Genomic DNA, 72,089 nt, shown 5'->3' with positions numbered 1-72,089 from the left:
AGATGAAAGAGGGATTTCTGGCTAAGTATCAAGACTACTGCCGGACAAGAGAAAGAAAGGAAGAATTGTTTAAAATGGTCTAGAAATAGGACGAAAATTTGGAAGATTTCGTGGAAAGATTACAGTATAATCTGCAGCGGTCTGATCATCCTAATATGAGCAAAGACATTTTGAAGACCATACTGCTGAAAGGGGTAAGAGATGATTGCCTGGACATGCTGAACATGCTTGGGAAAGGGGACATTTCTAAAGAACCCTTTGATGAAATTATTAGGCTCTGTATGCGGTGTTCAAGGGGAGCGGTAGGCAGATCAAAAAGCAGAGATAATGTGTATTCAAGGGTTCAGAAGTCAGCCAGTGGAGGAGCAACAAGAGCTGAGATAGGTAACTTATTAGAAGAATTTAAAACTGAAATGCTAAGTTCTTTTGCGTCACAAATTGATGCTCTGCAGGTCAAGAAGAAACAGGCAGAAGCAGAAGCTGCTCTGGCAATTTTCTGTTGAAAATGCAGAGAAAAACATCCACTAAGAGAATGCCCACTGGATAGGATGCCTATATGCACAATCTGCGAGAAGGATCATGAAACACAGTAATGCCCCTCTCTGCCTGGAATCAAAGCAGCACTGCAGACAACTGAAGAAGAAGCTGAAGCAGTGTACCTAATGACACAAAGGAGGCAATGGCCGGAGAGACAAGGTACGAGCTCTAATACAACATTCAATCGTTGGAATAATAATTCTCCTTTTTACCCACCCATGAATCAAATGCAATACCCACCCTTCAACACAATGAACTTTCCACTCATGCAGCAACCAAATATTCCTTTTCCTGACCCTACTATGTGGAATCCTTGGGCTCCCCAACAACCATATTTTAATCAATGGAACCCAAACTGGGCAGCCCAACAGATACCTTTTCCTCAACAACAACAATCTCTTTCCTTACCATCTAATAATCCTCCGAATAATCAGGCAATGAGACCACAGCTGCCTGTACAACCTAACCCCAATCCAAATAATAATAAAGCCCTGCAAGTTATTGACATTCAAAATCAGCCTATCTCTCCCCTGCAATGTAGTGATATTCACCTTCGCTCAGGGAGAATAGTCGAACCTATTATAGATGATATTACGGACTCTGACAAAGAAGAGGCTAGAAAAGAGAAACCAGCTAACCATAGTGCTGACACAGCAGAATCAGCACCTAACAAGAATGACCAAACAATAGATCCACCATTCCCTGAAAGGCTGACTCTCACTAAAACACCTGAACAACCTACTTTCAATATTTTAGGAGAGCTACAGAACTTGTATGTCAAAATCCCATTATTGCAAGCACTAAGGGATGTTCCTATATATGCTAGAACTATTAGAGACATTTGTGTAAAGAAACCTGGAAGGAAGGCTAAAGACCCCCTCACAGTTCATGTGATGGGGGAATTAACCGCCTTAATGACTGAAAAAGATTATCCTGTGAAGTATGGTGACCCTGGTCACCCTACAGTAACAGTCCAGGTCGGAAAAACCTTTATCTCTAAGGTCTTAGTAGACTTAGGAGCTGCAATAAATATCATGACACTCGGAACAGCTCAACTGCTCCAGCTAAAAAACTTTATCAGGGAAACTCCTACTATCTTAGAATTAGTTGACTGTTCTACAATCAAACCTGAAGGGGTCATTGAAGACCTTATAATCTCTGTAGAATCCTGGAATTACCCGGTCGACTTTGTGGTATTACAAACTAAAACAAAGTTGGGGGGTCATCCGTTGATTCTAGGAAGACCTTGGTTGGCTACAGTTGATGTTTTCATCAGCTGTAGATCTGGATCAATGACCATCTCCAATGGACAAGAAACTAAACAGCTGACTCTCTATCCTCATGCCACTCCCATGATTAACAGTGACAATTCCATATGGGTAGACTATGATGATGAGGAAACCCAACCGATATTAACTATTGGGCAAGCTTTGACTTTTAAAGACTCCACCGAAGATGAACTAATTAGCAGTTTTATTTCTGAGCCCTCTTCGGTTAATCGAGAAACATTTAACCACTTCGCTGCAATCCTAGAACCTGAATCCCAGCAGAATATGAAAGATGAAAACTTATGCCAGACAGCATTAGGCAACCCTTCCAAAAGCACAACAGTTGAAATTGAACCTGGCAAAACGCTGAATATAAATCCTGATCTGACTAATGATGAAAAACAGAAATTAATAAAGTTACTCCAAGCAAACAAAGAGGCATTTGCATGGGACTACACAGACATGAAAGGGATCTCCCCTGAATTATGTACTCACCGTATATATATTAAGGAGGGATCCCGGCCAGTCTGTCAACCCCAGCGAAGAATGAACCCTAACCTTAGAGAAATTGTGAAGGAGGAACTCCAAAAACTTTTAAATGCAGGATTTATATATCCAATATCTGACAGTGAGTGGGTTTCTCCACTCGTAATTGTACCAAAGAAGAACGGGAAATGGCGAGTATGTGTAGAGTATAGATCATTAAATAAAGCAACCCAGAAAGATCATTTCCCTTTACCTTTTATTGATCAAGTATTGGACAATTTAGCAGGTAAGAAATTCTTCTCATTCTTGGATGGGTTTAGTGGATACAACCAAATTAGGATTGCACCCCAGGATCAGGACAAGACCACATTTACCAGCCCATGGGGAACCTTTGCCTATAGAGTACTTCCATTTGGGTTGTGTAACGCTCCAGCAACGTTTCAGAGAGCGGTGATAGGAATCTTTTCTGATATGTTAAACGATTCATTAGAAATATTCATGGACGACTTTACTCCTTATGGAGTGACCTTTGAAGATGCTCTGCAAAACCTTGAAAAAGTACTTAAGCGGTGCATAGAAGCACACCTTGCTTTAAGCACTGAAAAGTGCCACATGATGATGAATCAGGGTATTGTACTAGGTCATTTCATTTCATTTTTAGGAATTCAAGTCAACCCAGCTAAGATCCAGGTCATTCAGAACCTTCCTATCCCCAAGACACAAACTGAGGTGAGAAGTTTTTTAGGACATGCCGGATATTACAGAAGATTCATTAAGGATTTTTCTAAAATAGCTTCTCCTTTGTTTGTGTTATTAATGAAAAATGCTGAATTCAAGTGGACTGATGACTGTGAGAATGCATTCAATAAACTTAAGCATCAGTTGTCCACAGCTCCTATTTTGAGAGGACTTGATTGGGCATTACCCTTTCATATTTCCTCTGATGCCTCAGACATGGCAATTGGAGCTGTCCTGGGTCAGGAAGAAAATAATCTCCCCTATGCTATCTATTTCATCAGCAAAAACATGACACCAGCTGAGTTAAATTATACAGTAACTGAGAAAGAATTTTTAGCAGTTATTTATGCTATTAATAAATTTCGGCATTATATTACTGGCTATACTACCTTTGTGCATACTGACCACTCGGCCATCAAGTATTTAATGAACAAATCGATTACAAATGCTCGAGTCACCAGGTGGTTATTACTATTACAGGAATTTGATATCACAATTGTAGATAGGCCAGGAAAAGAAAATGTAGTTGCTGATTTTCTTTCTCGTTTAAAAACTGATGAAAATGTTCTAGTAGATGATTCTTTTCTTGATGAGTATCTATTTGCAGTATCTGCTCACTCACCTTGGTATGCAGACATTGCCAATTATCTAGTTGCAGGAAAATTACCATCACACCTATCACACAGGGAAAGAAGGAAGATCATCCAGCAAAGTGCTAGGTACAGCTGGATAAGCGGGTGTCTGTTCCACACAGGAATAGATCAAGAAATCAGGAGATGCGTTGGGGAAGACGAGATTTATGACATATTGAAAGCTTGTCACGATGGTCCCTGTGGAGGACATTTTGCAGATAAAAGAACAGCTCACAAGGTACTTAGAATGGGTTATTACTGGCCATCACTTTTTAAAGATGCTAGAAAATATGTGAAGGCTTGTGACAGCTGTCAAAGAATGGGCCAGCCCAACCATAGGGATGAAATGCCACTCAACCCCCAGGTAACTCTCGAACCCTTTGAGAAATGGGCATTAGATTTCGTAGGTCCCATTAATCCTCCATCTAATCAAAGAGTTTATATTTTAGTATGCACAGATTACATGACTAAATGGGTAGAGGCCAAAGCACTCATTAAAGCTAATGAAGAAGCAGTACTAACATTTTTATTTGAGGAAATCTTTGTTAGATTTGGACTACCCAGAGAATTAGTCACTGATGGAGGACCTCCTTTTAATTCTCATGGTTTCAAAGATACGCTCCAAAAATATCATATCAAGCATAAGATGACCACACCTTACCACCCCCAAGCAAATGGGCAGGTGAAAAGCACAAATAAGGTCATAGAAGCTATCTTAACAAAAACAATAAAGGAGAATAGAAGGGACTGGTTTCAGCGCTTGCCCGAGGCTCTTTGGCCTACAGAACCACTTGGAGAAACACAACAGGATTTTCACCCTATGAATTGGTTTTTGGAAAGAATGTTATTTTTCCTGTAGAGTTTGAAATTAAAACCTTAAGAACTGCCTTAGCTGTTAACCTTGATTTAACTGATGCACAGACAGCCAGGTTGCAGCAGTTGCAGGAATTGGATGAGAAAAGACTGGATGTCGTCCATCAAAAAACTATGATACAGCAACAAAGGAGCAGATGGCATGACAGAACCATTAAGCAAAAGTAGTTCCAAAAAGGTAACTAGGCTTTACTTTATGATTCACGTTTCGAGAACTTTCAAGGGAAGCTGAGAACAAGATGGCTAGGGCCGTACGAAGTGGATACTATTTTCCCGAATGGAACGGTTAGACTATTAACAATTGATGGAAGCAGAACACCACTGTTAGTGAATGGCTACCGACTTCGGTTATATCACCGGCTGGTTTCCAAAGAGGACTTTAAAGCCACTTGCATGGCAATAAAACAGTATTCTTTTCCAGGGGAACTTGCTGTCCCTCAAAACACTTGAATTTCTATTATTTATGTAATTTCTAGGATTAGACATTTTTTTTTAGAAACTAATAAATCCTGCCAAGGATTGCGATATTACATTTCGGTATTTTGCAGATGTTAGCATGGAGAAGTAGCTGAGAACAAAAGTCTCGAAAGGATTTACTGTGTGGACTCCGAATTCCTGTTGCTGCAACACCATTCCCCGTTGCTGCAACACCATTTCCCGTTGCTGCAACACCATTCCCCGTTGCTGCAACACCGTTTCCCGTTGCTGCAACACCATTTTCCGTTGCTGCAACACCATCTTTGTTACCGCAACACCATTCCTGTTGCTGCAACACCATTTCCCGTTGCTGCAACACCATTTCCCGTTGCTGCAACACCATTTCCCGTCGCCACAACACTATTCCTGTTGCTGTAACACTAGTCCCATTACTCCAGCACATTCCCCGTTTTTTTACAAACGTTTTCCCCTAATCCCTATTGCCCCAACGGTAATTTTCTGTTGCTGCAACACCAATCCTGGTGCCATGATATTGCTTCCCCATCACGAAATATCCTTCCCTCACAAAATATACCACTTCTCGTGATGATTACAGCACCTTACTGTCACTTCCCGTCACTATCATTACAAGTCACCCATATTCCCGTGCTTTCAGATCCGCGGTAATTATTATAATTTGACAGCGGACGAGAAAAGACTTTTTGACGCAGCGATCAAAAAGGTAAAGTACGAAGGTACGCACGTTTATGAATGAGCATTAAATAATAGATAAGCGGAAAAGGTTTGATAGGTCCATCAAATGATTGCATTCCCAATCATATCATTTACACGTAGGAAGGGGGGGGATTACCGAAGCAATTCCCATAATGACAAACCTCGCCAACCACTGCCACCCTTAATTCTCCCGGTTGTATGTAAAAACTATGGCATGTTACCATTTGTGATGTATACTCTGAGTTGAAATCGGTAGCTCGGCTCTGAATTCTAAAGATTTACCGAGACAACAGCCATGGGAGGAACCCTCATTACTCATGAACCAGCCACGACAGCAGTCCTGGAACTCTTTTCGGAAATTTACCAAATTTTCTTGCAAGCTGGATGGATAGAGTATTTCAGGAGACTTCCGGACTTTGACGAGCAGCAAGTCCTGGAATTCACATGCAATTTGACAGAAGGATTCTCTGTCGTCCAAGGAATTCAAGTCCAAGTCACGGAAGAAATCATAGCTGAAGTCACCGGACTCCCAGCTACTGGTACACGGTGGTTCAGCAGAAAGCACCTGATTCTGAATGCACAGCAAGACTTTCTCCGACCAGGCGAGGAAGTAGAAACCAAGGGCAGAGGTGTAGCATTGCGGTCGTTACCTCAACCATGGCCAAAAGTCGCTGAATTCGTCAAGCAATATCTGACATGCGAAGGTCGTTACCAGGTAATCTACCAGCACGACTTCGTCTTGTTAAATCATTTAAGAAATGGTCAATTATTGAACATGCCATATTATTTGCTGGGTTGTCTTAAAAATATGGCACGATATGCTATGAAAGCGAAGCATCCAGTTCTCTCCCTAAAACACCATCGCTTAATCCAATTGCTGATTAACAGAGCTCTTGCTCTAAACATCCCTCCACCTGTTATAGACATTTTTGTGCCTTACAGCATGAAGCATGAAATGTCAATAATCTAAGGGATCCAAAGTCCCTAAACATGTTGTTCCTACCCCTAGAGGAACAAGGTCAGCAAACCACAACACTGAAAATCAGTTCTCCACCTGAAAACACTCAAAAAAAAGCTAATTCTGGATCATGTCAACTGCTCCACTGAGCATCTGCGCTGAATGTCAACTGCTCCACTCTGTACCTGCGCTGAATGTCAACTCTAATGAAGGCTACCTGCGCTGGGCGAGATTGGCCAAGTGGCACAGTCATTCTGTAAGGTGTCAAATGCCCAGGAAGCTTCTAAAATGACACTTGGATCAGGGAATTCGCCTTGTGATGAGTAAGAGGAACTAGATCTCCAAGTGGAAGCAAGAAACTCCAAGTGGACTCAAGAACTGAAGTATAACTGAAGTGGGAGAGGACACTAGTCAGCTTCATGCCAAACTCAAGCTGACTCATCCTTTCTCCAAATCTCCTATATATAGAGCTCTCTCATGAGGTCTAAGGAGGGTGGAATCTTGTGAATGTAAGGAAGTGCTGTTGGTTTGAGTATAGAACTATTGGGTGATTGCTTTGAAGGAGGTGAAGAGGAGATTTCTTTCTGCTGAGAGGTGTTGTTGGATTGGGCCTATTATGGTTGTAACACTCTCAGAACTTTACTTCTTCCATTAATAAAGCATTTGAGGTTCTTCTATATGCATGTGTCTTTGTGGCGTATTGATGCTTGTATATTTGATTTATTCTAATCCTTGAATCAATTATGGATGTATGCTTCTTGTAGTTTCCCTTTCTTGTGCTTTTGCAGGATCTTTGTGTAGCTGGGCCGGTGAAAGAGCAAAGAGCTGGGAGCAAGCAGCAAGGAGAGAAGATTGGGTCAAACATTAGCGGAAGACAACGGTTAGTGGATCTCTTTCTCCCCTCTCTTACATCTCATAAAGAAGTAATCTTGAATAGCTTTGCATTCGGTTGTTGCTGAGGTACTATCACCCTTAGAGTGGGATAGGGTCATTCCGTATTGGATACTTTTCCCAACAACAAATTGGCGACTCCACTGGGGATCGTATCTTGTTGGTTGTTTGTGTTTTTTCTATTCATTTCATAAACAAAGGGAGTACCGAATCGAACTGCATTTGGATCTTTCAAATGCAAAGTAGAGGGCAGCTATTCTAGCTTAGTTTCTGAGCAAGTTTATGATTTGGAGAGCTGATCCACAAGGACTCTAATAAGCTCTTAGTGATAGCTTTTCATCCTCCTTGTCATCCCTTAGTGTGTCCTTGACTGATAGCTTCTGATTTGGCCAAAAATTGTGAATGTTTTAGCAATCTGTTACCCGGAAACCAAGAGAAACGAAAGTTTCGTTCTTCAGTGCAGGCTGTGTGAAGGCTGTCTGCATTTTAGCGCAGTTACCGAAGGAGCTACCTGCGTTGAAGGTCAAATAGACAGTGTCCCACCTGCGCTGGACCAGTCTTGCCTTGTGCTACTGGGGTTTCCTGCTGTTTCTTGCCCTGTTTTCACCCTTGTTTTTGCTGCCTGTTACCAGTCAATGTGCCTATCTGAAACCAACTTTCCTTGCCACTATTCCGCCTCGGTTGTATAAAGAAACTGTGTTTGTTCTTTGTGTATTTCTTGTATCATTTACAGTTTCCCATAGCGAAAGTGAACTAGTCTTGCTGTGGCCTCTTAGATCTAGACCTGTGATAAAGTGTCGTTTTGATCTTAAGAGTTAGTTTGTTTGCTGTTCATAGCTTATTCAACTTTTGCTTTCGTCGTTTGGTTTGAATTTATATATTTCTAGTGTCGAAACAAGTAAATCTTAAGGTGTCTTTCGATTTTGGACAAGCTTGTTTGCTTTCACTTGAAATTGAATTCGAAATTATACAACAGCTTTCTTTTTTGTGTCGCACAAACATTAAGAAAGAGAAAAGAAATACCTGCATTTTTGCATTTTGCATATAAGTTTGTATGTTGATTTAGGGAAAAAGTGCATTAGCAAGTGCTCTTTGATCTGTGTGAAAAGATTTTGTCTCTCTTTTCCCTCAGTAGTTAAGATTTTCATAAGTCGAAAAGATCGAAAAAGCTTGCTTCTCATCTTAGACTGCATTTAGGAATTTGTACCAAAACATCTCGTGGTGAACCTTGAAAGGCAAACTTTAAAAAGATCAACTTAAAATATATTGAATGAACCTAACAACGCTTTGAAACATAACGCAAACATCTAGAGGTCTAAGCTAGAGACGTGTTCCGGCGTCGTTAAACGTAGTGACTGTCGATCTCGACGAAGGTGGGTGATTCCTCCTGAGAGTCGGTGGCACTAATACGGACTTGTGCTCCCACATACCGTCGCGTATATATTGGGAGACCCCTATAGGAACAAAGCCTTTATCCATAGGAATTCGTGTCGGCCGCCCTACTGATCGCAATGCAGTGAACACAGCATTCACGAAGATCGACCACTCGTACCGTAAAACGTATTCTGTGGTTTTGCGAGAGGTTTGGCACACCCTCTGCCTAGATCTCCAGAGCAGTTTCTTTTGGCCTTTTTCAAACTCTATAACTGAAAAAGTCCAACCGAGCATTTGTCACTTCGGGCTCATTAATACATCGAAGGAGACTAGAGTCATCTTTAGCCTTTTCTCGACTCTTAAAAAGTGAAAAAGCAAGTTGTGTCTAAAAGCGTCTAATAAAATTCATTCAATTAGGAAACACCAATTTCCCCTTTTAATATTTTAGTTGATCGAGTAACCCGCAATCGTGGAAGAAAGTCAATTGAAACCCCGTCGTTCGCTGAGGCTTACGAGTCAACCGTCTTTGTCTCCGGAATCGAAAACAGTACGGGCAAAGCGAACTCGTTTAACCGGTTCAAAATCTCCTTTGAAAGTTGGAACAAGTGTTCCGACTACATCTGAGGTTCCGGTTACTCCTAACATTTCTGGAAACCCTGCCTCTATAGAAGAAGTTCAACAGCCGCAGAAGGACAGTAATACTGATCCTAGTCTGGGGGCAAGTACTTGTGTGACTGAACCAGTTCCATCTGTAACCGGTCCAGAGAGTTTTGTTCCCCAAACAACTGTCGCTGTCGAAACAACCAATTCTTCGGCACCAGAAATATTTTACGGACCTGACGGTCTTCCTCTTCCACCAGGTTTGATTGCGATAGAGGAAATTACAGAGGATTCGCAAGCAAGTACTCCAACTCATTTTGGAGTCGGGGTCACTCTATTTCCTTCATCAGAAGTTAATCCACCACAAGTGGAAGTTCCTGTAGAATCGCTAGGCAATCTATTGGATAGACTTAAGATGTCTGAACAACCGTCATCATCTAGGACTGTGTCAAATGACACAGTGACAGCAGAAGTCCCTGCCGTCACTCCGACGATGTTTGCCGGCATACCAGCTGTCCCAACTAGCTCACAACAGCTAGAAGGAGTCCACCAAGGGACTATTTCGACAGTATGGTCTGTTCCAGTTTGTTCATCCGGAGTAATACCCGGTAATTTTTATGTTGAAACTCGCCAAATTGATCCATTTGGAGGTCAATATGGGCAATCAATCCCCTTTAGTTCAGGATTGGTACCGTATGGGGGGTAGTATGCTCTTTCATTACACCCTCCGGGAGGGTACCCATACGTGAGTTCACAACAATGTTCATGTTATACTGGAATTGCGTCAAGTAGTTGGGTACCAATGCTACCTCAACAACCAAGGGTTGTATATTCTATGCAACAGTGTGTACCTATGACGAACATCCCAACCACACCAGCTATTGTAACCGTGTCACAAGTTCAAGCGATACCTGTTGCATGTCAACCTCAGATTTCTCAGGTTGTAATGCAACAGCCACTTGATCATGGGTCACAACCACAATCACCAACTGGTGGGGCGACACAGGTCCAAACGGGTACAATTACCCCACACCTTGGTCCAATGGTTAGCATGGCGCAACAGAACATGGCGTCACAACCATGGCTTGTACAATACCAACAACCGCAATTCCAACAAGTGTACCAAGGTTCTGAGCAGCAGATCTTTGCGAACAGTGGGCAACCGTATATCCAAAACGATCAAAACCAACCACTTTATAGTGGTCAAGTCCACCAACCGTATCAGTCATACCAACATCAATTACATTATGCTGGTATGCAAAGACCCACTGCTCAAGCGATTCCATCGTACCCTGGTTACGCCTCGCCTAACCTGAATCAACAGTTACCTTTCGTGGCAACTTTAGAGTTACCCAATTTACACCGTTTAACAAACGATCCGATTGCTTATGCCCCTTGGTGGCCAGCGATTCCTCATAAACTTCCATCTTACATTCCTAAATTCAATGGAAATCCAGGTGAAGACCCATCGAATCACGTGATGACTTTTCATCTGTGGTGTTCGTCGAACACCCTAAACGATGATTCAAAAAGGCTTCGCCTTTTTCAGAGGACATTGACAGGTCCAGCGGCTAAATGGTATATTGAATTGCCAAGAGCCTCTTTCGACAACTTTAGTTCCCTAGCCATGACTTTCTTAACCCATTTTCAATTACCGATAAGGTATGAAACGGGAACAGAAATATTAACCAACTTCAAACAGACAACTGCCACCCATATATCTGATCATATACATGAGTGGTGTCGTCATCGTAGGATGGTGAAAACATATGTTCCTGATCAGCTATTAGCTGAGTGGTTTATAAAGTCGTTACTTCCGGCTATTACGGAAGATGTGGCCAAGGGGGGAGTCGTAACAGAGGAGCAAGTTATTTCTCGTGCACAATATTTGGACTTAGTTTATACTCAGTCCGGCACACTCTATGACAAAATACCTGACGCCCCTAGACCAGTGTTTTCAATTCCTCCCCCTCCTAAATCAAATAGTGACTCTCATGCCGGTGATGGCGTGATTGGCACAGCAAACACGAAATCGATAAAGGCTTCGTCAAAGAAAGCCCGTAAGAATTCGGATCAAAATGCAAAAGAAGAAATTCTTGCTTCGGAAGTAAATGCCGTATCAGAAGATAAAGGCAAAGAAACCAATCAACCAGGAAGCAAGAAGAAACAAAACAAAGGGAAGAAGAAGAAACAAGGTGAGTCATCCCCTGGAAAAAATTCTTCAAACCCTCCTGGCAAAGGGAAACAAAATTATCCATGTCTAATATGTGATGATAAGGATCATACCACAAAGAATTTCCCATTCAAAGCTGAGTTAAAGAGGTTCTTTAAAAGTTCCCAAACCTCAGCTGTGTTAACTGATCCATTTCCCAACCCAGGTCAAAATCTGGTTGATAGTGGAAATGCTTCCCCGTCGCAAGTACTTATGTTGTCGGTTTCGAAACAGCAGAATGATGCTTTGATTTCGACAAGGAACAAAGATTATGGGAATCCTCAGCTGTCGAACGAAAAAGGTAAAGATCAACCAAGTAGTTCGACAACAACTTCGACAGAAGTTGTAACGCCCACCATCCCTGAATTAACAATAAAACTGCCGAAGGGTGTAGTACACAAGTCGACATTTAATCCTCGTGCCAGAGCGGCACAGCATTATAACATAGTGGAAGATTTGGCCCAATCGCCATCCGCTATGTCGACTCTTGAAGTGCTACAAAATTGTCCAACCCAAAGGCAGGCGTTGTTATCGGCAATTGGTGGGGTTGATCCTAAGGATTCCAATCTTGTATCCTTTGATCACAAGGGATATGATCCTTAGTTACCAGCTCAGCTAGCTTTCCTTATTCAAGTGAAAGCACTCAACAAAACTGTTCACAGAACAATAATTGATGAGGGAGCCTCGACATGTATTATGTCAATGAGTTGCTGGAAAACTTTAGGATCTCCAACCTTGTCGCGATCTTCGACGACATTAAAGGCTTTCGACGGAAGGACTTCTACCCCTTACGGTATCCTTAATAACTTGAAAGTTGAACTAGGAGGAAAGACGATAGAAATTGATGTAGAAGTCATTGATGGAAATCTTGACTATAACATCCTACTAGGTAGACCATGGATTTATGCCATGGCAGCTGTCGTGTCGACTTATTTTAGGAAAATCGCATTCCTGTTTGAAGGAGGGATTACGATCGTCGACCAACAGAATTTCCTCCCTAATGGTTCGCAAGTTACAGGAAGCATTCCCATGATCCATGAGAGCAACCATTCAATTCAAGATATCGGAGTAGGATTATTGAAAGACCCCACTTTGATGGGAACTTTCGCGCTACCACCTCCTATTTATACAGGAAATGTACCGTTTGTAGCAACCTGCAACATGATATCTTCCACGAAGGTCAACATGGATCATTCAATGGTTTTGCCCCCAAGCCCTTTAGAAATATTGTAGCAATCAATGTTTCAAGCATGGGAGGCAAGCCCAAATCAACGCTCGTCAAGCGTTTGGGTAGATAGGTCTAGGGAATATGGAACCCCATTAGATCCTTGGTCGAGAGTACATGGGACTGACGAAGGAATCTTACAATCAATGATGATTGAGGGGGCACCATGGAATGATCACCACCATCATTGCCTTCTTCCGGAATATGAAGAAGATACTCAAAGTGACCTTTATCACCCTTCAGTATTTGAATTCCTAACGAATACTGTAAACACGGTGGATTCCGAGCGAAACCTATCCAATATTGAAGAGACTATAGCCATAAATATCTCGACTAAAACAGATGTTGTAGAGAATATTTATGTCGGCAAAGGTTGTTCCCCTTCAGAACTGGAAATATATAACGCTCTTTTTCGCGAATTTAGAGATGTCTTTGCTTGGTCATATGATGAGATGCCAGGCATTGACTCGAGTATCGTTGAACATGAAATTAAAATGTATCCTGATGTCAAACCAGTAAGACAACGGCTTCGGCAAGTGCACCCAAAGAAAGCCGCTGCCATTAAGGCAGAAGTTGAAAAACTTCTCCATGCTGGATTCATCTACCTGGTTCCCCTAACTGATTGGGTATCGAATATTGTCCCTGTTATGGAAAAAACAAGGGACGATTAGAGGGTGTGTTGATTATAGGGATGTAAACCAAGCTTGTCCGAAGGACAACTACCCTACACCCTTCCGGATGTGAAATATTTTCATTTATGGATGGATTCTCCAGGTATAATCAAATAAATATCCGCCCACAGGACCAGTCAAAGACTGCATTTATTTGTCCGTGGGGCACATTCGCTTATCGAAAATTACCCTTTGGTTTAAAGAACGCAGGGGCGACGTTTCAGAGGGCAATGAATTATGCCTTCCATGACATCAAGAACATCGTTCAACCTTATCTCGACGATCTTCCGCCTCATTCGCGAAAGCGGACTGATCATCCGCAGCATTTAAGAGCGATATTTCTACGTTGCCGACACTACAAGATAAGACTCAATCCGCACAAATGTGTGTTTTGCGTCGGTTCTGGTCGTTTACTTGGCTTTGTAGTCTCTAAAGATGGGATTCGTCTCGACCCCTGTAAGGTTCAGGCAATCATTAATTTGCCTCCACCTTCAAATTTGCTTCAGATTCAGAAACTACAAGGGAAAGCAAACTTTCTGAGGAGGTTCATTCCAAATTACGCAGAACTTGCTAAGGGTTATACTCGTCTTTTGAAAAAGGATGTACCTTTTGTCTGGGACCAGGTGGCACAAGCTTCTTTTGATGCTCTGAAAGATTGTCTAGTAAAAGCATCATTAATGTACGCCCCGGACTATCAAAGAGATTTTAACCTGTATCTGGCTGCAGCGGATACGACCATTGCGATGGTTTTAGTTCAAGAAGTCGATGGAATTGAACATCCTATCTATTATTTAAGTAAAAACTTAAACGATACAGAAAGTAAATATTCTTATGTTGAAAAACTAGCGCTTGCAGCTGTTCAAGCGATTCAAAGGTTTTGACATTATGTCCTCTTTCGGAAAACTACCATCTTGTCAGATTGCAACCCCATGACTTATATACTGTCGCGACAGTTGCTGGGGGGCAAATATTCAAAATGGATAGCGATCCTTCAAGAGTTTGATCTGGAATTTGTGAAATCGAAATCAAAGAAAGCTCTAGTTTTCGCAGAATTATTGTGCGATCTCCCATCATCGTCCAACGATGAAACATCGGAATAGTCAATCGTGGACGAAAGTTTGTTTCTGATATCTGTAAGCGATGAGTGGTATGGAGATATCATAGTTTATCTCCAAACCCAAAAGTTCAGGCCTAACACCTCTCGCTCCGAACAAAAACGTATACGATACCAAGCAAAAGACTACATGATCGTCGGTGATACATTTTACCGTCGTGGTGTCGATACAGTTCTGAGGAGGTGCCTTACCCATGAGGAGGCCGAAAAAGCCCTGAATGATTGTCATTCAGGTGCGTGTGGGGGGCATCAGTCTGGATATGCAACAGCACAAAGGATCTTACGAGCAGGATACTTCTGGCCAACCATGTCCAAAGATTGCATAACCACAGTCAGAAGTTGCCATGCTTGTCAAATCTTTGATAGCAAAACCAGACGACCACCCGCACCTTTACAGCCGATAGTTGTTGTTGGGCCCTTTGCCAAGTGGGGCATCGATTTCATGCAATGTAACCCCACCTCGACCAGGGGGCATGGGTATATTATAGTCGCTGTTGACTATTTTACCAAATGGGCCGAGGCGATGCCTACATTGGATAACAGTGGTGAAACAGCTACCCTTTTCTTTTTCAATCATGTAGTCGCCAGGTTCGGCGTACCTCAGGCTATAGTTACAGATCATGGGTCGCATTTTTGCAATCACATGATGGTCGAATTAGCTGCCAAGCTAGGGCTATCTCACGACAGCTCCACCCCATATTATCCGCAAGCCAACGAACAAGTTGAGGTAATCAACAAGGTCCTGAAGCGTATGTTACAAAGGATGATTGGGGTTCATAAAAGAAGGTGGCACCTAATCCTGTACTCAGCCTTGTGGGCTTACCGAACGTCGGTAAAGAACGCGACCGGGTTCACACCTTTCCAACTGGTGTATGGCCTGGAAGCAGTCTTGCCAATCCAGTGCGAAATTTCGTCGCTTAAACTCGCGATTGATCTCCTCCCCGGAACTTCAGAAGAAGAGGCTCGTTTCTTGGAACTAATCCAATTGGATGAAACCCGTCATGATGCCGCTTTGGCTAACAAGAAACGAGTCAAGGCTCAGTTCGACAAAAATGTCAAACCCCGTATCTTCTCAAAAGGTGATTTGGTCTTGCTTTATGACCAAGAATCCGATAAATTGGGAGCAGGAAAATTCAAGTCCTTATGGATGGGCCCCTATATTGTTAAGAGGGTGTTAGCAAAAGGAGCCTACGAGTTAATGGATTATGACGGAATTCCACTGGCGCAGCCCCGCAACGGGTTGTACCTCAAGCGTTACTATGCTTAAATAGTAACCTGCATGCTTTTGTTGTATTTTGTTTTCGCTAAAGTGTTTGTCTTGGTCAAGTGATCCACCTTTTCATTTATTGCAGATGTCGAACCTTCTGGAGACATGTGTTGGATATGCCGACAGAGTGAGTCGTAGTTCACGGAACTTATCTTCCGCAGCCTGGGCCATTTTTGATCCAAGCGGCGAGTTAGTAAGTTTCAGAGGTGTATGTATTGGGCAATCAACGAATAACATCGCTGAGTATAGCGCGTTGATAGAACTACTCTCTGATGCCATCACACGTGGCATACGCCGACTAATTGTCAGGCTAGACTCACAGCTCGTAATACTACAACTCAATGGTATATATTCTGTTCGCAATCCAGCTATTTATCGCATGTTCCTAAGGGTTAAGATCTTGGAAAGACGATTTGATTCAATTCAATATCAACATATTTCAAGAAACTTAAACACATTAACTGACTCATTAGCAAACTATGTGTTAGATAGACATTTGCAGCATTTATAAAAGGGACACATCATCAAAGATTGTACATATGGACCACATAAATCAACCAGAATAAAACCCGAAAATCAAAATACATATAAGCTGTTTATATAAGTTCATACATAATGTTCTGTAACCAAGACAAAATCGGTCATATGACCCAAAAACTCAAAAAGATGCTAGGGGGCACCCTAGCCTAATGGTGCTCATGATAGTACGTCACGGCCTGTGCAATCATGCGCAAGAGACGAGTCCATCGTCTAGGCACGCCAATAGTATGCCGCTGCAGCTGTAAAGGTAACTCGTCAATCTGTACATCCGGAAGACTGCGAGTAAGGCTCTCAACCTGCTCCTGCACAGCTGTAAGGGTCTCAGTATCGTCAAGATAGCGAATAACAACTCTCCTAGCAGGCTCCACTGCCGGGACAGCAACTGGCGATCTCGGACGAACTGCTGGACGAACAGGACCAATATCTGCATGCACCCAAGAGTACAATTAAAAGTCTTGATAGAATAAAGCACAACAACATTATGAATAAGAACAGTAAACAGTAATATGGTCAAGGAGTTTACCAATGGCGCCCCACTGTTCGCCATCCGGTAGCACCAAATCCGGATCACCTCGGAAATCCATACCCACATATGGATACTCGGAAAACGCCATCTCCTGGCGCTCGAACCACCTAAAGAAGGCCTCGGTAAAAGTAATCTGAGGTTGACCAGCATGCCTAGACATGTGGTCGACCCACCTCTGCATGCGTGGCTCGGTCGGAGAAGGCAAGTCGAGTATGATGTACTGAGGCTGCATAAGTGGGATTTTCTCCAAGGCGAAGGCAGTCAGAATAGAACCAAATCCAAATTTCTTCAGCATCCCGTCCTTTACCTTGGTCAATTGACTTTTCATCTGAACAAGTACTGCATCACACCAGTTGAATACTTTCGGTTGGAGACACTCCAAGGCGTGCTGCATATAAGATCTGTTGGCAACATGTAGAGCTGCACTGCCGGCCATCCTACCAATAGTGAACAGAATGGACCTGAGAGCCCGATCAGTAATCTCACGGATAAAAATCTTGCTGTCTCTGCTCGGCTGAGAACCTTCCCTGCAATACTGGCGGACATAATCTCTGGTAGAATCAGTCCCCCGGGCCGTACCTGACAAGGAAATGGGGGCACCTCGCCTTGACAGTCCAGTCAAGAAGTACATGTCCTCTATGGTCAAGGGGATGGCCTTTCCCCTAATCTGGAACACTTGGTTAACAGGATCCCAAGCATCAAGCATGTACTGCAGCAAAGAAATCTGTGCTCTCATACTAGAGATACGGAAGAACTTCAGCAGGCCACAGTTCCGCAGCACGTTCACCGTGACAGGGTCATGGAGGGCAATCATGTCCTCTTCTTCATGTTCTCGTTCTCGCCATGTAAGGGACATTTTGTTCAGGGTTCCCTGCAAAGCAAACAAGAGAAGGAGTAAGTTCCTGATTTTGATGAAAAACTGGCGAAAAAATCATCAAAAAATGACCTTAAAAACTCAGTTTTTGAGCCCAGCTCAGGCAGAGAGTCTCCCACTTGCGCTGAGGGTCAGGCTGCCTTAAGGAAGCTTGACCTTCAGCACAGGTTTCGAAAGGGGAACCTGCGCTGATCCTAGGGCACCCTGGCAAAACCCCAGGGGCTCAGAAATACTGGAAAACAGGCATGAAATAGGAAAAGGAAACCATGAAAAGAAAGAGCTAGGGTTTAGCTCCTACCTGGTCCAGACGGCGCCGAAAATCGTCCGCAGAATCTCCCGGAATCAGCTGGTGAAAATCAAGGGGGAAGAGGCACCTCCAGAGCTCCAACAAACCAAATGCAAATGAAATGGCAAATGAGAGGTAAAAACACCTTTTAATGGCTTTTTACACAGTTTAAGGTGAAATATTAGGGTTATAATCTCATTTTCATGCAAATATTATTCATTTCTAACAAAGTTTGTTGCAGCAATTGAAAAAGCAGTACTATATTTGAAAAGAGAAAAGCTAGTAATGGTAAAAAATCAAAATTTGACCATATAATCGAGCAGTTTTACCGCGGAATTTATGCTCGTTAAAAAATAGAAAAGCGAGATCCGAGCAGTTTTAACGCGGAATTCATGCTCGTTAAAAAATAAACATAAGCATTGAGCAGTGTTTTGGCGCATTCAAGCTCTTTAAAAAATGAACCCAGTACCGGTAAATAACCATTGTAATCGTAAAATTATTAGCCATGAAAAGCCTTGGTCGTGTTTGCACCCGCCACCTCCATTCCATTTGGCCAATCGTTCACCTCCATATGATTGTTTACCTATTTTGAGGAACAGCTACGAAGAGTGATTTCACCTAGCCATCCTTGTGACACTGTCGTGATTGGAAAATTCCAACCTGTACCTGGAATCTGCTGCTATCCCTGTTTATCACTCGTTCCTCAAAAGACGAGTCTTCGTTGAGCTCTTTTCATCTGACTCGTAAAATATGAAAAGTTTGCCGAGTTTTGGCCTTCCAGCTTGTTAAAATGACCGGAAGAGCTATCCCTCCTCTAGATTGTAATCTTTTTTGGACCTGAGGGATTATTGCACAAAAAGGTCGAGCGCTTGTTTTATTCGGCTCGTTAAAGTTATCGAAAACTCATCCCTTCTGTATTGTTTTATACTTTTTCGGACTTAAGGGATTAGATGACGAAAAAGGAATTTTGGAGTTAACTTTCTGTACCTTTTCAGACTCTCTAAAATTGAAAAGGACCGAGCTTTCCTTGTCGTTAGACTCGTTAAAATGATTAAATAGCGACAAACTTGTCTTTAGACGAGAACGAGTTTCCCTATCGCTAAGCTCGTTAAAACGTAGCGATGGGCTTGCCCGAAGGGCAGGTTATAGAACAAGCATATGTTATCCTCCTCAAGCTTGACAAAAATAAAGAGGTACTGGTCAGAAATGACTGGGGAAAAATTGGGAGAACCTCAAAGCTTTAATGGTAGCAAGTCGCTCTTGAACATGACACTTTGTCCTCCGTATCACATCGGGTTGGGTTGTTTTCATTCACCGGTCTCATCACCATGGTCCTCACCAAACCATCCACATTTGGGGTAATGCTACCGATCCATCACATCAGTGTCGTTATATGTTCAAGAGATGTTGTTCAGAAAGAGTCAACCGTGTCCCATCCACTGCCATACATTATCCTTCATCCACCCATGATCGCCACCCTGAATCATATCTCACAGATTGTTTCCACCTCCACTAAAATCATTAGCTCCGTTCCGTGTCACTGATGTGGGATTCATTAAGGCCCTCCTTTGACAGATCGCTTCTTGTCGACTTCAACTCATTATCCAAGAAGTTGATCTAGGGACAAACCCCCCAGTACTTTGAAGCTTGCATGCCTCAATGGCAAGTTTCTCACTTCCGGCGACAGGTATACATCAATGACCTTCGACCAGAAGATTTTGCGTGGTGTTCGACGCCAAGTCCTTTATTCACACCACGTGAATTGTACTGCAGTACCTTGAGGGTCATTGTCATTATTGGTGATTCCTCTCGCGCTTGTTAACGGTTTACATTATTGACCGGTAATCAAGCGATGTCTTTCCATGTTCGACTTCAGCGCAATTCTCACATGGATCGACTTGTACTTAGAGTAAAGATCGAACGAGTTTTGAAGACCCCGGATCTAGTTTCATCCATCCGAGCTGCGATATATATTCAGGAAATATAAAGACATTTGATATGTACATCATTGCAGTAGATGATCATCTTACTCAAAGGATGATAATTTCAATAGAGAATTATCAGTCTACCATCAGACGATCATCTGCTCTATGTACCAAAATGAATTTATAAAGATGAGCATGGGAATGCCCGCCTCAGCTAGATCATGAAAGCAGAATGAATCATAATGTATTGTATTGTATTTTATTACAGGTCACCTCTCAACGATTGAATGAACTTCGGATCCTCCTGATAAAGCATTTAACCCGATAAACGACCTCATACTTTAGGGGGCAACTGTTATAGACATTTTTGTGCCTTACAGCATGAAGCATGAAATGTCAATAATCTAAGGGATCCAAAGTCCCTAAACATGTTGTTCCTACCCCTAGAGGAACAAGGTCAGCAAACCACAGCACTGAAAATCAGTTCTCCACCTGAAAACACTCAAAAACAAGCTAATTCTGGATCATGTCAACTGCTCCACTGAGCATCTGCGCTTAATGTCAACTGCTCCACTCTGTACCTGCGCTGAATGTCAACTCTAATGAAGGCTACCTACGCTGGGCGAGATTGGCCAAGTGGCACAGTCATTCTGCAAGGTGTCAAATGCCCAGGAAGCTTCCAAAATGACACTTGGATCAGGGAATTCGCCTTTTGATGAGTAAGAGGATCTAGATCTCCAAGTGGAAGCAAGAAACTCCAAGTGGACTCAAGAACTGAAGTATAACTGAAGTGGGAGAGGACACTAGTCAGCTTCATGCCAAACTCAAGCTGACTCATCCTTTCTCCAAATCTCCTATATATAGAGCTCTCTCATGAGGTCTAAGGAGGCTGGAATCTTGTGAATGTAAGGAAGTGCTGTTGGTTTGAGTATAGAACTATTGGGTGATTGCTTTGAAGGAGGTGAAGAGGAGATTTCTTTGTACTGGGAGGTGCTACTGGATTGGGCCTATTATGGTTGTAACACTCTCAGAACTTTACTTCTTCCATTAATAAAGAATTTGAGGTTCTTCTATATGCATGTGTCTTTGTGGCGTATTGATGCTTGTATATTTGATTTATTCTAATCCTTGAATCAATTATGGATGTATGCTTCTTGTAGTTTCCCTTTCTTGTGCTTTTGCAGGATCTTTGTGTAGCTGGGCCGATGAAAGAGCAAAGAGCTGGGAGCAAGCAGCAAGGAGAGAAGATTGGGTCAAACATTAGCGGAAGACAACGGTTAGTGGATCTCTTTCTCCCCTCTCTTACATCTCATAAAGAAGTAATCTTGAATAGCTTTGCATTCGATTGTTGCTGAGGTACTATCACCCTTAGAGTGGGATAGGGTCATTCCGTATTGGATACTTTTCCCAACAACACCACCCCCCATTAATCCCCATCCGGAGGAAAGAATTCCACAGCCTGTGCAGGAAAGTCCTCATCAAGAAGAGGAAACTTCTCGTCAAGCTGAGGACACACCTCAGCGAGACCAAGAACCTCCTCAACAAACGGATGACATCCCTGAACAAACCTCTTCGGAAAACCCTCAGCTAACAGAGCATATTCCCGAACAACCCCAGCAAACATCCCTGCATGTTACAGAGAATGAACAAGTAGCAGCGTAATTAAACACGTCTCCCAAAAGAACCAATTCTCCCGCTCCCATACTCAGTATTTCTACCGATGATTCCGACGATAATATCCCAATTACGCAGCTTAAACGAAAAATGCAGCAGGTAAAGAAAACCCCAGCAAAAAGAAGAAGAATGAGGGTTTCAACCGAAGCACCCACTACCCCGACTACTGTTCCGACCTTAAAAGCCAGTAGAAAGAGAAAAACACCTCAATTTCCTGCTTCCCTACCAAAACGAAAATCGGTAGTAGTTCAATCCCCTAATTCCTCCAGCTCACCACCCATCGCTTTAAAAATCCGCACTCCAACCACTCCTTGAAACCCCTCCCCCTCACCCACAGAGGCTGAGATGCAGAGCGTTCATAGCTTCGTGGCTTCATATCTTAAGACAGCTGATACACAAGAACTAGCTGCCGACACCCAGAATGATAGTGAGCAAGTAGCTGCAACACAAGAAACAGCCACTACCCCAGGTGACACACTAGAACCACCTGTGGGGAATACTGATCAAATTGACGAAGCAGAACCTCTACCCCCACTGGAATCTACTGTTTCACAGGATCAGCCTACTATACCCGCCCTGCAAGAAGAAATTGAGTTTCTGAAATCTCAGATTCAGGACTACCAGGAAGAAATAATAAGGGTCAGGGAAGCATATCAGAAAGAATTCAGCCTGCATGTTTTAGCAAGAGTAGCGTCCGCAGCAGAGAAAAGTAAAGATAACGAATATATGTGTGCAAATTGTGGTGAAATATATACTCAGGTAGGATATAAGGTAGTACAAGAACCAATAAAGGAAGCCTCCGAGGCCGAAAATGAAACAAAGGAGTCTGCTGATGCTGAAGTAGAAATCCCACAATTCTCTGCTGAAATAGAAAGACCTGTTGTTACACAAGAACCAACAGGATCTGCAGAAGAAATGCAGGCAGAAAGGCCTGTTGATACACAAGAACCAACAGGATCTTCAGAGGAAGTGCAGACAGAGAAACCTGTTGTCACACAAGAACCAACAGGATCTTCAGAGGAAGTGCAGACAGAGAAACCTGTTGCTACACAAGAACCAACAGTATCTTCAGAAGAAGTGCAGTCAGAGAGACCTGTTGTTACAGAAGAACCAACAGGTCATCCATAGAACATGCAGGACCAAGATCAAGAACTTACTGACACACAAGAACCAATAAGTTCACCTCAAACTGTACAAAATCAAGAACTTACTGACACACAAGAACCAGTAAGTTCATCTGAAACTGCACAAGACCAGGAGTTTACTGACACACAAGAACCAGTAAGTTCTTCAGAGACTGCACATGAACAAACAGAGGAGCTTCCTGGCACTATACAGGAAGAAAAGAAAGAGGGAAACACAGATTCACCCCGGCCTACCCAATCTGCTATGCAAGAAGAAGCTACACAAGAACCAAGAAATGAAGAAAGAAACATTGAAAGTGGTATGGGACAAAAAGAAGATATAGAAGAAAATGAGGAAAAAGGTACAGACTCACCCCGGCATACCCAGAGCATTATGGAGGAGGAAGAAGAAGACACAGAATCATCACGGCCTACCCAGATTATTATGGAAGAAGAAATAATCTCAGGAGAAAATGAAGAAAAACTGGACTCACCTAGCCCTACTCAAGTTGCTAAGGAGCTAGAAGAAGAAGAAAAAGATACAGATTCATCACGGCCTGCCCAGACTATTATGGAGGAAGAGCAAATAGTTTCAGAAGGGAATAAAGAAGAATTGAATTCGCCCAGCAAGAAGCAAGGAGCAGATGAAGAAACAGAAACAGATTCACCCCGGTCCACCAAAACCAATTTGGAGCAAAATGGATTAGTCCAACAGGAGGAAGAAACTCTGGTCAGGGATGAAGAGAGAGATGCTGGATCATCCCAGCCCACTTCAACAGAGCAGATGACCATGATTGATGCCTGTATGCAAACAGAGCTCCCCACTGTTAGTGATGCATGTATAGAAACAGAAAGTTTTCAGGAATTAAAAGGTAGATGGTGGAGAGAATATCAGCAGTCTCAAGGCAAAGCATTTGAACAACAAAAGGGGACCTGGTTCGATCATGCTTATAAGAATTGGGAAGCACTGGAACAGTGTAGGGCCCAGTATAAAGAAATCAAGGAACTGAAACGCAGAATGTCCCAGATGTTTGAGTTATGTCAATGAATGCTCGCCACGAGGAAGCCCTCTTTTAACTATGCTACATTTTTGAGGGAAAGACTTGCGTTCATTCAGCTGAAGGCTATCAAAGATGGGAGGCCTCATCAAGTGGTCATAGCAGAACAGTTTATGCAGACCTTTGCAGAGGCACCCAAAAGTGATCAAAACTTGCTATGTGAACTATACCTCCATAATGAGGCCTTGTCTGAAGAAACGAACATGAACATGATACCTGTAGTGGGTGACATACAATTGAGGGCCTTCATCTCCTTTCTGGCTAATCAACTTACCTGGCAGAATGCCTATGTCTCAGGCCACCAAAACGAACAGAATTGTCTTCTGTGGATTCGAGCTGAACCACAGAACGCTGCCACTTTCATTTCACAACATTTAAAAATGGTAAGCGATTCTGATATGAAGGATCATGTCATGAGACTGCAAACAGAAGTTCTAACAGACTGTCAGCGGTATGTAAAGACCAAAGCATCCTTGGCTGTTAAAGCAAATAAACTGTTTTGGGATAACTGCCCCGCAGAAAGGAAGGAATATCACCCGTATAACCCATCAAATCTACAGGTAGCACTTTCAAGGGTACCTCAGTATGTTGAATGCATGCAGCGTTGTGCTGAAAATTGGATGGGTTATAAATTTAAATTCCCACTTTTATGGTTGTCTGGTGATCAGTATAAGGGCCAGTTTGGACTTTCTAACAGAGAAGAAGCAGCAGCATGGAAGCATATACGAACTGTTTGTGGTTTCAGAGACAAGTTTGATGTTACTCCCTACAGCTATTGTCTTAGTAATCTGCATTGTTCGTCCCAGTTTTCCGACTCAGACTCAGAGTAGCCATTGCATGGGGACATGCAATCTCTTCAGTTGGGGGGGATGTTGGGACTCACAATTGACCTATTTTTGACCTTATCTTTTTCCGTATTATTATCCTTTTGCAGTCATAAGTTGAAAGCTTTTATTTTATAATGACATAATGACCCCAAGGTACGAAGTAACCTCCCGCATATCTATGTTTAATTGTTTATTTCATATTCGTGAATATCTTTATACTTATCCTTGGAAACGCTGACTAAATTGTCAAGTAATTGCCTTAAGCTTGCAGGAATTATAATGTATAGTTGCTGTAACACCAAAAACAGCAACTACGCAGTTGCTGTAACACCAGAAACAACAACTACACAGTTGCTGCAACACCAGAAGCAGCAACTCCGTAGTTGCTACAGTCAGCAACAGCAATTACCTAAAGAAGGCTATTTTGTAACAGCCACGAATAACAGATGGCAACTATTTAAAGAACCTTGACGTGGCATAATCAAGCGGAGGTCTAAAGCAAGAAGAACACAGTCAGCATGGCCTAAATCAGGAACAGCATGGGGAAATGGCAAAGGAATATGAAGATCCCGAGAAGACGGTCGAAGTCAATTACCCACTGTGTAACAGCTAGAACTCAAGAAAGAATGTATTATCATACTGTTGTAACAGCGTTCTGAATTGCTTATTTTTGATACGATGGGTTAACTGAATGGGCTGTAATACTTTATTGTAATAGATGTCTCCTCTATAAAGTGGAGACATCTACATGAAAAAGGGATTAGTCAGTGTCTATGGTCAGTTTGTAAAGAGAGATCCTGAGAACATCAGCAAGTCTGAACTCTATTGTATTTAAATCTTTTGGCAGATGAATATACAACTGTTTTGAGCACTTAATCCAGTCTTCGTTTTCCTGGGGAATCTTGTGAGAGGGACTGGGCCCACCTTCCTCACAAGATTCGCCCATTTACTTTCTTGTCAAGTGTGTAAGTGTGCAATAGTTTCTTTCTGGTACTCTGCTTGGATTTGATAGTATTACCTTTGGTATTTTCTGTTTTGCTAGTACTCTTTTTCATTAATCACTTGAGTTTGTTTCTCACCGATGAATGAGAGTGCAGTGTGCATTAGTAAATCTGATTACAGGGGCAGGTGCTGAACGTCCCCATCTGGAGGATAGGATCCTGATCCTCTGCCAACAGAGCATCCATCATTTCATTTCCCAGATTTGTAGTTTCAATTAATTGCTTTTATTTTAACAAGTACTGTAATGACATAGCGTAAGAATCACGTATACTACAACTTTTCAATGCTTTTAGATTTTGAGTACATACAGTACGCAGTAGCCTTTGGAATAAAAAGACTTTCCCTGGTTGACAATTAATGTGGTACTTGAATGTTTAATTCATAAACAATTCAACTAGCCAACAGAGCCGTGAATCTAGGGCAACATGGGTCGATGGACCCATGTTGCCTCCCAAAGTGGTAGTGCTCAGATAGATCTTTCTAACGAGCTATTGTACGCGTCAAACGGAGATCATATGCCAAAGTTACGACCTCGGGAAATTGATGTACCAATTTAACCAAACGGGGCTCACAATTTGGCGTTTCATCTTCTAGGGTTAGGTTTTGGAATGTTAAGGGTTTTCCATTGTTTCTCAACAATAAATAGGCCTTCGAGCCTCATTGTAACATAGTTTAGAACAGTTCAGAGGCATGTAGCCACCACATCTCTTCTTAGAGATAAGCTACCATCGCCCTAGCTAGTTTATTTCCATTACTGTTTGTAAGCATATTTCAGTATTTTCCATTAATGAAATGAAGTATTATTTCCGTTGCATATTTGTGTATATGGTTATCTTTGTAATTTGTTGCGTTCTTGTTTAAATCCGGATCAATGGTATCAGAGTAGTCTACTTTTTCTCTGTTTTTCGTTGCATGTCCCCAACGAGGTCTGGATATAAGGAGTTAGGGCTTGAACTAGTCGAACCTTTGCAAGACCAGCCTCACAAATCTCGACGACCTCCCATGGCTAATGAGAAGAAAGATGAGGGGGCAGGAGATCCTATCAAGATCTTGCTCGAAGAAGCCCTCGAGTGGCAAAGGAACGCGACGATGGATAGCTTTGCGCAGATCCTTCAGCGGCTACTAAGAGGCGACGCATCAGCTTCCAACATCTACTCTGGAAACGCCACACCATTTAAGGTACAAGTTAATTTTGAAATCCCCATCTTCGAGGGTCAAATAGACGCAGATGCCGTAGATAAATGGTTAAATCTGCTAGATGGGTATTTTTCTGTTCATGAATTTTCAAGTCGGGAAAAGATTGTTTTCGCTCTTCTCAAAGCAGCCCCCCACATCATGGATTGGTCGAAAACCTACTGCGAGCAGAAGGATGAAAGTACAGGCTCACTATTTTTAGCCGCACCCACTTGGAATGACCTTCGAAATGCCATCAAGGAGCAGTACTACCCTGTCAAAAGCTATGAGGACAAATACATCAAATGGACCACACTGCGACAGGGACGAGACCAAGATGTGCCAGAGTTCACAAACATTTTTCATACCCTTCGCACAAAGTTGGGTATCAAAGATTCTGAGCTACATCTGGTACTCAAATACCATGGCTGCCTACATAGATACATCCAGGAAGAAATGGTGTTCTTGAGCATCTCCTCACTCAGCATGGCGTACCGATACGCTGTCAAAATCGAGCAAAAGTTCAAACAGAAGAAGCGAGACTTTGGATTTGCAAATCCGAAGCTCAAAGGACAAAGCCAAGGCGGGGCGACCCAAGACAACCCGTCAAAGCTGCAAGAAAAGAACAACACCATGAAGCCGAAGAAGGACACAGGGAAGTCGTGTCAGTTCCACAAGAGTCTCACTCATAACACAAGTGAGTGTCGGACCAAGCAGTTGTTGGTGGCTGAGTTGAAGGCTTCCGAATCAGATGCATGTTCCAACCCTGAGCCAGAACCCGACAAGGGGAATGGAAAAGGGAAGAATATCATTGATGTAGACCCCAGTGCCACTATTGCCACCGCCAAGATCCAGAAAGATGAGCCCGAAAATCCAAAGGAAGGGGAGCGTCTTTTCCACTCACGGATGTGGGTGAAGGGTTAGCCACTACAATTCATTGTCGACAGTGGCAGCCAAAAGAACCTCGTTTCAGCAGAGGTCGTGAAGCAATTGGGCCTACCGACTACACCACACCCACAGCCGTATAGTATCGGGTGGCTTCATGAAAGACGAGATCTCAAAGTTCGCCAGTCGTGTCGCCTTCCCTACAGCATCAAGCCCTTCACAGATGAGGTATTGTGTGATGTTACACCTCTGGATGTTTGTGATGTATTATTAGGCCAACCATACTTGTGGAGGCGACATGCTGTGTATGAGTCAAGGCCTCGTGCTGTCATTATTTCTTTAAATAATTCATTATAGAGGATACCGGAGGTAGCCCCACCTACTGCCACATCTTTGATCACTGCTAAGAAAGACAGAAAGCTCATCTCGCAGACCAGAAAATTTATCTGTCTGGTTCACTCCCAAAGTAAGGGGAAGATTGTCATAACGTCCATGACCCCCGCGAAGGGTTCCTCCATGCAGCAACAGCAGCAAAGGGATACAGTCATGACAAGGCACAGGAAAAACTTCTCCTTACCCACAGGGTTACCACACAAGTTTCAGGTGGGCGACAAAGTTTGGTTGCATCTGCAGAGAGAACGCCTTACCAGAACCCATCAGAAACTCAGACTACTCCGACATGGTCCTTACACCAATACCAAGGCTACGGGTAACAATGCTTTGAAGCATAACATTCCTCCATTCCTTCGCTTGCACTAAGTGATCAATGTGGACCATCGTCGACCATGCTTCCCACCATTTCTGAACACATTAAAGATTGCAGAACAGCTCACCAGGGACCAAGTTTAGCAGATGGAGGAACTCAACGCAATGGGGACCATTGCTTCCTAAGGGGGGAGGAATGATCCAGGTGGATGTTGGTGGCCACCCAACTATCCCATTTGGACCCCCACAACTGTCTCTTTTAGTCTTTTCAGTTTCCTAAATTGTAGCACAGTTTACTATTTTTAGCAGTTTTTTGGGTCTTGAACTTCCGGAGCCGTTTTGAGGCCCTAAATGATGTTTTTTGGGAAATCTGGGGAAATAGGGGTAGTGGTAGTGCTCGGATAGATCTTTCTAACGAGTTATTGTACACATCAAACGGAGATCATATGCCAAAGTTACGACCCCAGGAAATTGATGTACCAATTTACCCAAACGGGGCCCACAATTTGGTGTTTCATCTTCTAGGGTTAGGTTTTGGAATGTTAAGGGTTTTCCATTGTTTCTCAACAATAAATAGGCCTTCGAGCTTCATTGTAACACAGTTCAGAATAGTTCAGATGCATGTAGCCACCACATCTCTTCTCAGAGATAAGCTACCATCGCCCTAGCTAGTTTATTTCCATTACTGTTTGTAAGCATATTTCAGTATTTTCTACTAATGAAATGAAGTATTATTTCTGCTGCATCTTTGTGTATATGGTTATCTCTATAATTTGTTGTGTTCCTGTTTAAATCCAGATCAATCGTCATCCATGACCAGGTAGGGTAAGTCAAACCATTTCTGGTTGGAGTCCTTACGCGCCCAGATGTAAACATGGTGGAAGTCTGCCTTGAACTCCGCATACCCTGAGAACTGTTCAAACATGGTTGGTGACAACCGCGACTTCTGGTTGATGGCCATGTGAATACTTGCCTCCATCAACACCCAAAAGACTTTTCTTTCCATCACCCACGCAACATCTTTCGTGGCCCAAAGAGACGCGAACTTTGCAGCTTCTGGTAAATCCTTCTCCATAGGAGGAAATTGGCTATCCTTCGGCAAGTCCCACATGACCAGCACTATTGAGAGCAATAACCACGAATAGTGAAATGTCTTACTCTCGTTCTGTGCCTCTCTACTGTTCGTGAGGAACTTGCTACACTGGTAGCATGCCCAGTTAAACTATACGCCTTCTGCGCACTGAGCCACCAAAGAAACTACTAGTGCCGACAACTTTTTGGTGCGACACTGTCTCATCACCTTGTAAGCCATAATTTGTGTGGAAATCTTGATGGCTAGGCCGTTAATGCTGGTATTTGAATACTCGCACGGATTTTTGACAAGCTTAAACTTTTTCGTCATCTTCTCAGTGAGTTCATGCTCACTCATCTTTCTGCCAAACACCTTGGCTGGATTCAGCCCAAAGTGCGGTAATAATGTGATACTGTGGATCAACATGTTGGTTATGGGGATCGACTCATTCAGCCAAAGGCACCTTTCATGTACCAGGCACAACAATTGTCTAATGACCACTAGGTTTATGTTTGACCAATGTTAGTGCGGCAAACATAAAAAGTTCAGTAGCCCTGACTTATTAACTCTGCGAATCCATTCCACTGGCTCCAACACGGTGAAACTAGACTCCTTGTAGAAAATGCTATGCATGAAGGTGTCGGTAGCAAGGTGGGAGAACTGCTCAGGGTCCGCCAAATCCCTGTCTTCAAGCTTCTATTGTGGGACCCGCGCCAAGTACTAACCTTCAAAGGTAATATTCTCTGGCAGAAGGGGAGTGTTTAAGGAGAATTGTTCATCATATTAGTCCTTCGGGACCTTCACCCTTTTCTTTCATGAAGGGATATACTCCGGTAGTTTTGAAATAGGGTTCACCCCCTTAATGTCAATATCCTTTGTGCCCTCCTCTACCTCCAGATCGACCACCTTCACTGTTAGGTCCCTATACTACTATTGTAACCCCTTATTGTTATTAGTAGAACCCCCTTATTATATTGTTATGTCCATGTAGTCCCCATATTGTTATTATTGTGCCCTTACATTATTATTGTTATGTCGGCTCTAATTATATTATGACCCCTTAGACTCTTATATATAGAAAGGAGGTCTTATCATTTGTATCATCCAAGAATTTTTCATTTATGTAATGTAAAGGAGGTTTCCCCCTCAAAGAGGCTTATTTTGAAGGCATTTATCTATCTTTTCTATCTTTTTGTGAGCTGGTTTCATAACATTTGGTATCAGAGCTTTGGATTCTAGGGTTTCGCTGCTCCAAACAGGTCATCATGGTATTTTCTCTATAATGTTTTTTCTATGACATTTCAGAAGCTAAACAGAAAACCCATTTCAGCTAAAATCGTTCTGAACTTCGGCTCCAAATTTCAAAGCTTGTATCGCTATATTTTCGAATATATGATCTGAGGAAGTTAGGGTTTTTGCAGACTCCTGAATTACATTCCAAACAGGTGACCTGGGAACATCATTATAACTTTGGTTCTGAGCATCAGATTGAAATTTCCTAAGAAGTTTTAGAAAGAGGACGGCATGTGGTTTTTTTTATATCAGTTTCAGATACTAAGGTCCAAACCATGACATGTGGCACTTCATACAAGTTCGCTCGACTAGACTAGTCTATAATCAGGTCACCATGGGAGATTTGGCATAACTCTTCCTTGGAGAATCCAATCTTGATCAGACTTGTGAGGTTAGAAAGAGGACTCAATGGGATACTGCAAGATGCGATTTCAGATATTCGAGATCCGCAGTTATAGAGATACAACAAATTCAATATTGATCTCTTATAAAGTGAGAAAAAAATTCTGTAGTTTTTTCTTTTTATTTTGCATAAGATTGGTTTGAAAAATTAGTTTAAAGGAATTCAAAGGGAATAGTGAAGAATTATTATCATTAATTGATGCCCTAAAGAAAGAAAATGGAAACACCTAGTAAGCAACCTGAAAGCTCTAGCATGACTCCTGAAGAAGAGGAAGAAATGCAACATGATATATCAAAATTACAAGACCAAGTACAACAAATTTCACTGTCACAAAAGGTAACTAAAGCCGAGATGAATGGCGTGGAAGATAATATGAATGGCGTGCAAGTTAAGATGGATGGCATGGAAGCTAATATGGATGGAATGGAAGCTAAGATGAATGGCATGGATGCTACGATGAATGGCATGGATGCTAAGATGGAAGAATTGAGGATAAATTTGAATACGTTGCTACAAGAAATGGTTACTAATGGTGAAAGGGTAGTAAAGGAAAGTCATGATGAGAACAAAAGAAATGTTAATCATGATTTCATAGACTCTAATATTTGATTGTAGACCCACCATGTTCCAAAAATCGATATGAGGAAGTTTGATGGCAAGGATCTCGAAACATGGATACTACATATGGAGCAATTTTTCGATCTCCACAATGTGCAAAGCACACAAAAGGTACGTATTGAAACTTTGTATTTGAAACCAAATCAATTTGTATGGTATTGAAGGCTTTGCTCTCATAAAAAAATTGTCACTTGGGCAATTTTTACGGAAGAAATGATAGCACATTATGAGGATACAAAAATCAACACCTTTTTTAGCCAATTGATAAATCTCAAACAAAAGGGTTTAATGATGGATCACATTGAGGACTTCCAAAAATTGAACATAAGGGTAAAATATATTTCAAAGGAGCATAGGATTGATGTGTTCATAGGGACTTTAAAGGATAATATCCAACATGCGGTTTTCCTTTGGGAACATAATTCATTGGAGAAGGCATTCAAGTTAGGAAGAAAAATGGAAAGAAAAATTATGGCAACCAAGAAGCCTACCACTCACAACTATAAAGACGGAAGTGTTGTTGCCTCTAGCCTTCCACAACCTACAAGGTTGACACCACAATAATTGGAATGAAAAATATCAAAAGGGCTTTGTTACAGTTGTGATAGCAAATACACTAAAGGTCATAAGTGTGCTAAGAAGAAATTATTCTACATAGATTGTGAAGAGGAGGAAGAAAAGGAACAAGAAATGTCAAAAGAAGAGGATATACTCCAGGAACAAACTCTAGATAAAGAAGAAATTAATATGACCATATCTTGTAATGCATTAGCTGAAATTACCACTCCTCAAACTATAAAGATAGAAGGACATATCAAGAAGAAATAGGTAATAGTGTTAATTGATTTGCGAGGTACCCATAATTTTATTCATTATAAGATAGCCAAGGAATTGAATCTCATCCTATATCTAGCACCAGAGTGTCAAGTGATGGCTACAAGTGGAGGAACCATAAATTGCTATGGAAAGTGCCATAATATCAAGCTATCCATGGGAGAATATGCAATGAATAGCCTAATGCCTTCCATTCCAATGGCTGGTGCTGATGTTGTACTAGGAGCCCAATGGCTACAATCCTTGGGTACAACAACTTTTTTCATGAAATTTTGTGTATAAGGAAAGTAAGTTGAATTAAGGGGTATTACAGGGAAACCGGGAAAGATAATGAGCTCTAACGGTATGACAAAGATTTTAAAGAAGGAACAATGAGGCGTAATTTCACAATTATGTTCCCTAAAGGTTCCCACATCGAAATCATCTATTTCTCCAAATCTCCAAAAATCCTTGGAAAGTCACTCCAAGGTATTTGAGACTCCCAAAGGCCTCCCACCTATTCGTGATCATGATCATGCTACTCATTTCATTCCAGGAAGTGTTCCTGCAAACATTAGGCCGTACAGGTATCCCTATGCCCAAAAGAGTGAAATTGAACGTATGGTTGCAAAATTGCTAGAGGTTGGTATAATTCAACCTAGTCAAAATTCTTTCTCTACTCCAGTAGTATTGGTGCACAATGTTAGTGCCTGGATCTACCTCAGGCTGAAGGAAGGCAGGTCTAGGGTAACATCAAACCACGCTTAACCTGGTAGCTAGACCTACCAGGTCAAGAGAGGGCTCTCTCCTTGTCAATCTCAGTTGAGATGACTGAAATGAATATGGATTTTAGGCTAGGTATAGTAGCTCTAGGGATTTTTTGGATTTGTTTGGGTCAAAACAGCAAGAGAAAGGATGATTTAGATTATGGCATCAATGTCAGTTTCTGCCGTCAAACCCGAGGAAAATTAAGTGCCATGTTCAGCCAAGTGAAGATTGTAAATGTGAGAAGTATAATGGAGAAAGCCCACTGCCCTACAGGCATCAAACAAAGGACGGATCTACAGTAGAAACTTTAGATGAAAGAGAATAACGAGGTTGCTCAACAGAGCATCTAGCAAAGGATGAATTTTGCTAAGACAACCATTACAACTAATACCAAAATCATCATGAAAGGAGCATCATTATGGATGAATTCCTAACATATCCCTTAGATAATGCTGAAGCAAAGGAGAAAAACATAATGTGTAAATGAATTACAGGAGAAAAAACATACTGAACATTTAAGCACCATGATGAATCCCAGGCCTAAAGGGCAAAAAATGCTTTATTATGATATTTAATAAAACTTTACACAAAACCAAGACAGCCTCGCTACTGCCAAAATTTAACCTCTACACTATGAAATTCATAAAATATATACATTTTCTCATCCCTGTACTAAGGGAATTGAGCTCAACCATTTTCTTCAAAATGGAATCAGTTACATTAAACTTGGACCGAATTTCTAAAAATAGGTGTTGAAGATGAACTCATATCTCCTAAAACATAGAACCTATTACAAAACTGAAAGAGGTTTTTGTAGATAAGATTAGTTTGGAGGAAAACCTCTCTCAAATTTTGGAAATTAGTATCTAGTTTCTCGCAATCTGTGCCACAAAAGCATATCTAAAAAAGAAAATCATTAAAAAATTAAATCTGTGAAAATGAGCTGTAAAGATCTAGTCACATATCCCAATTCATGACACCTGTGAATAAACTGAAAGAGATTTTTTGTTATATGGCTCATGGTTAACAAAAACCTCCTTGGGTTTTACAAAATTACTTTCCATCTATTGTAAAATGGCACCGCACTAAAATGACTAAAATAGTAAAATAAATGAAAATTTTCCATTGTTTTAATGCAGGCTCCAAATATAACTACATATCTCCCACATAGTAGCACCTATGCATAAACTGAAGGATGTTTTTGTTATTGTTATTTGATGGACAAAAGCCTCTTTCACTTTGAAAAATTCCTTACCATTACTTCGAAACTGATTTTGTAGTAAACTTGTCGTTGTGTGCAGCAACTGACCTCAAAACATGCATAACCAAGAATCACTCATTCATTTCGATCATATCTTCTGATCCAGAAACTGGTTACGGGAGTGTGATATACTGTTGGAAATATTTTTCTGAGCTCCTTTTGATGGACATACTTAGGATATGATTTGCACTGAAACTCATGTGCAAAACATCTCTAAAAACCAAACATAGTAAGAGCTCATTTTGATCCTTGGTAACAGGCTACGAAGACTGGAACTAACACACAAGAAGGATGGATCATGGTGCATGTATTCAGATTATAGGTAGCTCAACAAGATCACTATTAAAGATAAATTTCCCATTCCTGTCATTGATGAATTATTGGATCAATTAAATGGATCAATTTACTTCAACAAGTTGGATCTTCATTCAGGATATCATCAAATTAGAATGAAGACTGAAGACATTCCGAAAACAACATTTAGAACTCATGAGGGTCATTATGAATTTTTATTCATGCCTTTTGGCCTTGCCAATTCACCTTCTACATTTCAAAGGTTTGATGAATTCCATTTTCAAATCCTTCCTTAGAAAATTTGTGTTAGTATTTTTTCATGATATACTAATCTACAACAAGTCTTGGAAGGATCATGTTCAACATGTTGATAGAGTGCTCAAACTATTGGAGGAGAAACAATTATATGAAAAAAGCTTGAAATGTGTCTGTGGAGTACAAGAGGTGGAATATCTCAGTCATATTGTATCTCATGAAGGTGTTAAGGTAGACCCTAGCAAAATTAAAGCCATTAAGAAATGGAAAATCCCCACATCCATAGAGAATCTATAAGGATTTCTTGGGTTGACAGGGTATTACCGAATGTTTGTTAAGAATTGTGGGAGAATAGTACGACCTCTAACAACATTATTGAAGAAAGATGCATTTTCATGGACTCCACAAGCAAAAAAGGCCTTTGAACATCTTAAAGAGGCAATGCACCAAGCACCGATCTTAGCTACATCGGACTTCAAAAAAACCTTTATTGTGAAATGTGATGTTTCAGGAAATGGAATTGGTGTTGTTTTAATGCAAGATGAAAGACCCATTGCTTTCAAATATCTTCCAATCAAAGGAAAGTATTTACAAAAAGCTATTTATGAGAAGGAAATGTTGGCAATACTACATCCACTTAAGAAATGGTGAACCTACCTAATGGGAAGACACTTCAAGGTAAAAATGGATCATGATAGTCTTAAATACCTTTTAGAACAAAGTTAATCCTTTGAAGAGAAACAAAAATGGGTCACAAAATGTTGGGTTATGACTTTGAAATCATCTACAAAAAAGGGAAGCAAAATGTTGTGGTAGATGCAGTCTCAAGAAAGGATAAGGATGTGGAAGCATTGTTTTGTGCTATTTCTATTATCCAACCAGATTGTATAAACAAAGCAAGGGATGAATGGAGGAATTATGAAGAAGTGTGGCCACTCATTCAAAAGTTGCAGAAGATCCCAGTTCAAAACATATTTCCAAAACTTGACAAGGAATGAAAAATCATATTGGAACTTGGAGTAGTCGCAGAAACAAGAACTCGACAGCTATGAAATCAATCAATTTCAAAGTATCTCATCAAGTGGAAGAACTTACCCGCTGAAGATTCACATGGGAGGACAAGAATTTTATACAGAAGCATCAAGAACTACTCAAGCATTGAGGACAACACTTTTTGAACGAGAGGGGCATGTTAGGTCCCTATATGTTATAGCTCTGATACCACTTGTTATAGATCTGATCCAAAAATATAAGATAATGCACATATACGCAAAAATAATAAGATAGAAATAGATATAAATTCTTCACTTTATTGATCAAACCCTTAAGGTAGGGAAACACCATACATTCACTCCTTAAGGAAGGAGAACACTCCACAAGCCATATGCCTGTTCATACAATATTCCTTGGCATCTCTCAATGGGGAGCCTCTGGCCTCTATATAGGCCTCATACATGCAATACCATGGGTCAATACCATGGTTCCCTCAATACCATCTATCTAATACCATGGGCCCAATACATTATTACTAACTACCTGTGGTCCCTTACATGATACGGGTTAACCACCTTATTTATTACTATGGCCGATCCCATTATTACATTATTCCCTTGGGTACCTCCCTTTGTACCCCATATTATTCCCCGTAGGTATATAACACTATACTACTAGTGTAACCCCTTATTGTTATTACTACAACACCCTTATTATATTGTTGTGCCCATGTAGTCCCCATACTGTTATTATTGTGCCCCATAGAAGCCCACTATTGTTATTATTGTGCCCTTACGTTATTATTGTTATGTCAGCTCTGATTATATTATGACCCCTTAAGCTCCTATATATAGAAAGGAGGTCTTGTCATTTGTATCATCCAAGAATTGTTCATTTATGTAATGTAAAGGAGGTTTCCCCTCGAAGAGGCTTACTTTGAAGGCGTTTATCTATCTTTTCTATCTTTTTATGAGCTGGTTTCATAACATTCCCCTTATCCTTCGTGCTCGGCTTTTCCTTTTGTTGTGCCTGTGTAACTGCATGTTTCCTCGGTGACTCGTGAACTAGCATCAGCTTCTTTTGCTTATCCTTCTTTTGCTTATGGACCTATCTCATAAGTGTAGGCTTTGACCTAGGCGACCTCGGTGACCTCGACGCAATAGGCACTGTTGCTGGAACCTCCAAACTCACAACCTTAGGGGCATCTCCCTCAAAGTAAACAGTCTCTCTAATGCTTTTAGTTTCTACAGGACTTGGTCCTAACATGATTTTGCGAATAAGCTTGTGGTCAAACTTGGGATACTAATCGAACACGGGGCTTGCAAGAAAATCCTCAAAGAACTCATAGTTCATGCACAACAGACATCACAACTCAGAAATTCTCAAAACAAAAAGTGTTTCTCATTGGATGGCCACCTATAATTTATAGGCGAATTTGAATTCAAATTCGACCATTCCCCCGAAAATCTATCCATAAATGCAAGGTTGGTGGCATATTTCCAAAGATTTCATACTTGATTTTACCCTTAAATTCCTTAAATGTCAGCCACCCACTCCTTTTAACCGTCCTCTAGCAGTCAAATGATGAAAAGTGATGGTAACGGTCACTTTCTAGCTGCGTTGTGTGGTCTCCACCCCTATAGCGCAGCTCCCTTCATGCTTCGTCTAGTGCCATGACACCCTCCTATTTTTTGCAGACCCCTCATCGCGCAACTCTACAATCCAGGAAGTGCAGTTAATAATCTCGCGCCTCCTTGCAGCTTCCTGGAGCAATAATACTATGCTACCATTTTGTAGTCATCGGGCCAGATCCCCAGTGTATGGCTTCAATAGGCTGCATTTACCTTTCCCAGAAATGGATCTCCATTCAATTTCACAAGCTGAATTGCTCCACCATTAGTAATCTCCTTAATCACATATGGCCCCATCCAATGCATCTGAAAATTTCCTAGAAATTTATCAAACTTGGTGTCATATAATAAAACTAAATCATTTACCTTGAAGGTGCGCAGTTTGATGTGTCTATCATGCCATGCCTATTCGCATTCCTTTTGTACTTACTGATGGAGTTTAGCCAAAAATATGTCTTCCTCAAGCTCTGTCAGTTGTCCAAGCCTCTCTTCTAAGGCTCCGCGGTCCGCCATCCCCGTGAATTCTGCTATGCGTATACTAGACATGATATACTCCATAGGGATCACAACCTCCATGCCATAGACCAACCAAAATGGTGTTTGACCCGTAAGCTTCTTACAAGTAGTTATATAGGCCCATAACACAGTGGGTATGTGCACGTCCCAATCATTCCCTTGTGCATCGCAAACCTTTGTCAGCATGTTCTCCAATATCTTATTAAACACTTCAACCATACCATTGGCTTGAGGGTGATATGGCGTACTCTTCCGATGATAAACTTGAAAATCCTTTGTGAGTGCGTTGATCGTTTCATTAAGGAAATGCGTATCATGATCGCTCATTAAAATATTTGGGCAATCAAACTTGGTCAACACATATTCAAATAAGAACTTCACAGTTGTTTCCTCTGTACAGTCCTTCACGGGTTGCACCTCTGCCCATCTGGTCAAATACTCGATCGTAGTGATGATGTACCATGCACCCGTCTTCTTTCCTGTAGGCTAAATTGGTCCTACAAAATCAATTGCCCATTTATCGAATGGCTGCAACGATACCTGCAAATTCAAAGGCAGCTCATCCCTTCACGATGGCCTGCCGGTTCTCTGACCTGCATCGCACACCCGACAATATGCTTTGGAATCCTTATGCAATGTTGGCCACCACAACCCAACGCGTAAAATCTTCTATGCTATTACTTTTCCTGCATAATGGCCTCCCGCATCCCCTCCGTGGGCTTCAACTAGGATACTGCTCTGTTTGAAATCAGGCATATAGCATTGTAGTGTCTCTTCTGATCCCATTTTATATAAGTGACCTGTAATAACATAAAAATTTGTTGCACACCACCAATTCCTTCTTCTGTTGACTAGTGTATCCTTTTAGAGTCATTCCTGTAGTCAGTAAGTGGATAATATCTGCAAAATGATTGTCTGCTATGTGCATCGAAAAGAGCTATGTGTTAGGCAGTCATTCCTCCAAATTAGTAGGCTCCTCTCCAGTTTCAATGTGCAATAGATGATCTGGTCCTGCATTCAATCTCCCTAGCTTCACAATTATTTTTAAATCATAATCCTGAAACAACAACAACCATCTGCGTATTCCCCCCCCCCAACACAGGATTGTTGACCAGGGACTTTAATGTAGAATGGTTTGTATACATCTTAAAGTGTTTGCCTAGCAAGTAATGCCCAATCTTCTGGAGTGCATTCACCATAGCCAGCCCTTCGTGCTCTATTGTCAAATAGTTCTTTTTAGCCTTCGACAACTTCCTGCTCAATCCAGTTCTCCTTCACCAACCTCTATCAATACTACTCCCAGTGCAATACATGATCCATCCACATGCACATGAAATTCCTTCTTCCAATCTAGGAAGACTAGGATCGACGCAGTGATCATTTTCTCTTTCAATACATCCAGAATCTGCTACCTTTCCTCATTCCAACAGAATGTAGCATCCTTCTTCAATAGCTTTTCCATTGGCACGGTAATGTGGGCATAGCTCTTGATGAACTTCCCATAGTATCTAGTATGACCCAGTGTTGCGTGCAGCTGTTTAACACTCCTTGGTGCCTCCAAGTTAATTATGACCGCGATCTTAGCAGGGTCCACCATTAAGCCTTGTCTACACACTACATGACCTAGCAAGATTCCAAAAGGGACGTAAAATAAACACTTATTCAAGTTTAGCACGATCTGATACCTATGACACGTATCCAACATCAAGCGCAAACTAGCTACATGGCGCTTTACTAGTCCAAACACTATCCAATCTTCAAAGTATACCTCTAAAAACTCGTGAATGAACTCTTTGAACACCGCAATGGCTACACATGAAAAGATTTTTGACACATTCTTTAGTCCAAAAGGAATTACTATATACCAAAATAATCCCCACTCTGTCATGAAGGTAGTCTTACTTCTGTCTTCTTGTGCAATCTTTATCTGATGGTATCTAGAGAACCCATCAATGAATGAATAGGCCTCCTGCCCACCAACATTATCTAGCACTTCATCTGTGGATGGAGTTGGGAAAGGATCATGAATGCAAGCATCGTTAAGATTTCTAAGGTCTACGTAAATCCTTATCTCATCCTTCTACTTCTTTTCCTGAGCTACCTTAGAACTTACCCAATCAGACTCCTCCACTAGTTCAATAATACTCACTGCCAACAACTTGTCTAATGCCAAGCAGACCTTTTCCTTGTACTTAGGATTAAGGCAATATGACCTCTGCTTCACAGGTTTCGCGTCTGGTTTCAACGTTATTTTCATCATCCCTAAATCGCCTATTATTTTTATCAGTTATACCATCATAATAAGTCAAAATCCTTACCTCCAATAATACACCGCGCAGCGATTTAGTCATCATGTTACAGCTCAACATAGATACTTCATGGAACCTATTATGCCAATGTTCCAACTCTTCATCCAAATCTGATGTGCAGGAACTTTCGTGGTCCCATGCAATGCATCCATCTGCTGTCGGGTTCACCCAATCTTAGTCTCGCACATTTATTTTGTAAATCTGGTCCAAATCATCCTCACTTTCACAATCGCGAACCGGTTCAGTATAACGCGGTCCTTTTGCAAGGTCCAAAGGTACTACTATGTGGAGCGATTTCCTCTCAAATGACATTCTCCACTTCTTCAAATTGATCACACCATTCATTTCAATAGCCCAGTCGATCGCAAGGAGAGTGGGGTAGGGATTGATGTCATCGACAATATCTATCACTTCGAAATCTTCCATTGCACTCGTGCCTTCAATATCTACTATCACTCCCTACAATATTCCCATGGGGATAATCTTTTCTTGATCCACCATCCTCAATTGAATCGGAGACCACTGCAGTGCAGGGCTCCCCATTCTCTCGCATGTTTGTTTAGTAAAAACATTTGCATCTGATCCAACATCCAAAATAACTTCGCCCATTTCATATTCACCTATCTGTATGGTGAGCCTCACCTCATTCCATGTTCTTGCCTTATGCTTACCAATTTTCCTAACCACACGCGGTCCCCCCAGGAGCATTTTATTTAACAGCACATTTATTGATCAACTCCTGTAACCCTTTCGCAACCTGGCTATCACATAGCAGCTTCATACAAGTCTCCAAAAAGGTAGTAAGCATGGATGGGTCCATTTCTTTAGACTTCTTATACTGACTTTCTCGGGTAGAAGCCTGAACAAAGCTTTTCTTTTCTTCCATCAAGGTTTATTTCATGCACTCTAAATCAAAGCCAACCTCCTTTTTAGGAGCTTTGTGGACCCATTCACTTTCTTTAGGCTACTTTCCCTTATCCTCGCCAATTTTCATTCCACTTCACAGCATGATATTCACATTAGGATCCTCTTCGCGGGGTTCAACCCTCATCATCTGTAGGTTCTGGGTAGGTTGTTGTGGCTATGTCCCCTTTTCCCACATCTTATTTATTAATACAGGGTAATCTTCTATCACGTAGTCAAACTAAGTATAGTATCAGCAAGACAGGAGCATCAGGTTCATACATTCTCATGTGTAGTGTCCTGGCCCTCCACAATTGTACCAAATAACTTGTCCCCGACCTCTCGTAGGTCCTCCTATGACTTGGCCTCGTCTGTGCCACTGATATCCTCCTCGTGCTCCCTTAACGCCTTGATCCGAAGATGAAGTATCTGTTTGCATCCAAAAAAGCCGATGTTCTCTCCATCATTAACTCATATCTATGGTAGTTGTGGTCATCGTGACCCGCTGATTTGCGGAAGTTACAGAAGACTTGTTGCATTGTTTGTACAAATTTATGCAATAAGTGACAATTGCCTGTCACATGTTTTCTAGCTACCTGACAGATAGCACACCGCAGCGTACGCCTTGTACCTGGCCCTGCTTGAGATTCTGGCCTTAGAGGCATTGACCCTTCTCTTGTAATGTAATTCACGAAGAGGGTAGTGGTCTTTATCATGCCCCTAGCTCTTACATTTCAGACACCAAATTTCTTCGTGCACCTATGGCCGAGCTGCTCTATCCTTCTTCAGACTTTGGAATTCTAGGAAAATATTTTGCAACTCCATGTGAATCTGTTGAACCCCCAAAGAAAATTCTTGAATCGATGTCTCATGTATTCTCATCGCAATTTCCAGGGCTTCCACATGGGTCCCAATCTTTTGTTGTGATAAAGAAACCCTTAAATGAGGCAAGAGCAAAGCCGCAAACCATTCGCAGTGTTACCCATCCGTAAGATTCGTGTTAGCTTCACGGATCTTGCATTTCAATCTTTGATCCAACTCCCAGGGTGTCTCACCTGACTTCATCATGATTTCCTTGAATCCAACAATTGATTTCACTTCAGACTTGGGCCTATTGAATTCCTTATTCAATGCAATCTGAATGTCTACCAACACACCTGATAGGTTATCGGTGGAGTAATTAATGTACCACGTTAGTGCACGATCTTATAAAGCATAACCAATGTTTCTTTCTTCATTTAATCATTTGTAATATTCTGTGTTGTCCATGTGGCCTTCACAACAAACCAAAACTAGTTCGGGTCCTCATTCCCCAAGCCCTTGAAAACGGGAAACTTTACTACATTTGCCATATTAAAAGGTGGTGTAGGTGGTGGTGGTGTGGGCGAAGGTGTATGCTGTGGAGGTGAATATGGAGGTGGTGTGGGCAGATCGAGTATTTGTGGGAAACCTTGCCTTATTAACTAAACAGTGCTCTGCAATGAAGCCTGTGCTGCTCCTTCGTCATCACTTAGAGGAGGCTCAATAAGCGGGCTATATTCATGACCTATTCTCCTTCTATCCTTGAATAAATCTCCACTTTGCATAGCTACAAAAATCAAGGTAATTGCATAACGCGCTTTTCACACAAGAGCATTTTAATCCAAGTATTCAAAGATCTCAAATACTTACCATGTGGTCCCCTGAAGATGCATCACTCTACTTTGTTGTAGCTAATCAAGGTATCAACCACGAAGTCTAACACAAACCCTCAGATGACACGATCAAGCTAGTGATCGACAGTATGCACGATCTTATCTTCAGAGGCTCCCAATCTCTGCACTAACTTCGGGGTCCACACTATTGGATAGTCAAGCCTCCACCTTCCCTGGCCGTTTGCCAATTTAGCGACCAACTCGTATAGCTTGATCGAGAAGGAACAAAAGAAAATTTCACATATCTCTGTGTATAGATACCTCTCCAACGATTATTATTACTTTAATCGTGGATTTCTGTTTTCTTGTAGTGCGAATTTGTGGAACTTTCTATTCAAACACTCCTCAATTTCTTTCTTTGTTGGATTCCAGCGATGTGACATCACACATCTCTTTATGCAGATCTTGGTCCTAGAAACGAAACCTTTTTTTGGCTTAGTGGGTCTTGACGTAGGTTCTGAGTTAAGTTTGCCTAACAAATCCCTACTCTATTGGCCCTTTCGGCATCAACTCGTAGAGCGCAAATTGAAGTCTAACCTGAAGCAATATGGGGGGATGCTGGAACCAAGTTTCTGCACCCAAATATGAGCGTGATGTTGTTTTATCCCCTAAACCTACCTTTGCGCAGATAACTTCTCTTAATCAGATTCTATTCCTCCGCCAAGGTCTATGATTGTCTTTCGCGGACCCTAAATAGGTGAATCAACCCTTTACACACATCTATAACTACCCTTAAGTCTATGTTTGCCCAGATCGGCTTAAGCATTTGATAATATTAACATGCAATAAGATATTTTTTACATCAATAGTTATTACTTTCATTCATATGACAATGAAAACCATGTAAAATTGCACATCAATACAATTTTAATTCATAAACCCATTGTTCATCATAGCGTAAAAGCGCATTCATTCATAGGAGAAATATATAGACAGAACACGGATATTTCGAGAATAATCTCTTTATTGATACTTCAGTTCTTCTTACAGACTCAAGACTTCCCTACACACTCAGCTGCAGGGGTCTGCACACTCAGTTGCAGACTCTATTATAGCCCTCTGTGCACACAGCTGTAGAGCCTCTCTTCTACTCTAAAACTTCTTCATTCTTATTTCTAATGACCCATTACATCTTCATTCTTCATTACTATCTATGTCTTAGACTCTCTAAAACTCTTCTTTTTATATAATCCAATGGCCCGCGGACCACAGGTAGGTCTATCCAAGCCGACACTACTTAATTAACATAAGGGTAAAACCCTTTATGACACTTTACCATCTACATGCTCTGCGACCACATTTTGCAGAGAATTTACATTCTTTACAACAAAACTTGGGCTTTTTGTCCCAAAACATGGGTTTTTTCCCCAAAATTGACCCTAGGGGACCCTATCCCAATAAGTCCTGAATTTTCCTCTTGATCTCATTGTTCTCCAAAATAGAGCATTGATAGATCGGTCCATTGGGTACTGGCATGCCTAGGGTCATATCTAAGGAGTGCTTGACTTGACAGTGCAGAGGTACCCTTATAGGTGCAGTGAAAATGTCCCTATACTCATCCATGACCTTGTCCATCTATTACTACTGTGCAAAGGAGCCCTATCTAGACGTCATGGCCACAACCTTCCTATTGCCTTGAGGGCGAATAATAAGGAAAAAAAATTTCTTGGTCTAGGAAATGATCTTATTGCATTGCTTTCCAATGATCAAAGACATAGCGGTAGGCAAGGCTACCTCCAGTATCCTGTACAACTTATTCCACAAAGTAATAATCACAGAGCGAGGTCTAGACTCATATACAACATGTTGCTTCCACTAGTATGATTGTCCTAATAATACATCACAAACTTCAAGAGGAGCCACATCACACAGTACCTCATCCGTGAAGGGCTTGATGCTGTAGGGATGGTGGCACTATTAGCTGACACGAAGATCTCATCCTTAGTGAAGCCACCTGATGGTGTATGAATATATATGTGTTTTCATTAGTAGGCCCATCCGCTTCATGACCTTTACTGAAATGAGGTTCTTTTGGCTCGCACTACCAACAATAAACTGTAATGGATAACATTTCACCCACATATATGAGGGGAAGAGGCGTTCCCCCTCCTCCAGATCTTTAGGCTCATTGTTCTAGATTTTGGTGGTGGCACTAAGCTCCACATCAATGATCTGCTTCCCTTTGTAATTCTTTATTCAGTGCAGTCTGAATGTCCTGATCCGCTTGGGTCCCAATCTTTTGTTATGATAAAGCAACCCTTAAATGAGGCAAGACTGAAGCCGCGAACCATTCGTAGTGTTCCCCATCCTTAAGATTCATGTTAGCTTTGCGGATCTTGCATTTAAATCTTTGATCTAGCTCCTAGGATGTCTCGTCCGAATTCATCATGATTTCCTTGAATCCAACAATTGATTTCACTTCAAACTTGGGCCTACTGAATTCCTTATTCAGCGGAGTCTGAATGTCTGCCAACGCAGCTGTTGCGTTATCGGTGGAGTACTTAATGTACCACTTTAGCACGTGATCTTGTAATGCAGTAACCAATGTTCCTTTCTTCACTTGATCATATGTAATATTCTGGGCTGTCCATACAGCCTTCGCAACAAACCAAAACTCGTTCGGGTCATCATTCTCCAAGCCCTTGAAAACGGGCAACTTTACTGCATTCACCATATCAAATGGTGGTGGAGGTGGTGATGGTGTGGGCGAAGGTGTATGTTGTGGAGATGAAGATGGAGGTGTTGTGGGCAGATAGGGTATTCACAAGAACCCTTGCCTTATTATCTGGAAAGTGCTCTGCAATGAAGCATGTGCTACTCCTTCGTCATCATTTAGAGGAGGCTCAATCAGTGGGCTATATTCAGGACCTGTTCTCCTTCTATCCCTAAATAAATTTCCACTTCACGTAGCTCCAAACATCAAGGTAATTGCATAACGCACTTTTCACACAAGAGCATTTTAATCGAACTATTCAAAGATCTCAAATACTCACCATGTAGTCCCTTGAAGAAGCATCGCTCTGCTTCATTGTAGCTTACCAAGGTATCAACCGCGGACTCTGTCACAAACCCTCAGACGACACGATCAAGCTAGTGATTGACAGCATGCGCGATCTTATCTTCAGAGGCTTCCAATCTCCGCACTAACTCCGGGGTCCACACTATTGGACTATCAAGCCTCCACCTTCCCTGGTCATTTTCCAATGTAGCGATCCACTCATATAGCTCGATCGGGAAGGAAAAAAAGAAAATTTCATGTATCTCTGAGTATAGATAACTCTCCAACCACTATTCTTTCGTTAATCGTGGATTTATGTTTTCTTGCACTACAAATTCGTGGATCTTTCTATCCAACCACTCATCAATTTCTCTCTTTGTTGGATTCTAGTGATGTGACATCAGACACCTCTTTATGTAGATCTCAGTCCCAGAAACGAAACCATCTGTTGGTTTAGTGGGTCCTGACCTAGGTTTAGAGTTAAGTTTACCAAACAAATCCCTACACTACTGACCCTTTTGGCATCAACCCGTGGAGAGCAGACTAAAGTCTCACCCAAAGCAGTATGGAAGGATGCTGGACCCAGGTTTCCACACCCAGAGATGAGCATGATGTCATTTTATGCCCTAAACTTGCCTTCATGCAGATCGATAAGCCCCGAGGGCTTATCGATATAACTTCTCTTAATCAAATACTATACCTCTGCGAAGGTCTACGACTGTCTTTCGCAGACCCTAAATAGGTGAATCAATCCTTTACTCGCCTCTGTAACTACCCTTAAGTCTGTGTTTGCCCAGATCGGCTTAAGTATTTGATAATATTAACATGCAATAATATATTCTTCTCATAAACAGTTATTATTACTTTCATTCATATGACAATAAAACCCATGTAAAATTGCACATAAATACATTGTTAATTCATAAACCCATCATTCATCATAGCATAAAAGCACATTCATTCATAGGAGAAATAGATAGACAAAATATAGATATTTGCAGAATCATCTCATTATTGATACTCCAGTTCTTCTTATAGACTCAAGACTTCCCTACGCACTCAGCTATAGCGGTCTGCCCACTCAGTTGCAGACTCTACTCTAGGCCTCTGCACACACAGCTGTAGAGCCTCTCTTCTACTCTAAGAATTCTTCGTTCTTACTTCTAATGACCCATTATATCTTCATTCTTCATTACTATCTATGCCTTAGACTCTCTAAGACTCTCCTTTTTATATAATCCCATGGTTCACGGACCATGGGTAGGTCTATACAAGCCAACACAAATTACATAACATAAGGGTAAAACCCTTTATGACACTTTACAATCTACACGCTATGAGACCATATTTTATGGATAATTTACATTCTTTACAACAAAACTTGGGCTTTTTGTCCCAAAACTTGGGCTTTTTCCCCAAAATTGACCCTAGGGGACCCTGTCCCAACAACTCCTAAATCTACCTATTGATATCATTGTTCTCCAAAACAAAGCATCGATAGATTAGACCATTAGGTACCAGCGTGCCTGGGGTCATATCGATGGAGTGCTTGACTTGACAGTGCTGATGTACCCTTACAAGTGCAACAAAAATATCCCTATACTCCTCCACGACCTTGTCCATCTATTACTATTGTGCATAGGAGCCCTGTCTAGAAGTCATGGTCACAACCTTCTTATTGCCTTGAGGGCGAATCATAAGGAAAAAAATTCTTAGTTTGGGAAATGATCTTACCGCATTGCTTTCGAGTGATCAAAGAGATAGCGGTAGGCAGGGCTACCTTCGGTATCTTGTACAACTTAATGCACAAAGTAATAATCACAGAGTGAGGTCTAGACTCATATAGAACATGTCGCTTCCACAAGTATGATTGTCATAATAATACATCACAAACTTCAAGAGGAGCCACATCACACAGTACCTCATCCGTGAAGGGCTTGATGCTCTAGGGAAGGTGGCACTATTGGCTGACACGAAGATCTCATCCTTGGTGAAGCGACCTAACGGTGTACGACTACATATGTGTTTTCATTAGTAGGCCCATCCGCTTCACAACCTCTGCTGAAATGAAGTTCTTTTGGCTCGCGCTACCAACAGTAAACTGCAATGGATAACATTTCACCCACATCTATGAGGGGAAGAGGTGTTCCCCCTCCTCCGGATCTTTAGGCTCATTCTTCTAGATTTTGGTGGTGGCCACAGTGGCACTAGGCTCCGCGATGATGCTCTGCTTCCCTTTATCATTCCCTTTGTCTAGTTCTAACTCAGAGTCGAAACATGCATCTAATTCAAAAGCCTTCCGCTCGACCAACAGTGATTGTCTGGCCCGAAACTCACCTTTTTTGTGAGTGGACCTCTTACAAAACTCACACCATTTTCCATGTCCTTATTTTCCTTCGTGGTGTTGTCCTTTGCTTGCGGCTTTGGCAGGCTTTCCTGGGCTGCCCCACCTTAGCTTTGGCCTTTTCTCTATAGTTTGGGGGCGCCTTCTCCTTACATCGGATTCACAAATCCAAAGTATTGCTTCTTTTGTTTAAACTTCTCCTCAATCTTAACAGTGTATTGGTATGTCGTGTCGAGCGAGGAGATATCCAAGAACCCCATCTCGTCCTAGATGTACTTGTGTAAATAGCCGCAGTACTTGAGTACCAAGTGTCATTGAAAATCCTTGAGACCCAACTTAGTGCATAGGGTATGGAAAATATTTGTGAACTACAACACATCTAGGTCCCTTCCCCGCCATAGTGTGGTCCACTTTATGTATTTATCTTCATAGTGCTGATAGGGTAATAATGTTCCTTGATGATGACTCAAAAATAATCCCAAGTGTGCGCGGCTAAAAATAGTGGAGATTCCCTCTCATCCTTTTGTTCACAATAGGTTTCCCACCAGTTCTTGTCATGTGGGTTAGCTTTGAAAAGTGCAAAAGTAATTTTTTCTCGATTTGAAAAGTCATGAATTGAAAAATATCCTTCCAATATATTCAATGATTTATGTATAGCATTTCCATCTATTTGGCTCGCAAATATGGGAATATTGAAGTGAACTTGTACCTTAAAGGGAGTGGTGCCTCCAAAGTGGCTGCTGGATGAAGTTGCGTCGCTTGTGGGGTAGTCGTTGAAAGATATGGGAAAAGTTACCCATCATCGCGTTCCTATGTCGCTTGAAAACCCGAAACATCCAAAAACCTAACCCTAGGAGATGAAGCACCAAAACTCTGGGCCTTGTTTGGGTAGACTGGTAAATCAATTTCCCTGGGTTTGTAATTTTGGCATACGAACTCTGTTGCCTATCATAATACCTTGTTTTCAAAGATCTCAAAGAGGAGGTTGAATAAAAGCTAGCTAGCCCACTTCAAAACATTATAAACTCTTCGTTTCCACTAAAAATGTCGTTTTGGGCCTCAAAATGAATTTGGAAGTTCAAAACCCGAAAAACTGCCAAAAATAGTAAATTGTGCTACAACTAAGGAAACTGAAAAACTAAAAGTGATAGTGTTGGGGGTCCAAGTGGAATATGAGGGTGGACACAAATATCCACTTGGATCAGTATGTTAGGGCCAGCATCCCCCTCCAACTAACTTCTATGAAACACCATCCCAACTTCTGACTACTCGACTATCTTCAACTATGAAAATTAATACAATATTGTTTTTATCGATTTTTGTGCAGACAATCACTTTTGGTTACTTTCATCTTATTAAAAATTCAAATTATCATATTAAACATGCTAAAAATAACCTTCACAAACATTTGTTAAAAAAATTTATATTAAGACTATTTAAAAAAAATTGCATTCTTGAAAAAAAAAATCATTTTTCTTTTAAAACATTTTTTCAACTAGGAATTCTTGGAAAATAACATAAAAAGAAAAAAAAAAAATTATAGTACACCCACTTCGTTGTGGGTTAGGGTTAGGGTCCCCCTTCCAACTAACTTTTGTGCAACACAATCTTGCCTTCCGACTACCTGATTGACTTTAACTCTCACCACCAATATAATATTATTTTTTATCAATTTATGTGCCAACAATCACTTTTTCTTACTTTCCTTTTGCTCGACCTTCCCACTCCCAACATCGGTCATATGCGCAACACCTTGTACGTCAAGGTCAGGGCCACAACTACAACTAACTCGTATACATTACCACCCTGCATTCAGACTACCTAACTGACTTAAACTCTGAATATGGTTAAAATATTATTTTTATCTATTTTCGTCCCACCAATTATACTTTCCTTTTATTTCTTTAGTCACAACTTGGAATCGTGTATATTTCAATTAAACCCTCCCTAGTGTCCCTTCATCCAAACTCACCTCCATGTGCATATATTGTTTCTGGTCTGCAACCTTTTAACAAAAGTTTTTTGTTTTCCTCCTTTGCACAAAAGTTTTTTGTTTTCCTCCTTTGCGATTTCTTTTTTTGTAGTATCTCCTTTGCACCCTCTTTACATTGCTTCTCTGAAATTCTATCTGATTACAAAGAAATAACTTCAATTTCACGTTGTCGCTAGTAATTTCTGCTTAGCCTGCAATCTGCTAAAGAATAACATTACCGAAGTCCATATTCGTTTAACAGACCTAAGTTCTCATAACATTACCGAAGTCCATATTCGTTTAACAAACCTAAATTCTCTTTATTTCTTTATAGAAAAAATTATATGTGAACCAAAACTAAATATTTGTAAACAATTCATAAGAAATTCTATATTAAAACATACAGACAATGCATTCAATTTCGAGACCAGTTTTATGTTATCAATATAATGAGCCGAGACAACCCCGCATTCACATTCTCTACGATCTTATTGCAAGTGAATTTTATTTATTTATTTATTTTTAAATAAAACTAGAAGCAAACGCTACGTACATATATCGAATGACCACAGACATCTTACCACTCATTTCGTTTTATTTCTGCACCCAGTCGCTGCTCTTTTTCCGTATATCTCGCCGTGATATCTGATGCAAATACACACACCGTTCTCGGGAAAATATGCCCCTCCGCTTGAATTACAATTTCAAACAATCGTAGTCAAATAATACTCAACCAATCGACAAGACAATAGTCATCCGGTGGATAACTATATGACCAGACAACTCAAGCATATTGTTGTTTAAAAGTACAACTTTAAGCATTTTTTAGAAATTTAATAATAGTTACATATAAAAATTTAAATCTTTAATTGAAATTTTAAATTATGCTTTATTAAGAGATAAAATGTGATGAACAAATGGTTGATCGCAAGCCATTTTCTCTATAAATATAATAACAAAAAACTTTTTATTAATTATTCAACTTATTCATTTAAATTTTCCAACTATTATAATTAATTTAAATTTCCTAAATAATTAATTTAAATTTTTAAATAATTAACATTACCTTTTAAAAATGATAAAACCATCTATAAAATTTAAATTATTTGAAATTCCTAATCCCACTTTTACGAAAGTTTGAATGTCATATAGAAACAAAACTTTTAAGCAAAGAAAGAAAATCTCCAATTAACTTAGATAGTTAGTGTTTTCTTTTTCAATATGTTTACTATAGAGTTACATTAAACGCAGTATATCATAAGATATGTGAAGATATTCTCTTCACGGTAGGCATTTTATAGAATTGATCGTACTTACCGTCATGTTTGGCAAAGCTTTAAAATTATGTGTCTTCTTAGCCTACTATTTGGAAATGGAATTCATTTACAAGAGTATGGTATGAGAATTAGTTATTCATCAATATGGTAAAGAAAAAGGGTTAAAAACATAAAATTTATTATTATTATTATTATTATTTTGTAAGTTTGGATAGTATAATGAAAGTTTTTAGCTTATAAGTCATCAAACTACTATCAACATGTATTATAGTAAGAAATTAAATATTTTAACTATCTGCTTATTTTTCCAAAATTACAAGAGTTTTAATAATTATAACATAACTAGAGCATCTATTTCATAATTATAATAAAAAACTACCCAAAATAATTTAACAATTAAAATTTAAAAATGTGACAAATGTTGAATCTTCCACACTAATCCTAAAGGAGAAAATGTAGTGGCACTACATCGGATATGAGTCTCAATTTGAGTCATACATGCCCATTCTCTCAATATAGAACAGTTGGTTTTTCTATTCTCATTTCACATCTTAATGACTTGCAAAAACATTGTACCTAATGGTCTATCTCTTAGTAATGACTCTGCCAAGCAAGATTAGAAAGATAAGACTTGAAAATACTGGTTTTTGCAAGTCCTGGCGTGGCCATGGCCACGAATTCACTGCCCAATTTCCTCCATCAATTTTCAATCAAAAAATGTGTACCTATCCTTAACTAACATAATGTCCACGTGTTAGATTTCATTATGCATTTCTAGGGGACAACCAAATGGAAGCTCTTAATGGCTTCTTGGCTTGGAAGCCCAAGGAGCTCAACCACATAAATACGATGGATTTTTGTTTAAGAGTTATGAAATTTAAGAATTAAAAAAAAAATTATTAATAGTTTATTTTAAAATTTAAATCTTTTATTAAAATTTTAAAATATGTTTTTATTCAGAAATTAAATTTTATGAAAAATATTTATTATAAGTCAATTTCTCTTATATATATAGATATAGATATATTTCTTATTAATTGGTAATTTTTTCATTTACATTTTCTAGTAATTATAATTAATTTTTTTTTTAAATAATTATCAATTGATTTATAGAATCAGAAAACTTCTATCAAAATTAAATTAGTTTGATTGTCATATAAAACCAAATTTTTAAATAAAGAAAGGAAAATGTCTTATTAATTTAGATAGTTAGTGTTATATTTTTCAATATGCTTACTATAACGCTACATTAAATAAAGCATATTATTAGATATGTTAAGGTATTCTCTTTTGATCGATAAATTACCATGGATATATTTCAGTAGACAATTCATCACAACAAATTTGATAATATTATTCTTAAAATATGAAATTCCGCACTATTACAATTTCATTAAATTTTTAGATTTGTAGATTTCATTATAAGTAGTGTATACATGCGAATGGAAATTATGCAGAAAATAGAGAACAAAAAAATAAAATCTCACACACACATAAGACACAATATTTTCTTGAGGAAAACCTTTTAGGAGGAAAACTTAGGTGGAAGGTGGGGTCGCTCCACTCTCTTTCTCTGTCTGGAAATATGGTTGCAAGGACAAGAAAGTATGACTTACCGATTGTGGGTTGCTATAATACACAAAGCCTCTCTGTATTCTCTACCTCATATCTCTCTTGGTTGTTTTTTCTCAGATATGGAACAAAAGCACTAGAATGAATGGCATCTCTTTTCCTCCTAATGACCCTATTATAACACATCTTGATAGCCCATAATTAGTTACATATGACTACCTCAACTCTTAACCAAAGTTACAATATACTGTCTTCTAGAATATTTTACATTATAATCACATGGCTAACCCCCTTTCCATGAATAATGGGGGTTGACGCGGCATCCTCCCAAATTATGTTTGTGAAAATGGGAATGTCAACTTCTGAGTGGCATAACTTTCGCATACAGACTCCGATTGACGTGCTTCTTGCACCATTGGAAAGATATCCTTGTGTAAAAGCGCATGAAGGGGAACAAAACTAGAGTGGCAAAGTTTTCTATGTGAAAATTGTCATTTGATTTCTCAAAATGCTTCTAGAAGATTTCAGACCCTATTTTTCCAAACTTGGTCCCACCGATAAAAATGGTCCCACGAGTTGATTCCTCCACTTTTTCCACTCTGAATGTATCGAGATGGATGTGAAACAATATAATGATCCAATGTGGATCACACCTCTCCATTTTTGGGAAGTTTTTAGTCCCTAGAAGCTTCTACTAAATGAGGTGAGTAAAATTTTCCTCCAACTTCTCTCTGGTGTACCATTTAGCTTTTCCTGGAAGTTGTGCTTTCAAGCAAATTTTCTAAAGGTCATGTTTCCCTTGTCCTATGGTTCAGGAATTCTTCTGCAAAATTGTATCCTTTGTTAACTTTCCCTGAGCATCTAGTGCCAAATCCTCCACAGAAGGTAAGACTTGTGTGTCTTCCTAATCTAGCATGGAAGGCTCATAGAGTTTTAAATTATCTACATTCAAAACTGAGTAAATTCACATATATGGTGGTAAACTAAGTCGATAGGAATTATCAAACACCTTTTCCATTATCTCAAAGTGACCATACCTCAGAGCCTTGATTTTCTTACCAGACCCCTGCAACCTCTCCTTGTTCAACTGTAGCCATGCTCTATCTCCCACCTTGAATGATTTATCTATTTTATGCTTATCATGCCTAGCCTTATACTTCTCCGATGACTTTAGTAGTGTATCTTGCACTTGTAAATATATATGCATGTTCTTCTCTATAAAATTTTCAACCTCAAGGAGTCTCCTGTAAGATCTTCCCTCACTCCTCCTTGTTTCCCATATGCAATATCCAAAGGTGAAGGTGTCAAATATTGAAAAGAAGATCTAAATGGGGACTTTCCTATAGAAGTGTGGACTAAGCTATTGTAAGAATGTTGCATATATAATAGATTTTCATCCTAGGACTTCAGATGCTTCTAGTTATATCCCATCAAAAGCTACACATAAGTCTTGTTGACTACTTCTTTCTGCCCATTTTTATGTGGATGTAATGCTACAGATTTTTTCAACTTCATGTCAATCTTCTCCCACAATGTAACCTAAAATGCACTCAGAAACCTTGTATTATTGTTTTAAACGTTGCTACTTGGTATCCCAAAGTGCACCCAAACTTGCTCAAAGAAAAAAAAAATCTTCTTTCCCACTAATAAAATTTTTATAGGACATCAAAACACACATCTTGTTGAACATTGAAACTACCATGAATAGGTAGTCATGTCACTTCTTGGTTTTTGGTGAACCTGCCACAAAGTCCATGGAATTTTTTTTCGAAGGAAGAGTAGGTACATGTAAGGGATGATATAGACCCTATTTTGTGTTTCTAGGCCTGTTGGTACAACAAAGCATGCATTCTGTTATTAACCTAGCTAGCCGCTCTTACATATTGGGCCAATACACATATCTCTGCAAGTTCGCCATGGTCTTCCCTACACCAGAGTGTTGCTGCAACTTTGGAGGTGTGAGCCTCTCTAATCAATTAAAATCGCTCACCCTTAGGAACACATAGCTTATCCAACCTATAGAGTAACCCGTCTTAGAGATGGTAGTCAACCATATTATCGCCATCATGCACATGACTTTGACTCTGCAACTATTGAAACACCTCCTTGAATTCCTCATCATCTGAATGTGCCTCTCTATATCCAATATCGGTGAATGGGTCCATGTACATAAGAGTCCTCAAAGCTATGGTCTTTAGTGTGGAAGGACTGGAGAGCATATTGTCCAAATTGTTTATGCTTTACTTTTTGTACTTGATCACCAAATGAAATTGTTGTAGAAATGCCATCTACTTCTAGTGTCTGGCTTGTTGTATCTTACTATAGGATAGCAAGTATTGTAATGGTTAATGATATATGTGAATCACTATCTTCTTTCCCATCAAATAGTGTTTCCACTTCTTCACATCTTGTACCAGGGCCTAGAGCTCCTTATCATAGGTAGGATACTTAATAACTACCCTATGGGATACTTCAAAATGGTTGCATTCAAGCCTTCCTCATTGCATCAAGACAGCTCCCATAACATGCCCACTTGCATTTGTCTCCACTTCAAAGGGTTGCTCCAAGTTTTATAATGAAAGAATTGGTGCTTGACTAATCTTGTTTTTTAGCTCCTCAAAAGCCCCTTTATCATCCTTTCCACACTGGAAACTCTTGCCACTTGTTGTTATGGCATGGAGTGGTTTTACTACTACTTAAAATGAGGCTATGAACTTCCTTAGGTACTATGCGCCAATTATACTTCTGACCTCAGAAACATTAGTAGGAACTGACCATTTCATGATGGCCTCCATATTAGGAGGATCTATCTTCAACTCTCCTCCACCAATCACACACCCCAGATAAACCAAAAAATGTTATCAAAACTCACACTTCTTAAGATTGTCTAGCAATTAGTGCTTCTTTAATGTCTCTAGCACATGCTACAAATGTGAGATATTCTCTTGCCACGTAGTGTTGTATACCAATATATCATCCAAATAGAAAATAATAAATAAATCTATAAAATTCTATTGTACATCACTCATTAATCTCATAAACATAGTTGGTGCTTTGCATAGGCCAGATGACACAAGTAACCACTCATACAAACCTTCTTTGGTTTTGAAGGATGTATTTCAAGTATATTCTTACTTGACTCTAATTTGGTGATATCGAGACTTTAAGTCCAACTCGATGAAGAATTTTTCTTGTTGCAACAGATCCAACAAGTCATCTACCTTGGGAAGGGGGTATATGCTCTTGAGCTTGATTTTTTCCAACACCCTATAATATATACAAATCTGCAAGTCTCATCCTTCTTTGGAGAAATGATGATGGGTTACCCACATGGTGATGTACTTGGGCGAGTGATAGCCTGTTCTAGTAGTTGTTGTCACTATTTATTCACCTCACTTGCTTCAATAACATATTTCCTATACAACCCAATGTTTGGCAATAGGGATTCCAACAAAAACTGGATCTTGTGCACCACTTCCCTCTTAGTTGGTAGTCCTTTAGGCTCTCAAAACATATCCCTATATTCCTATAGAAACTCTTTTAATTGTTGTTTCTATTTCTTAGTACACCCTTCTGGGGATGCCTTGCCCCTTCCTAAATCTTTTACATGATAATTTTTCCTTAAGAAAAATAAAACATATTTCTTGCTAGAACTTATCAATTCCTTGCCTTGCTTGGCACTTACCAACGATTTTTTCGATTTTCCTTTGTACGTGTTGATGATGAAATATTTTCCATCCTTAACAATCCGATACTGGTTGAATATGCCCATGAATATTACATATTGCATGTACATGTGGGGACTCCCAAACATGACTCCACATACATTAAGGGGAACCACATCTAGATCTACTATATCAATAAAGTTAGAACCATAGAAAATCTAATTTTGCACTATTTTTTTACCTTCAACTCTACATCGTTATTCACCCATCATCGTGGATATGGGTTTGGATGATTATGAACTTTTGGTCCCATCTTCTTGACGAACCCTGTTGCAATGATATTTTCCTACAATCTTGAGTCAAACAAAACATCAATATTTGTCTTCTTGACCTGTATCTTTATATGGAAGAGTTTTGTCATTACCTTCTCTTCCTATTGCTAAATGGTACTCAGATTCACCTCCTTCTTCAGTTACGTATAAAAGATATTCCCATTCATATTAGATTTTCTTTCATCTTAGTTTCTTGAATCAATGGCCTTGCGATTCTTGTTATTACTATCTTTGTTTTTGTTCTTCGGGTTCAAATCTAGAAGCAACTTCCAGCACTTCTCCTATGTATGGCCATCAATTTTTCAATGGTTGATGTGATTACTAGGATGTTTGCATTGCTAATTTGTGGCTCCATAGTTTTATCCTTCCCCACATTCCCTTCTTCTTCCCTTCCTTACAAGTGTCATATTACTTCTTGTACATTGATCCACTTAATTATTCTCTCTTCAAGCCTATTTTCTCCATGCACTATTCTTGAGCACAATCCCCATCCACTAGTTTAGGCTTGAACAACATCCTTTGCTCCCGCAGTTGGCAGTGTAGACCCCAAAAATGCTTGAGGAGCACATTTCGGTTCTCCAGAGAGATGTCCAACATTATGACCATCTTTTTGAACTTCGTGGTGTACTCCTTCACACTTTCGCTCGACTTTTTCTTGAAGTAGTGTCATCGGATCTACTAGTCCTCTACGTACCCAGTAGGGTAAAAATATAACTTAATGAGAGTTTTGAATTCCTCCCACTTAGTCACTCGGGGTTCCCCCTCCAACCTCAGGGTCTTTGTGTGGCTCTCCCACCAAGTTAGTGCATGACCCTCTAATTTTATTCATGCAAATGAAATCTTTTGTCGTTCCTCAATTTGATGTATCTTGAAATAAAATTCCATTTGTTTCATCCTGTGATTCAGATTTAGAGCATCAATCTCACCATGGTATGACCTGGTATCCATTTCTTATCTCATTTAAAATAGGGTCTGTGATTGATTCACAACACTCGAATTGGATTGATCTTTTCCGGGTTCTTTCTTCTATTGGTTCTCTATTTCTTCAATACTTCTTGATCCCCCATCTAATTTGTCCTCTACATTTGAACCCCCATCTTTTCCAAATATCTCAATGTTATCGCTCAGGGACACCATGAGGAGGTTTACATAACAATTTATATCTACGACTTGTTATTCCAGCCATGAAAACCTCACCTTTGTAGGATCATGAGGGTCATTCATAGATTCATCGGTCAAGATTAGGTTTTTATGATTTTTGGCTCCACCAATCTAGATCCCCTGCAAATATCCATAAAATACCCAAAGAAACTCGGTCTGATACCAATATTATCCGTAAACTATCATGGATATTCCACTAGAAATTTCGCACAATAGGTATGATAATATATGCTTAAAACATGAAATTCTACACTATTACAGTTCTATTAAATTTCTAGATATGTAAATTTTACTGTAAATAGTGCATGCATCTGAATGGAAATTAAGAAAAAAATAGAGAATGACAAAATGGAATCTCATAGACATATAAGACATAATATATTCTCTATAAAACTCTTTTGGGAGAAAAACCTGCTTGGAAGGTGACGTTGCTCTACACTCTTTGTCATTCTAGAAATATGGTTGCAAGTACAAAGAAGTATGGCCTGCAACCCATGGGCTGAGACATTGCAAAAATCCTCTCTCTGTGCTCTACCTCCTATCCCTCTTGGGTATTTTTTCTCGTATATGGAACAAATGCACTCAAAATAATGGCATCCTTTTTGTTCCTATTGATCCGATTATAACACAAACCGGTAACTTACTAGTAGTTAGATTTTGTTACCTCATCCCTTAACCAGAATTACAATATAGAATCTTTCACATCATATAAACATAATTTTAATACTAAATTTAATTATACATTTGAAAATATATTTTAAATAGTTAAAAATTATAATTCGAAATAAGAATGAAAAAACACCAACATATAAAACAATTAAATTATCATTATTTTATATTTATATTATTCATTATTATTGCTAACAAATAAATAATGAAACAATGACCGACTTTATAACCTATCAAAATGAATGATTACTTTTAGAGATTATTTTTTTAATTTATTTTAGAGATTATTTTTTTAATTTATTTCCATTTATAGAAATTAATAACCATATAAATTAACCCTAACTTATATATAATATATAATATTAATATTTATTTTTAATACATTATTATGATTATCCTTCACACTATAGAATGATAATGAATACAAGTTCTATCAATAAAATATACAATAATACTGTGCGGACAACTCGTTAATTTTCATTTTCATAAATAAAAAGCATTAAATATGTCAAGCAACATTGTTTCATTGTTTCAAAAGTATAAATCAATGTCCCATATTATAAAATAAAATAAAAAACAAAAATATCCATGATGTTTTATAAAAAAAATTGAAAAACTTTTAGATTTTAGAATATTTTCTATTCCATTTGCGTTATAAATCAATGTCCTATAAAAAATAAACTAAAATTTCCATATGTTCTATAAAAGTAATTAGATTTTAGATTTTATTTGATTGCATTTGGTTTTATAAATTTATTTGAAAGTACAATTTTAATAAATATTATTAAATTTGGAGAATTAGTAAAGATTATCCAAAAAAAATATTTTATTTTTTAATGTATTAGTAAATATATTTTAAATAATAAAATATAATGATTTAGTTTTTAAGACAATTTAATTGGTGATTGTCTTGAAAATGAAGTGTTATATATTATAAGTTTTTTAATTTAAATTTTTTAATTTACCCATAACCAGATACCAAAAAGTGATATAGTTCACTTAGAGATTATAATGGTAAGACAACCCATCTCTCTTAATTCAATACCAACCAACTTACCAATTCCTCTAATAAAAAAATGTAACAATTTTACATTAAAATTTTATAAAATTAAATTTATTTAATTTCTATGTAATTTTCACATCTTATCCATTTAAACATTAATCTAAACACTCAAACTAAATTAAATAATTCAAAATCTTCCAAACCTTATTAATATTAATGCATAATACAATTGATAGTCAGTGAATTTATTAAAATGTAGTATTAAATATTTAAACATATACAGCTTGAGTGGGCCTAATGGTTAAGAGCATGTGTTTTCTCTTAAGAGGTTACAGGTTCAAAACCAGAGGGGGGTAGAGTATGTATGCCTTCGTAGACTTAGCAGTCAAATCGCTGCGTGGAGGTGGGTCCCTTGTCCCACAAACAAGGGGGTCTCATACACCAATTTGGTGTCTGGCTTGGCTGTGACCTTAAAATAGATATTATTATTAAATATACAGCTTGAGTGGGCCTAATGGTTAAGAGCATGTGTTTCGTCCTAAGAGGTCACAGGTTCAAAACCAGAGGGGGGTAGAGTATGTATGCCTTCGTAGACTTAGCAGTCAAATCGCTGCGCGGAGGTGGGTCCCTTGTCCCACAAACAAGGGGGTCTCATACACCAATATTGGTGTCTGGCTTGGCTGTGACCTTAAAAATGGATATTATTATTATTATTATTATATCTATATCTATATTTATATCTCTGGAGGAACAAAGGACCGAGGAGAGGGGTGAAGGACCAAAGAGGTCCGAGGAGAGGGCCGAAGGCTCCATTGTTGAAAGGTAGGCTGAAGGCTCAGTTGCTGGATGGCTGAGGTTCAGGAACACAAGCAGAGGTTCTGGTGGCCGAAGGCTTAATTGTTTAAGATTATTCCAGTATAGGGTATTGGGTGGCCGAACAAGTTGACAAGTCGCAGGGGGTTTTAATGTTTTTATTTTTCCACTAAAAAGAAAGTGAGAGACCATAAAATGGCTCAGTGAATCATGGATCTCAAAATGCGTGTATTATAGAGGTGCATAGCTACTTGTTGCAAATTTGGAATCCCCGTCTCTTCCAAATTGGAAACGTGCATGTTAGAAAAAATGAAATCGCATCCTTGTCATTTTGCAAGCTGTCATTTCGATTTCTTTCTTCTGCTAAAGGATTATTTGAAATCAATTTATTACATTTCAAAATTTTCACTACTATTTGGCATATGGCAACGCAATAGTCATACATTGGATTAATGAATAATTATATGGCCAGAGAATTGCAATGGATTGTTGTTTAAGAGCAAACAACTCTACCATTTTTTAAAATTTAAAAATAATTATATAAAATAAAATTTAAATATTTAAATGAATTTTTAAAATATGTATATCATTACAATTAATTTAAAATTAAATAAATACATAAATATAATTATTTTAAATAAATTCTAAAAACCAAACTTGAATTATTCCTACCATATTTTCATCAGAGTTTTGAGGGTCATATAATAACCCAACTTTCAAACAAAGAAAAAGTGAAATGTTCAATTATTATAAATACTTAGTGCTTATCTTTTTCATTATGTTTAGTGGGGTGTTACATTTAACCAATATAGGCATTTTATAAGATTCATTGTGCTTATAGCATGTTTGACAAAGCTTTAAAAAACGTGCTTTGTCACCAAACTATTTGAAAATTGATTTCATTTATTAAAATATTATATGAAAAATCATTAGAGTTTTGATAAAATACAAAATTAAATTAAGAAAAGGACCTAAATACAAAATTAAACTAAAAAAATTGAAATGTTAATTTTAAGTAAATATTAAAATATTGATTTATGTTTATGAATTTTTTATTATTTTTTTCTAATGAAAAGATAAATTTATATTTTAATTTTGTAAATTATAAATTATATAAGTTGAATCTTCGACCTTTTTTATGAAATGAGTAATTAATCAATTTTTTTTTTTTCTTATTTTGTAATTATATTTTTATAAATATACTATTACAGTAAAAGCTCTTTGCAGTTTTAAAATAGAGAAAATATTTCAAAATGGAGGTTATATATATGATTTAATAAAATAAAAATGAGATAGATATGTATTATGATTGAAGTTATAAAGTATAATTGATGATTTATTTAAAAAAAGGATAGATGTATATTTTATAAGATGGGAAATAAAATTAAATAATATATTATCATTATAAATTTGATAGTGTAACCTTGTATTTGTGATGATAGTGTGAGTAATGACGCTCACAATTATAATAATTTTATCATTTTTGTTGTTGAAAGTGGAATTGATACTATTAAGTAAATCACATAACATTAACCATCACTTTTAGAAGTTGCAACTCTTTATTTATGTGGTCATTGATTGGTAGTTCATATATATATATATATATATATATATATATATATAGATACACGCATACCCACAAAAAATTATTTTTCCTTATTAAAATGCAATAAACTTAATTAACATTTAACATGGAGTTCACACCCCTGGATCATCACATGAAGACAAACCATACACCAACCTAAAACTAAAAAACATAAAGATTGAATTGATGTACACTTAAGGTCACTAAAAACCCTCGTAGAACACTTAAGAAATACTATAAACAACTCATTATTTTCACTAGCCACATCCATGGATATCATTATTACTTCTAGTATTACAAATGCCCAAGGATAGTTTAACCATATTTCTAATCAATGGGCTAGAATGTTTTAATAATTTTGGGATGGAGGTAGATAAAACAAATTACGATATATGTCTTACAGTTTTGAAGGAAGGTAAGATGTTAATATGGGTTTACCTATGAATTAGAAAACAACCTCCATTTGGGAAAAAAGAAAATAACCTCTAGTCATAAAAAAAAAAAAAATCCAAGATGGAAATATATATTTAACTGACCTTTGAATTAGAACACAAGCTCTAATAATGAAAAATGCATTTTTATGGATTGGTCTAGTACCAACAATTCCCAAAAAATTGGATGGGTAAGTGGTTCTTGGTATTTCACAAACTTGCTATAATAGCAGTGACATGTCTTTGTATTTTTTATTTGTTATCCACTAGAGTATTTCATTGCAATATATATAATTAAATTATTGAAATCTTTACAATTAATTTTTCTTCTAAATATAAGGTTTTTTGGTTAGCTAATTTTCTCCTTAATTAAATTAAATAGCTAAAATGAAAGAAATATAGAACAAATATAAACACGCACCATCCATTATATACACGAAATTTTCCTTGGGAAATGCTGATGAGAGAAAACCCATTAGAAGATGAGGCTTCTATTCTCTCTCTTCTATGATATGGAAAATGTCTAATTAAAAAGAAAGATATATTCTCTATAGATTTACCTAAGAGATATTCAATCTAAGGATGCTATAAAATATTGACCCCTTTTGCTTTGATTTCTAGGATGTTTTGTTGGTGGAGGCATTGTTAAATTTATATAGGAAGAAAATGTCCCTTGATAAGCATGACAGGTAGGGGAACTTTTTATTAATAATGGGTCTAGTTGGGGATTCTTCAATGCAACATGTTACAGATCAAACCATCTGTGTAATCTGTGGATGTTATTATTTATCTCGAAAATTTTATTTGTCTATGATGGTGTTGATGGTGCTGGACCTGGCAACATTCAAGCGATCTCCTCGGTATGAAGTCCCAACTAGACCTCACATTGTTTTGTTTAGAAGTCGCATCCAGTACGATGGCCTGGTTTCAATTATCTTCAAAGATTGCCTTATCTCTTTCTTGTGTGTTCTGCTTTGTCTTCGAACACACAGGTTCCCGTGCCTAGTGAGTGCTTTGTGTTACTTGTGTCAAGGTTCTTTCACTATAGAGGGAGAGGGGGGAAGTGAATCTCAATTCAAAAGGGAATAGTCCCAACTCTGTTAGAGACACACAACACAACAAGACATTGCATAGCATCCGACGGAGTAGTCCACATGGAAGCAATAGTCACAAACACATAGCGAATGGATAACATGTACAACACCCAACAAACTAGTCCACATGAGTGCGACGGTCGTTATAACAAGTTCTGGGAATGGTTCTGTCGAGTGTCTAGCGGGATAGCCCACACAGGCGAGACAATGTTAACAACTTATAAAACATGTTTTCGTAAGAATATGTATTACAACAATCGAAATAGTTCAAATGTTTCAACACAAGTTAAAGCAACATGCATTACAAGTGTCTAAAGAATAGTCTTAAAATAAATACAATACATGTGTTTAAACATGTTGCCATGTTATCCAACTTCTGAATTAAGTGAAAGTTCTTGGACACATCAGTACACCATACATCACTAACCCAGATAACAGGGCGTTGGAGCCATTGCTTGCTCCTAAAAGAAAAGGCTACAGACTCTCAAGGCTATGTGGGAGGAGCAAAGGTGAAAAATTATTTTTCATGTACAAATGAGAGGTATTTATAGCCAATGGTAAAACTTGCCCTTATAACTCTTTGACTTCCATCATGACTGTTTTACTTACGTGACTCTTCAACTTTACCTAACTCCTCAGATTTACATGTGGGTCTTTTAGACTTCCACGTTACATTACATTGATTACAACAGTGTGGCCCATAGTAGTGATGTGGATGAGATGACTCACGACATGACTCGACATGACAGAGTTGGTGTGTTCATGATGCTGGTGGTGTTCATGTTGAGCTGTCATGCTTCTGAGCGATGGATGTGCTCTTGGTGTATCATAGCTTCACCTCCACATGGCAAGGTGTGCAGGGTCTTCGATGGTGTTAGTGTTGAATTGATGTTGCATGTGCACATCGCTCCTTCGCTTTTACTTTGGCATGCTTCATGTGTTCCCTCGTTCGTGAATAAGTATCCTTGCATGGAATTTTTTTGTCCGTTCCAAAAACTATCTCCTCGCATTCGCTCCTTGTCCATATCGTTCGTCATCACCTCATCTCTCATCCATGTACCTGTATCTGCAATCATAGATGAGGAGACAGCATCAGATCCATGAATCTCCTACTATACCATGATGCATTATCTTTCACTTTTGGATGCAAGTGACCGGGAGAGAGGACAAGGACTTGGAACTGCACAAGCTAGAGTTGAAGTTGGAATGTGGGTTTTGGGCACTATTCATGAAAATTGCGCATAGGTTATTAGGAGGCTGAGATGGGAAATCCGGATCACCAATGAATATCCATGGGATCTGACTCAATTAGAGGGCAGATATGCAGAATTTTTTGAGGGAGACACTGGTTGCAGAGGGATAGTGGCAGTGAAAACTACACAATTTCTTTGGGGAGCTCAGAAACTACTTGGAAAATTTGTGCATTTTTTTTGGGGAGCTGGCAACGGGATGCGGGAGGCTGTTGGAAAAAACTTCGCATTATTTGAGGCTGGCTTGCTAGACATCCTGCTGTAGTTTCTGAGCTGAGTTGGATATTGGGTAGCTAGGGGACAACTCATGAAAACTGCACAATTTTCCGAGTGAGCAGCAGGCCAGCTACCTGGGTTACTGGCTGGAAAAGCTCCACAATTTCTTAGGGAAGTACACTGATAGACACTAGGTGGTTGTTTGGCATGTCTGTGTAATTTCTTCAATCACCAGAAGTGGGCATGTTTGGTAGCTTCTATGCAATTTTTTGGAGGAGTGAGCCTTGGGATCACTGCATGGTCAAACTCTCTAGTTGACTAACCTGAGGCTCGGTTGGTGTACTTCGAGAATTGTAGATTGAAATGGCTTGTTGGGAAACTTATGTGTTATTTCGGGTGAGAATCAGTTGAGTTGATTCCATGATCGCATAGCACAGACTGCCTGGGAGGAAGCCTCAAGGTTTGCGTAATTCTCGACGACAGTACATGATCACTGAGAGATGAAACTGCACAATGCAACTCAGTGAATGTTCGGTTGTTGGAGGATGGTCTGGTCGACAATGTTTCGAAAAAATGATCAACTCTGTGAATGAGTGACTTCGTACATGCATGACCTCATGAACACACACTCAACATGACTTGATGACAAGATGCCTCGAACAATCAAGACAACATACACTAAGTGTGACTAACTAACGGTGCGAGTGACAAGCATGACACTTGTGATAGTTCGTTGAATGACTGCGACTACGCTTGTGTGACAATGCATACAACTGGATGCTTGAGTGCAACAGATGTTTACATAGTGAACACAACTTGTACACATGAAGGCAAACTTTGTGCATGGCCAGAACATGATTGCAAGCTTGACATTGTGACCAACATGCAAAAAGATATCTCATGAAAGGTTAAGAGAGGTGGGTGCAAAGACTCAACATGGGATCATGGGATGAGCCAAAGTGCTCGCAAACATTAAGGAAAAACCCATGGATGACTCTGAAATTGGATGCAAGCCAAACTTTTGGAGGGTGTTGTAGCCACTGCAACACTTGGTGACACAATGGTTGAACTCTAGCTTCCTTATTTTGGTCCATTAATAGCACAGGGTCTTGGTCTTTCAGGAACTATTGAATCCATATGCAGGTCACTTCGGCTTCCCCACTTATGCCATGGCAAGACATGGTTGTCCTTCTTCCAACTCAGTCAAACACAACAACAAGTTTCAACTTGCTCACAATGTTTCGAAATCGAGAAGGGTAGTTCGGCTTGAGAGTTAAAAAAATTCAGAGTATAAGTTTTCATCTCTGGTGTTGCTCCGCTGTTAGCAGGCCTAGACATGACCTTGATGGAGTCACTTAGGAACACATGCATTGCTCCACTGCCATCGAGCCTGGTCAGTACCCCAGTGGAGTTGTATGTTTCACCTCTCTTCATATGAATCCTTTCTCTTCTTTCGCCTTTGTATTTTTTAAGAGGACTATGCATAGGCACTTATTTATTTTTTGGGCAGAAAAGGGATCCCGACTTATTGAGAACAAAATAAGTTGTTCCTTTAGAAAAGCATGTAAGACCTCTGACATAGGCTTGCTTGTTTAGATTTTCCCCTTCTCCATTTCTACTAGTTGGATGAGCTTGATCACACAGAGAAAAAGGTTGAGTGCATGCATGGGGTTTCCCAGTGTGGACATTGGTTCATTGTTGGACCCAAGCTTCCCTTGCAGATAGATCATATTTTCCATCAAGAGTTCATCAGCTGAAGGTTATATCCAAGCACATAGAAGACGGAAGCAGGACTAGCCAAGTATTGTAGTGTCACAAGACTCTTTAGATCCCAGCCACATACGCATTCAATAGATAGAAATTAGTAGAGGGCAAAACTTATTGAAAAAAAATAGAAATAACATGATACTAAACAAGAAAAACAAAAATAGCAAGCAAATCGAAAAAACAATCAATAAACAAACTATGTACATGGCATGGAGAGCAACCCGACCTACTGAAAACAAAGTTTGAGATCTTGGTCGTTGACAGGAAGATTGTTAACCCTCCTGTCAAGTCATTGCAGACAATACTTGTGTGGGACAAGCTTCTCTTGAACCAGTATCAGGCTATTAGGTTCTACTACTGGAACTTGGTGGTATCCCAAAAGACCATCACGCAAAGACAAGATTCCTACTCCATATACTGCATGTAACATAGGTTTTGATGATGGGATGGGGTAGTTTTTTTTGTTCCAAGAGCGGTTCAAGTTTCAAAAATAAATGCATAAGTGGATTCCCCCAGATTTCTTATGTAAAAAACTTAAATTAGAAACCCAAGTAAATGAACGAACTCTGTAAGTGATCACAGCATCGAACAACTTAATTAGGTCTTTCTTTATAGGGGGTTAATGTGACAGATGTACTTTCCTCAGTTTTTGCTGCAATGGCTTGACCCGTTCTTTGATTGGAATCATGTGTTGGAGTTTTTGTGTGTCGTGTGTACTTAGGCCATCATGTGCCTATGCAGACACATCCTGGTACTATTTGAACAAGCAAATAAAAACTTGTCACTCCTGTGATGTGCAGCACATACCAGGACTAACGAGCTCTAGATCATGGTCTGTACTGAGATTGGTTTGTTCGTTCATCATGGTGGAACTACAGGTTTTATTGTTTCTTAACCCTTGAAAGCAGTTCTACAAGTCATAGATCCTTTTGAGAGAAACCACACCCTTGCGGATGAGGTTTCCTTTCTTGTCATCAGCTGCAGCCTGTAAGGACTGCTCATGCTCATCTTCATCAACTGCCGCATCCTTGAAGGCATCAATGTTGTCCATGAAGTGCAGTTTTATTGATCATCATAAAAAATGCATAGATTAGTTATGTTATTAGTGATAGAAGGCTTACACAAAATTTCAATGGTAAATCTATCCCTAAGCGGTGACATGCTAGCAGCTGCATTTGCTAAGGTATTAGCAGTTGCATTGCCTATTCTTGGCACAATAATGATATTTAATTCTTTTAAGTTAGAGATTAGTCACCATAACTCTTGCAGGTAACTATTGAGATGAGGTGATAAATAATGTATGGTGTTACATACCTTCCGTATCACGATTTTGCATGACCTACCACTTTTAGTTCAACAAATTGAGGCTAATGGCATTTTACAAGCCCAACACGAGTGATTCATATTCAACAATGTTTTTTGTGCACTCGAACTCTAAGCGACTTGAGATCAAGTGTTTCCATTGCTTTGGGTCAATCAAGACACACCTAGATCTAGAGCCATCCTGTGTCTCTGATCCTTCAAAATACATGGTACATAGCTCATCTATACATGGATCGCTTGATGTGCGTGTACTACTATTACTGGTACTACTCCTACTACTATTTCTACTTCTACTAATATTACAATGTTTTGTACAGGCTCCATTTCCATCAGTTGGGCAAGGAAGGAGACCTAATTGTGTGTCTGGTGGGGTTGGAGCTATAGGTGTGAGATAACACCATGGCATTGTTTCTAAGAGGCACTTTCCAAACATGATCCCTATGAAGGCTAATGGTTTTTTCTCACCATTGATGGGAGTGATGTTATGCCTCATGTATCTCTCGGATAACACCCATATTTGATTGCTTTTTCCCTTATACAAAAGCCAAAAGTGTGAATAATTTGTAGCAAAGTACCCATTTAACTTTCTAGACCAGTCTCTTTTGAGTAGAAAGCCATATGCTTCTAGTATGTCCACAAAAACAATGTTTATGCATTGGTGAACTTGACAGTCATGAGATAGCCAGATAATTACATCCCAAAGTTCACAAATGGCTTGTACACATGTCTAATCGAGTTGGATGATCTACGGAGATGTATTGCTCCATTGGGCATTGATCTTCTTAGCGATGGAGAGTGGCATGATGTTCGATAATGTAGAAGAATCAAACATATATTTATGAACATTGCAGTTAAAAATTTCAAGTGAAAGAAATAATGGAGGGAAAACAGAGTTGGCTTCTTCCATTCAGAGTGTGTTGAGCACAGTTGTGAGTGAACTGGGAGATGTGCTTTCTCTCTTGCTGGTAGAGGTTGCGCTGTCTGTAGATGTTTTCTCGAGTGCACACACTATTATATCCTGCTGACTTTGAATCTTAGCCAAATCGAAGAAACTAATGTTTGCATGAGTTTCTTCATGTCTTCCACAATATTGTAATCCATAGCGGGTAGACTCACCGAGATGTCCGGGGTTAGACTTGTGTTCGTGTTGTTTGATGGAGTGTTCTGTAGTTTGCTTCTCATGGAAGTATTCTTGTCTGCCATCTTATTCCTGGGCTTGCTTTGTGTTTTCAGCTATTGGACGGCTGGTGGATTAACCTTCCTCAGTAGTTCAAGCTTTTGTGGCATTAACCCAATGGTAGGGGGAGCCCCTTGGCTTCTGATATTGTATCGACCATTTTTATTTTGGGGCTACTTCTCTATTTTTCTCTTCTACGCTGCTTGTGAGAACTGATACATGTTGATTACATGCCCAGTGTTGGGTGCCTCATTAGGTGTAGCATCTTCATCATCATCTGCATCTCTTAGATGACACTGCATATTGATAACTAAGTTTTTTATACAGTCGCAAACTGAGCCCGCAACTCATTTTGAATCCGAGCAAGACCCTTCCAAGTGATCATCTTCATAGAATGAGAAAAAATATATGTTTTCACATCGTTCTATGTGGAACACTAAGTTAGAGCTCTGCACAATTTTGGTAGGGAATGGATTTCTTCCGAATGACATGCTTCCGTGTCTTTGTCTAGGTGGTCGGTTGCTCGTAGATGTGTTGATTTTTCATTGTTTGAGCTTAGACAGTTCTGTTGTCAAGTTCTTGACAAGACGAGTAAGGGTTTCAATATCACTTGATTTCTTGTTTTTACCCTTTCTCACCATAGCCTAGGGTTTCCTACTCATGTCTTTGGAGTCCTTCGTTGGTTCGTCATCCTTGATGACTCCAATCACACACAAGTCGTTCTCTATAACAATTACCTCTTCAAAGTTTTCTAATAGTGTTGGTTTTGTGACTCGCTTGACGAACTGTGTAATATTGGTTGGCAGTGCAGATGTGTAGTAGTTGGCAGTGATGGAGTCATAAGGTTTTGTATCCACTGTAAACTTGTTTAATATGCGAAAAAACAGCTAATTGAAATATTTTACCTTTTCTTTTGACTCCATTTTAGACTGCCAACTCTTTGAGCAACATGGTCGAGGTCTTGTCGTTAGTGAATTTTTCCAAAAGTATATGTTTGAAGATAATCTAGTTATGGATCGAGTTGACAGGAAGGTTGTGATACCATACTGCTACGTAGACATCAAAGGTACATGAAAACAATCTGAATGAAACATCATCATATTGTACCTTGAGTGTTTTCACCTGTAGGTAGAAGTTGTCCAGGTCATCTTCTACCTTCACTATGTTGTCATGGTCATACTTTGTGAGCATTCTCTCCGAACGCTTTGGCATCCTGTGTAAAGCACCTATTAGAGCTAATGGTCCCTAAGTCATCAATTCCAATTTTTGTTTAGGCATGTCTTCTTCTTCTTTGTCATCCTCCTCTTATTTAGAATCTCACAATTTTATCATTGAGTCTCCTGGTTCATCTCCGCCTATGCCTCCTCTGCTCCCTTTCCCTCCCCCTCCTATACTATAATTTGAGCCCAAGATCATTAGTGTGTCTCATTCTTTGTGTTGGAAGATAGAGGTTCCTGCCCGTTCTCAATAACTTTTTCCAAATCTTCGAGTGTGGCAAGAATTTCTTCTTCCACCAATGAAACAACAACCCCTATGGGAGTGGTCTTTGGCTTGATGTGTATGGAAGATAATGTATTGCTAGGATCACTTTGACTGCTTTCGTGAACTGATGGGTGATGGGATGGACGAAGTGGAGGTGTTGATATGAAATTTCGTGTTCATGTATGGGAGGTGAGGAGTAACAAACTTCAGAGTCATGCGTAGGTGAGAAGGAGTGCGAGTTACTGCCTTAACCAGATGATTTATGAGTCAGGGTGAGAGTACATTCAACCATAAACAACTAACGACCCTCCTTCTAGTGCTAGAAATGTTGACAGTGTCGGACCTGCCAACATTTAGGGGATCTCTCCGGTATGAAGTCCCAACTAGACCTCACACTGTTTGGTGTAGGAGTCCCATCTAGTGCGATGGGTCAGTTTCTATTATCTTAAAGGTTTGTGTTAACTCTTACTTGTCAACACATGAGAGTGGTCTACTTTGTCTTCGAACAGCAAGGTTCGCATGCCTGGTGAGTTTTTAG

This window comes from Pinus tabuliformis, chromosome 2_2 (assembly GCF_031772625.1).
Source record: "Pinus tabuliformis cultivar Carrire ecotype Pingquan chromosome 2_2, CPIR1, whole genome shotgun sequence".
Lineage (NCBI taxonomy): Eukaryota > Viridiplantae > Streptophyta > Pinopsida > Pinales > Pinaceae > Pinus > Pinus tabuliformis.
Note: the sequence above shows the minus strand (reverse complement) of the source record.